Source organism: Pongo pygmaeus, chromosome 4, assembly GCF_028885625.2.
Source record: "Pongo pygmaeus isolate AG05252 chromosome 4, NHGRI_mPonPyg2-v2.0_pri, whole genome shotgun sequence".
Taxonomy (NCBI): domain Eukaryota; kingdom Metazoa; phylum Chordata; class Mammalia; order Primates; family Hominidae; genus Pongo; species Pongo pygmaeus.
In genome coordinates, this window is record NC_072377.2 from 153,017,387 (window position 1) to 153,088,422 (window position 71,036).

Consider the following 71,036-nt stretch of genomic DNA (forward strand, 5'->3'; position numbering starts at 1 on the left):
TACTAACTTTAAGCCCTCTGCCTCCAATGGGTTCAGTTTTTGAGAAATTCAGAAACCCCAAAAGCAATCACATATGGCCAAAGCCATTTTCTCCATCAAATTATATGTTAGAACAAAATATTATATTAAGAGTCTCCTCCATAATATTAGAGGAAAGTTTTCACCCTCATTTAAGCAGATAATCTTAATATGTCCAATCTTCCAGAGAAAGAATTCTAATAAAAATGTAAAGTGGGAACAGATGAGAACCAACTTTTATACAAATTAGTAAGTTTTATGCTTTTGCATTTGTACCTAACTCATTACTAAAATTTTTAAATGAAATCTGTAAGGTTTCTATTTGTGTCAGTCTATATGTTTATACATGTTTGCTATGTATATCTGACATTTTTCTACCCCCAGATGGTATTGTCTTTTTTGTTTGTTTGAGACAGAATCTTACTCTGTCACCAGGCTGGAGTGCAGCGGTGTGATCTCGGCTCACTGCCAATCTCTGCCTCCTGGGTTCAAGCAATCCTCCTGCCTCAGCCTTCTGAGTAGCTGGGACAACAGGCACACACCACCACGCCCAGCTAATTTTTTGTATTTTTAGTAGAGACGGGGTTTCACCATGTTGGCCAGGATGGTCTCGATCTCTTGACCTCATGATCTGCCTGCCTTAGCCTCCCAAACTGTTAGGATTACAGGTGTGAGCCACCATGCCCGGCCTGGTATTGTCATATTAATTTATAAAATATCTGTATTAGTCCATTTTCATACTGCTGATAAAGACTTACTCAAGACTGGGCAATTTACAAAAGAAAGGTTTAATGGACTCACAGTTCCACGTGACTGGGGAGGCCTCACAATCATGGTAGAAGGTGAAAGGCATGTCTCACATGGATGGTGGCAGGCAAAGAGAAAGAGTGAGAGCCAAGTGAAAGGGATTTCCCCTTATAAAACCATCGGATATCATGAGACTTATTCACTACCACGAGAACAGTTTTGGGGAAACCAACCCCATGACTCAATTATCTCCCACTGAGTCCCTCCCTCAACATGAGGAAATTATGAGAGCTACAATTCGAGATGAGATTTGGGTGGGAACACCGCCAAACTATATCAATCTCTTAAAAAGAATTCTATTCTAATAGGCTTAGAAAAAAATAAGCACTTCCTTAAAACTCCCAGAAATTTAGTAACTAATCCAAATGTTTTTCAAGGGTATGTAATTTGTGTAAATCTTTGATAAATAAGACAGATTTTATAGTATTGGCTAAATAAAAGCAGATATGTGACTGAGTTGTCAGCATGAAGTATAATGGAGACATACATTTTATTCTACTTGGGTTTACTAGCCAAATAAGCTAATATTATATTTGCTAGGTGTTTAATATTATAAAACTTATAAATCTGATTTTAATCAAAGTGAGTAATTATGCTAACAACTTTTTTTAGTGATGATTGTGTTTTCAGCTAACATTGTACTCAGTGGTGAAAATTGAAAGCTTTTCTTCTGAGATCAGGAACAAGACATGATACTCACTTTAACCATTTATTTTTGATGTAGTAGTACTGGAAGTCCTAATTGGAAAATTAAGCAAGAAAAAGAAATAAAAGTTACCCAAATAGGAGAGGAAAAAGTAAAATTGTCTCTGTTTGCTAACGACATTATTATATATATAGAATCCCTAAAGACTTCATCAAAAAAAACGTTAAAACTGATAAACAAATTCAGTGAAGTTGGGTGCAGGATACAAAGTCAACGTATAAAATCAGTAGTGTTTCTGCATACTAACAACAAACTGTTTAAAAAGTAAATCAAGAAAATAATCACTGCCATGGTCTGAATGTGTCCTCCAAATTGTGTGTAGAAAACTTAATCCCCAATGTAACCACGTTGAGAAGTGTGGGCTTTTGGGAGGTATTTAGGTTATGAGGATTTTGACCTCATTAATGGATTAATGCCATGATAAAATGGGCTTCAGGGAATGGGCTCATTCACTTTTATACATACACCTTCTGCCATGTGAGGATGTAGAAAGAGTAAGAAGGCCCACATTAGATGCTAGTACCTTGATCTTAGACTTCCCAGCCTCTAGTACCATTAGAGAATAAATTATTTTCTTTATAACTTATTTATAGCAGCACAAAATAAACTAAGATAATCTCACTTACAGTAACATAAAACAAATAATAAAATACCTAGGAGTAAGTTTAAACAAAGAAGTGTAAGATAAGTATACTGAAAACTATAAAACATTGATGAACAGAATTAAACACAAGTAAATGAAAAAATGTCCCATGTTCATAGATTCAAATAATTAATATTGTTGCAATATCCTTATTACCCAAATCAATCTACAGATGCAAAGCAATCCCTATCAACTTTCCAATGTCATTCTTCACAGAAGTAGGAAAAAATTTCTAAAATTCATATAGAGTAACATAAACCTCAAAGAGCCAAAGCAATCTTGATCAAAGAGAACAAAGCCAGAGGAACCATGCTATTAAATTTCAAAATATATTACAAAGCTATAGTAATCAAAACAGCATGGAACTACCATAAAAGTAGACACCCTAAACAATGGATAGGATAGACAGCCCAGAAATAAACCCACACATATATGATTTTCAACAAAGGTGCCAAGAATCTACAATGGAGAAAGAACAGTCTCTTCAATAAATGGTGCTGGGAAAACTGGATATTCACATGCACAGAAACAAAAGTGGATCCTTAGCTCATCCCCTATACAAGAGTCAACTCAAAATTCATTAAATACTTAAATGTAATACCAAAAACTAAAACTACTAGAAGAAAACAGAGGGGGAAGAAAGAGCTCCATAACATTGATCTGGACAATAATTTCTTGGGTATAACCCCAAAATCACAAGAAGCCAAAGCAAAAATAGACAAATGGGATAATACCAAACTAAAAAGCTTTACACAGCCAAAAAAAAAAAAAAAAAAAAAAAAAAAAAACACAGAGTGAAGTGACATGGAATGAGAGAAAATATTTGCAAAACATATGTCTGATAAGGGACTAAAACTTGAAATATACTAGGAACTCAAACACATCAATAGCAAGGAAACAATAAACTAACTAAATAGTGGGCAAAGGACTTGAATAAAGATTTCTTAAAAGAAGACACACAAATGGCCAATAGATACATGAAAAAATGTTGAAAGTTATGTTAAGTAACGGATATTTATTAAATACGTAGATCATTTCTAGCTAAGAAACTACTGAAACATTCATTGCTAAACCTAAATTTGAGCTTATATAATTTTGGCTTCTAATTTTTATAGAAATATTAATATTATTAATTACTAAACGTGATCTTTTTCCACATTGAAAAATTGCACTATTACAGCATATTTATAAAATTTGCTAATCTGCTATAAAATTCTTATATATGACATAAATTATGACAATCTACTTTCTCATTTTCTCTGTAAAAGAAAGGTTACTAATGATTAAACATTATAATCAATATATGTGCATAAAAACACTAGAAATAATGAGGGTGAAGGGAAGCAACATGGCATACATGAAAAGTATGCAAGGAACATTGTATGTGTTTCTATTCAGGGGGAAAATAAAGGGTAACTTTATCCTTAAGTAAAATGAACAAGTTGATTTCAGTTACACAAAGTAAAACGTTACTTTTGTCATACCCGAGTATTATTACCATAAATAATAGTACCATAATATAAGCAATAAAGAGCCAATGGAGGACTTGAGTAGGGCAACAAGATCAGATTTGTATTTAGATTTGTGTCCACCACTGAGGTAATATCTGTATATAAATAAAATGGATAAACTACCCTGCAAGTCAAAAAGAAGGCCCATCATATTCATGTATAAAGGAACTATATTATAAAAATATTACTTTTCCAAAATTTATGTGACTCTTTCATCAAAATTAGGTGGTTTTTTTTTGGTGGACTAGATACAATGTCTCTAAATTACATCTGTGAAAACGCATTTTAAAAAATATCCAAGAATACAGTAAACAACCGAATAAAAAAAGGATGGGTGGACTACTTTATTTCTCCTTATATCTATTTACTGAATACTTACCATGTGGAAAATTCAATGCTCTTCACTATGATTACAAGGTAAAAATTATGAACAGATATAGGCAAGGCCTTTTCCTTAACAGAGCCTATATTTTAATTAATTAGAAGGCAGTATTTTGAAGAGATTAAAATCACTGGCTTTGGGAAAAGCAAGATTTAATGAAAGGAAGAGGGGTAGTTTTTCTTCTTTTTTTTTTTGCCAGAAAGGTGAGATGTGTTATACAAGGCATCCATGGTAGGGTTCTAAGAAGACTGTTGGAGGATAAATTGAAGGGATTTTTTTTTTTCTAAACTTAGAGCAAATGTAGAGATAGCAAGTGAACATGGTCTTTGGCATGAATGTCATCTCTGTCCATTGTAACATGGTTAGTAGCTAGTTGGTAGCTTCAGCAAATGAATTATCCTTTTGAATTATCCCTATCTCAGTTTCTTTTTCTCTTATACAAGACTCAGAGTGGTGTATATACCTCATAGTATTATTATGAGGAGTAAATATGATGAGAAATATAAACTCTATAGCCAGGTGCCGACAGAATGAGAAGAATGAATGAAGGTGTAGATCCCTAGGTAAGTTGATATGGAGTGAAGAATAAAAACAGAGGAAAAAAAGTAGATCATAAAAATTCCAGAATTTTAAAGTAAAAGGGAAAATAGTGGACAGGGCTTGTTCATCCTGAAGCTTGTTTACTCAGCAATGAAGAGATGAAGTTTTCCACTCAAAGTCATGTGGGTGGAATGGGATCAGATAGTGGAAACAAATTGCATAAAACAAAGAAAATGGTATGGGACATGTAGCATAAAGTAGGAACATGACATTAAATAAGAAGCTTTCACTGGAGTCTAAAGAGCTTAGGTAAATAATGATGTTAGCAGGATCACAGAGTCCCCTGTACGGAACTTTTTCTATCTTTCTCCACAACCAAGGTCTGGAGCAGGAAAATAAGTAGCTGTATTTATCCCAACTTGGAAGAAAGAAGGAAAAATAGAGAGCAGGACATCAAGAGAGGATGGACATGTTAAGGAGCTAAATATTAACGTCAGACTATGGAATTCAAGCTAGTACAGGAACACAAAGACACAAAAGAGTACTAACTACTCTAGGAGAGATTAAAGCCTGTGAAATAGAACTTTTCCAGATAATGGCGAGTTTTTAGGCTTGCTCATGCTGAAGCTTAATATAAGCTAATAAGTAGAGAAATTAGGAGGCTTGGATATTGCAAACCTTATTGGTTGGGGTGTTCCCCAGGATAATAGAAAAAAAATTATATCCTAGAAAGACAGAACAGGTGCGACTTCTGAGAAGAAGGGTTAGAGAAGACTAGAAAGGCTGGAACCACCTTGAATTTGGCACACACACACACACACCCACACACAAAATCACCAAATGATCTGGAATGTGATAGGTCATTAATCTGCTTTGCAAATGTCAGAACTTTAGGATCCCAGTACTTCTTGTTCTCAGGATCCACAACCAGAAATCACAACTATGGAATTGTTCCTGCTGGAACAGGACACATCAGAGGGGGTGGTTCAGGAGAGGGATCAAACTCAGAAACAGTCATTAAAGTAAACTCATGCCAAGCAATTGGTCACTCAGCTATGCGATGAGTCAGCCTCCACTGCGGCACGTCCTTGGCTACAGATTCCCGGAACAGCAGATCTTATCAAGGCTAGTTGTGGCAGACTCCTGGAACAGCAGCTCTTCTCAAGGCTAGTTGTGACACCCAAAGTGACAAGAGCAGGCCCACATTCAGCCACCTCATCCAGGTAACTACTCTTTGACTTCTCTCTCCTTAGTCCAAGTCAGTGGTGGGATCTCTTCAGCTTTCCTCTCTGTCAGTGGGTTTCCCTCTTTTTCCTCTAACACCCTCCTTTTGTTTCCTCTGCATATTAGAGTAGAGAAAATGTCACGCTTATCTATGGTTCTCCTTCATTTCTCTATATGCCCCTGGTACAATTTTGAAAGGAGACAGAATGGATAGAGTAGGGCATGAGTAAGTTAAGGAAATGGACTGGGAAGGTATCTTCTCCCTGGGCCTAAATATTTCACTCCCCGCAAAGAAAAGTTGGGCTAAGCAAATTGTCAATTTAATATGTTTAAACTCTGCTTATATTAATACCAGTTGATTCTTTCAATATCCTATGAAGTTCATACTTTCTGAGGCCTACACTTCTCAGAGACGTTAAACCAAGAATTTGAACTCCCGTCTCTCTAACTCCAAACTCTCTGATTTCTAGCATCTCACTCAATTCAAGGTCATATGTCATATGTTTTTTGTTTTTTTTTCTGATTCTTGCATCAGGGAAGGTATACACAATTTTTATTAAGCATGACCAACAATTCCATTTTTAACCCATTCTTTATATTTGAGCCCATGTGACTGACCTGGCAAAGAGAAATTTAGCTGGGAAATAAAGGGCTTAAGTGTGGGAGAAACTGGTCCATCTCAGGGAATCACATGTCATAGGGTGATATGTCCAAGATTGCACAGGACAGCCCTCAGTTTACACCAGTTACCTCAGAATTCTTATGAATTCTTTACATGTCTGTGTTCACTAACAAGAAGGCAGCAGCTTAGGTAATTAACCGCGAGATAATTAGATAATTGTAGGGTGAACCTATGTATACGTAATAGACTTTGAGTCAGCCCTGATGAATCTTGGGCCTAATTTTTCTTCCAGGCCAGAACTGTGATTGTCAGCTAGTTTTAGGCAGAAAAAAAAAAAAAAAAGTCATTTTTTTATGCTTTTCATCTTCCTCTTGAAAGCAAAAGGGCTCTCTCAGGCCTGAGTTCCTGGAGACCAGGTCAGTATAAGAATCACCAGGGCAAGTGTACAGGAATGGTATCACCTTAGGGTATTGTGTTCTCTCACATTGGAAAAGCTAGCTGTGTGGGAAACTAAAAACAAGCAATCTTGGGCATGTTCACAGGCCTTATCAAAGAAAAGTCTTATATGAGATCAAATGGCTGCCTTTCCCCACAAGATTATATTTTTCCTGGTATGCTCTACTTTGACACATGTGGCTTTCTCAGGTGAGTAACCTGAGAGGTTTTGGGAGATAAACTCTGATTTTCTTAAAGTTATAGGAAAGAAAATGAGTAATTTTTTACTTTTATGGGAAATATTTTGCTGAAATGTAAGCCAGTGTAGTCCAAACTGGGTATAATTAAAATGTATATTCTTAAATAGAAAAACCAGACTTGTTTTCTACATGGTGGAGTCACAACCTCGTGTCTATTCTGTCAATTCAAAAGAAATCCTCTAGAGCAGAGAAAATTGTGATTTTTTTATTGTAAGCAATATACAGTATAATTATTATTTTTTTCCTAGAAAAAATGATGCATTTTCTTATGGAGTTCAAATATGATAAATGATATGATAAATATGATAATGAAAAATAAGCCAATGAAAAAAGCTATTTCTGTGATTGATGTTGGGTTGACATGCGTCTTTAGAGTTCAGTAGTAAAAATCATGAATGTATAAAAACAAAACCTATGTTACCTGCTAATTATAGATGGAATAATGCCTCCGCAAAACCTCCAAGTCCTAATCACTGGAACCTGTGTATGTTGCCTTGCATGGCACAGGAGACTTTGCAGATGTAATTTAGTTAAGGATCCTAAGATTGAAAAATTTTACTGGACTATTCAGGTGGAACAATATAATCACAAGGATTCTTATCAGAGGGAGGCAGGAGGGCCCAAGTCAGAGAAGATGTGACAATGGAAGCAGAAGTTAGAATGGTGCAGTAAAAGGGCCATGGGCCGAGGAACTCAGACAGCCTGTAGAAGCTGGAAAAGGTAAGGAAATTAATTCTTCCTTAGAAACTCCAGGAGGAATGCATCACTGCTGACATCTTGACTTTAGGACTTCTCACCTCCAGAATTGTAAGATAATAAATTTGTGTTGTTTTAAGTCACTAAGTTTGTGACAATTCATTACAACAGCAATAAGAAAATAGTACACCTGTGAATAAATTACAGATTAGTAAAGCAGACACTATAACCTCATGTTTGCATTTCCAGATCATCCTTAAATACATGGTACAAAGTAAATGCTCACTAAATGAATGTTTAAAAATGTAGCTATTATCAATTGATTGCCTGCTATGTGTAGGTTCTCCGTAATATACTTTATTATTTTAAATATGCCTCAGTTGGATAGAATTGGATTAATCACAATACTTGATTCAATAAATTTCACTGGGTTCAATCAAAAAGCACCATGAATATATCATTCCTGCAAAAATCTAGACTACTGACAAAAGTTCAAATCCGATAATGTAGTGTTCAATCAACCAATTCTCTTGTCTATCTTCATCCAAGAAAAACACAATTCCACATCTTTTTTTTAAATTTATTTTTTCCCAAAATTCTTACTTCAGTTTCAGTCATTCTAAATCTTGTGTCCATTCTTCTCATGCTCTTATTTTTAATATAGTCTTTTATTTATACACATCATGGAAAATATATTTTTATAATTATTTTAACATTTATGTAACATTTATTTAACTTTTATATAACTTGTCATAGAGGACTTTTTGTTTTGTTTTTTTGGAGATGGAGTCTCACTCTGTCGCACAGGCTGGAGTGCACTGCAAGCTCCGCCTCCTGGATTCACACCGTTCTCCTGCTTCAGCCTCCCGAGTAGCTGGGACTACAGGTGCCCGCCACCACGCCTGGCTAATTTTTTGTATTTTTAGTAGAGACGAGGTTTCACCGTGTTAGCCAGGATGGTCTCCATCTCCTGACCTCGTGATCCGCCTGCCTCGGCCTCCCAAAGTGCTGGAATTACAGGCGTGAGCCACCATGCCTGGCCTATTATTAGGACTTTGTAATTCAATATTATATGAAGAGAATATTTTCATCTTTTGAAATTTGCTTTTTCCTACATATTGTTTAAATTTATAAATATTCATGTGTGCAGTTGTTCATTTAGTTTCACTGATGAATAATATCACATCAATGAATAATATCCCAATGTGCGACTATACCCTAATTTCATTACTCTTTTGTTGATGGACATTTGGTTTGCTTACAAATTTATGATGTTAAGAGCAGAGCTGGCAGAAATATTCTTATACATGATTTTTGGTGCACATGAACAAGAGTTTCTCTTAGGTATATATCTAAGAGTAGAGTTGCTGTGCTACAATGTGTGTGAATTTTCTATACTAGAAGATAATGCCAGATAATCTCCAAATTTACTGCATGAACTAATAACTTTTCATTAGAAAACTAAAATTTAAAAAATATTAGATAATAAAAAATGTTGCAGATGATGGTGCAATATATAAATTGAGATTCTTCTTTTGTTTTCCTTCCAGAAGTCCAATTGTTTTAGTATGGTTTGTGGAAAGGATGATTCTTTTTCCACTAAATTGTTCTTTCCCCTTTGCCAAAGAGCACTTGTCCATAGAAGTGTATATTTTTGAACTTCTTAGATGCCTATATTTCTGGACTCTATCCTTTTCACTGATCTATTTGTTTATCTTTATGCCAATCTGTTATGAAAATGTCAGACCTTTAGGATGTCAATACTTCCTGTTCTCAGGATCCACACAAGAAATCACAAGTACAGAACCTTCAGGTCTGTCTTTAACAAATTAACTAAACCATATTTTAAAAGAAAAATATGTTTACACCAAAATGGGAGGAATGGAACTAACCCAACTTATCTTTGAATCTATTAGTTGAACTATATATTCTTATTCTAAAGACAAAAAAGTCATTTATACATTGAACTCTAATTTGTAGGCTTACATTTTGCAAAAGCATGGAATAAGAATTCTGTAAATGCAGATATAGTTTTGTTCAATATTGCCAAATTTTACTTCATAAACATTCTTCCAATTTGGATTCCCACCAGGAACCTCTTTCTCAACAGCTAATCTGATACGTGATAAACGGTATTTCCATACAGTTTTAATTAGCATTTTTCTTAGCATGAGTAAGGCTGAATTTCCTTTAGAGATTTAAGGGTCATTTCTGTATCTTTTTGAGTATGTATGCTTGCGTAAATTATATTTGCATGTATATTGTCTGCTCTTCAATTAGGTTTCTTATTTTTTTCTTCCCTCAATTTTAATGAGTTCTTTATAAATTAGGCATATTAGCCCTTTATCAAAAATCTTTTTAGATTGTGTATGTTTATTTTTTGCCAGGAAGTTGTTTTTATTTTTAAGTAAAAAAAAAATGCGTCTGTGTTTTCTGTTATTGTATTTAGATTAATGAATCTTTATGATGAAAAAGGAATTATGTCATTTTAATTATCGTATAGTTTTATTTTTTTATGTTTAGATCCTGATTTGTTTGGAGTTAATTCTTATGTATGATGTGAAGTATATACATGTAATTTTGTTTCATTTTTACTAGATGAAGACCTATATTTTTCTTTTCTTATAACTATATCCAGATTCTTTTGTCATAAAAATATTCTGACCTTTCAGAAGTAGATAAAAGCATTCTATCTTTTTTGTTCTCTGAAAGAGTGTACATGTAATCAGCAAGACCTATTCCTCGAAAGGTTAGTAGTCTTTTCTTTGTGGGAAGATTTCTAAATATCGTGCAGAATTTTTCTTTTAACTTTTGAAAATTCTAACTTTTAGAAAGTCAGAATAGTCTATGATATTTTAAATATCACTTAACAGTGACAGATAAGTAAGAGCAGAATACAATAAGTACTTTCTTATTTCATTTTCCCACAGGCAGCTAGTCACCCTCTGTCCCAGGCAACACCAGCACCCCTCATACAACCAACCCATAAAGTCAGTATCCTGAAAGCCAGGGAACTCCCTCAGTTTTCTTACCATCACTGTGCCCACTTTAATTCAGCATCTTGGTAGGAACTGGCCTGATACATTACTTACTATATCATATTTACTTTTTAAAATTTTAAAAGTGCCTGTAATTACCCCAATTGCAGTGAAGAGGAAGCTAAAGCCAACAAAAGTGAAAATAAATAAATAAAATTATTTTAAGTTATATATACAACCTCAAACAGTTTTCACTCTTTCCTCACTGATACAGCAAATTTATAAATAAAATCAATACTGTGAAAAAGAATAAATGGATAAAGTAATTTAAAAAGGAATGTTACTGCAAATTCTACTGCTATTAAAATTCTTTTGTATACATTTTTGTAAATGAGTAATTAAATTAGTTTACATTATTCAATCAGTGACTTCAGTAGGTGATATTATATCCCATGGAGAACTATTTCCTTTAACTTACTGTGTTTGTTCTTTATTAGCAGGAATTTTCAATAAACGTGACTTCACTAGGTGGCCTAAGGTAAATTTAAATTTCTCCGTTCTAGGTTGTAATTCTAGTCTAATCACTCTCCTGACATGAGAGATCTAAAACTTTATGGAAAGTCAGGCACAGTGGCTCATGCCTGTAATTCCAGAACTTAGGGAAGCTGAGGCAGGAGGATCACCTGAGCCCAGGAGTTCAAGGTCGGCCTGAGCAACATAGGAAGATCCTGTGTCTAAAAAAATACAAAAATTAGCCAGGTGTGGTGGGGCAAGGTTGTAGCCAGCTACATGGGAGGTTGAGTTGGGAGGGTCACTTGAGGCCAGGAGTTGGAAACTGCAGTGAGCCATAATGGCACTACTGCACTCCAGCCTGGGCAACAGAGTGAAACCCTGTCTATAAATAAATAAATAAATCTTCATGGAGGTAAAGCAGAATGGAAGGATTCTATGTGACCTTGCACATAGACCTCTCCATATTTAGATTGTCTCCCATGTAGCACAAGCTTTAAAATATAATATTTTAGTAAAATAAGTATCTTTATAGTCAAATAAAATATTGAGTAAATATATCTCTGATCATTAAGTAAAATAATACCTGCCATGTGTTCAAAGTCACAAAGCTAAACCATGGTAAATCCAGGGTTTATTCTCAGTTTTAATAAGTTCTGGGATACATGTGCAGAACATACAGGTTTGCTACATAGGTATACATGTGCCATGGTGGTTTGCTGCACCCATCAACCCGTCATCTACATTAGGTATTTCTCCTAATGCTATTCCTCCTCTTGTCCCACTCCCCCAACAGGGCCCAGTGTGTAATGCTCCCCTCCCTGTGTTCATGTGTTCTCATTGTTCACCTCCCACTTATGAGTGAGAACATGTGGTGTTTGGTTTTCTGTTCCTGTGTTAATTTGCTGAGAATGATGGTTTCCAGCTTCATACATGTCCCTGCAAAGGACATGAACTCATTCTTTTTCATGGCTGCATAGTATTCCATGGTATATATGTGCCACATTTTTTTATCCAGTCTATCATCGATGAGCATTTGGGTTGGTTCCAAGTCTTTGCTATTGTGAATAGTGCTACAATAAACATATGTGTGCATGTGTTTTTATAATGGAATGATTTATAATCCTTTGGGTATATACCCAGTAAAGAGATTGCTGTGTCAAATGGTATTTGTAGTTCTAGATCCTTGAGGACTCGCCACATTGTCCTCCACAATGGTTGAACTAATTTACTCTCCCACCAACAGTGAAAAAGCATTCCTATTTCTCCACATCCTCTCCAGCATCTGTTGTTTCCTGACTTTTTTTCTTTTTTTTTTTTTGACAGAGTCTTGCTCTTTCGCCCAGGCTGGAGTGCAATGGCGTGATCTTGGCTCACTGCAAGCTCCGCCTCCCGGGTTCACGCCATTCTCCTGCCTCAGCCTCCCGAGTAGCTGGGACTACAGGCGCCCGCCACCAAGCCCGGCTAATTTTTTGTATTTTTTAGTAGAGACAGGGTTTCACGTTGTTAGCTAGGATGGTCTCAATCTCCTGACCTCGTGATCTGCCCGCCTCGGCCTCCCAAAGTGCTGGGATTACAGGCGTGAGCCACTGCGCCCGGCCTGTTTCCTGACTTTTTAATGATCGCCATTCTAACTGGTGTGAGATGGTATCTCATTGTGGTTTTGATTTGCATTTCTCTGATGACCAGTGATGATGAGTGTTTTTTCATATGTTTGTCGGCTGCATAAATGTCTTCTTTTGAAAAATATCTGTTCATATCCTTCACCCACTTTTTGATGAGGTTGTTTTTTTCTTATAAATTTGTTTAAACTCCCTGTAGATTCTGGATATTAGCCCTTTGTCAGATGGATAGATTGCAAAAATTCTCTCCCATTCTGTAGGTTGCCTGTTCACTCTGATGATAGTTTATTTTGCTGTGCAGAAGCTCTTTAGTTTAATCAGATCCCATTTGTCAATTTTTGCTTCTGTTGCCAATTGCTTTTGGTGTTTTTTAGTCATAAAGTATTTGTCCATGCCTGTGTCCTAAATGGTATTGCTTAGGTTTTCTTCTAGGGATTTTATGGTTTTAGGTCTTGCATTTAAATGGTTAATCCATCTTGAGTTAATTTTTGTGTGAGTTGTAAGGAAGGGGTCCAGTTTCAGTTTTTGGCATATGGCTAGCCAGTTTTCCCAACACCATTTATTAAATAGGGAATCCTTTCCCCATTGCTTATTTTTGTCAGGTTTGTCAAAGATCAGATGGTTGTGGATGTGTGGTGTTATTTCTGAGGCCTCTGTTCTGTTCCATTGGTCTATATAGCTGTTTTGGTTACTGTTGCCTTGTAGTATAATTTGAAGTCAGGTAGCGTGATGCCTCTAGCTTTGTTCTTTTTGCTTAAAATTGTCTTGGCTGTATGGGCTCTTTTTTGGTTCCATATGAAATTTAAAGTAGTTTTTTCTAATTATGTGAAGAAAGTCAATGGTAGCTTGATGGGAATAGCATTGAATCTATAAATTACTTTGGGCAGTATCGCCATTTTCACAATATTGATTCTTCCTATCCATGAGCATGGGATGTTTTTCGATTTGTTTGTATCCTCTCTTATTTCCTTGAGCAGTGGTTTGTAGTTCTCCTTTAAGAGGTCCTTCACATCCCTTGTAAGTTGGATTCCTAGGTATTTTATTCTCTTTGTAGCAATTGTGAATGGGAGTTCACTCATGATTTGGCTCCCTGTTTGTCTATTATTGGTGTATAGGAATACTTGTGACTTTTGCACATTGATTTTGTATCCTGAGACTTTGCTGAAGTTGCTTATCAGCTTAAGGAATTTTTGGGCTGAGATGATGGAGTTTTCTAAATATATGATCACGTCATCTGCAAACAGAGATAATTTGACTTCCTCTTTTCCTATTTGAATACCCTTTATTTCTTTCTCTTGCCTGAATGCCCTGGTCAGAACTTCTAATACTATGTTGAATAGGAGTGGTGAGAGAGGACATCCTTGCCTTGTGCTGGCTTTCAAAGGGAATGCTTCCAGCTTTTGCCCATTCAGTATGATATTGGCTGTGGGTTTGTCATAAATAGCTCTTATTATTTTGAGATACATTCAATCAATACCTAGTTCATTAAGCATTTTTAGCATGAAGGGGTGTTGAATTTTATTGAAGGTCTTTTCTGCACCTATTGAGATAATCATGTGGTTTTTGTCATGGTTCTGTTTATGTGATGGATTGTGTTTATTGATTTGCATATGTTAAATGAATGTTGCATCACAAGGATGAAGCCAACTTGATCATGGTGGATAAGCTTTTTGATGTGCTGCTGGATTCGGTTTGCCAGTATTTTATTGAGGATTTTCCCATCAATGTTCACCAGGGATCTTGGTGTGATATTTTCTTTTCTTGTGTCTCTGCCAGGTTTTGGTATCAGGATGATGCTGGCCTCATAAAATGAGTTAGGGAGGAGTCTGTCTTTTTCTGTTGTTTGGAATAGTTTCAGAAGGAATGGTACCAGCTCCTCTTTGTACCTCCGGTATAATTCAGCTGTGAATCCATCTGGTCCTGGGCTTTTTTTGGTTGGTAGGCTATTAATTACTGCCTGTATTTCAGAACTTGTTATTGGTCTATTTAGGGATTCGACTTCTTCCTGGTTTAGTCTCAGGAGGATGTATGTGTCCAGGAATTTATCCATTTCTTCTAGATTTTCCGGTTTATTTGAATAGAGGTGTTTATAGTATTCTCTGATGGTAGTTTGTATTTCTGGGGGATTAGGTGGTGATATCCCCTTTATCATTTTTTATTGTGTCTATTTTATTCTTCCCTCTTTTCTTCTTTTTTAGTCTGGCTAGCCGTCTATCTGTTCTGTTAAGCTTTTCAAAAAACCAGCTCCTAGATTCATTGATATTTTGAAGGGGTTTTTGAGTCTCTATCACCTTCAGTTCTGCTCTGATCTTAGTTATTTCTTGCCTTCTGCTAGCTTTTGAATGTGTTTGCTCTTGCTTCTCTAGTTCTTTCAATTTTGATGTTAAGATGTCGATTTTAGATCTTTCCCACTTTCTCCTGTGGGCATTTAGTGCTATAAATTTCCCTCTGAATACTGCTTTAGCTGTGTCTCAGAGATTCTGTTATGTTGTGTCTTTGTTCTCATCAGTTTCAAAGAATATCTTTATTTTTGCCTTAATTTTGTTATTTACCCAGTAGCCATTCAGGAGAAGGTTGTTCTGTTTCCACGTAGTTGTGCAGTTTTGAGTGAGTTTCTTAATCCTGAGTTGTACTTTGATTGCACTGTGGTCTGAGAGACTGTTTGTTATGATTTCCATTCTTTTGCATTTGCTGAGGAGTGTTTTACTTCCAATAATGTGTTCAATTTTAGAATAAGTGCAATGTGGTGCTGAGAAGAATGTATATTTTGTTGATTTGGGGTGGAAAGTTCTGTAGATGTCTATTAGGTCCACTTGGTCCAGAGCTGAGTTCAAGTCCTAAATACCCTTGTTAACTTTCTGTCTCATCAATCTATCTGACAGTGGGGTGTTAAAGTCTTCCACTATTATTGTGTGGGAGTGTAAGTCTCCTTGTAGGTCTCTAAAAACTTGCTTTATGAATCTGGGTGCTCCTGTATTGGGTGCATATATATTTAGGATAGTTAGCTCTTCTTGTTGTATTGATCCCTTTACCATTATGTAATGGCCTTCTTTGTCTCTTGTGATCTTTGTTGGTTTAAAGTCTGTTTCATCAGAGACTAGAATTGCAACCCCTGCTTTTTTTTTTTCTTTTTTCTTTCCATTTGCTTGGTAAATCTTCCTCCATCCCTTTATTTTGAGTCTATGTGTGTCTTTGCACGTGAGATGGGTCTCCTGGATACAGCACACTGATGGGTCTTGACTCTATCCAGTTTTCCAGTTTGTGTCTTTTAATTGGGGCATTTAGCCCATTTACATTTAAGGTTAATATTGTTATATGTAAATTTGATCCTGTCATTATTATGCTAGCTGCCTATTTTGCCCATTAGTTGATGCAGTTTCTTCATAGTGTTGATGGTCTTTACATTTTGGTATGTTTTTGCAGTGGCTGATACTGGATTTTCCTTCCCATGTTTAGTGCTTCCCTCAGGAGCTCTTGTAAGGCAGGCCTGGTGGTGACAAAATCCCTCAGCATTTGCTTGTCTGTGAAAGATTTTATTTCTCCTTCCCTTATGAAGCTTAGTTTGGTTGGATATGAAATTCTGTATTGAAAATTCTTTTCTTTAAGAATGTTGAACATTGGCCCCCACTCTCTTCTGGCTTGTAGGGTTTCTGCAGAGAGATCCACTGTTAGTTTGATGGGCTTCTTTTTGTGGGTAAACCGACCTTTCTCTCCGGCTGCCCTTAACATTTTTTCCTTCATTTCAACCTTGGTGAATCTGACAATTATGTCTCTTGGGATTGCCCTCCTTCAGGAGTATCTTTGTGGTGTTCTCTGTTTATCCCAAATTTGAATGTTGGCCTGTCTTGCTAGGTTGGGGAAGTTCTCCTGGATAATATCCTGAAGGGTGTTTTCCAACTTGTTTCCATTCTCCCCATCACTTTCAGGTATACCAATCAAACGTAGGTTTGGTCTTTTCACATAGTCCCATATTTCTTGGAGGCTTTGTTCCTTCCTTTTCATCCTTTTTTCTCTAATCTTGTCTTCACACTTTATTTCATTAAGTTGATCTTCAATCTCTGATATCTTTTCTTTTGCTTGATTGATTTGGCTGTTGATACTTGTGTATGCTTCATGAAGTTCTCATGCTGTGTTTTTCATCTTCATCAAGTCATTTATGTTCTTCTCTAAACTGGTTATTCTACTTAGCAGTTCCTGTAACCTTTTATCAAGGTTCTTAGCTTTCCTGCATTGGGTTAGAACATGCTCCTTTGGCTCAGAGGAGTTTGTTATTACCCACCTTCTGAAGCCTATTTCTGTCAATTTGTCAAACTCATTCTCCATCCAGTTTTGTTTCCTTGCTGCCAAGGAGTTGTGATCCTTTGGAGGAGAAGAGGCTTTCTGAGCTTTGAAATTTTAAGCCTTTTGGGGCTGATTTTTCCTCATCTTCGTGGATTTATCTACCTTTGGTCTTTGATTTTAGAGACCTTCAGATCGAGTTTTTGCATGGTCATCCTTTCTGTTGATGTGACACTATTGCTTTCATTTGTTAGTTTGCCTTCTAACAGTCAGGCCCCTCTTCTGCAGGTCGGCTGGAGTTTTCTGGAGGTCCAATCCAGCCCCTGTCTGGTTATCACCAGTAGAGGCTGCAGAACAGCAAAGATTGCTGCCTACTCCTTCCTCTGGAAACTTTGTCCCAGAGCGGCACCTGCCAGATGCCAGCCAGAGCTCTCCTCTTTGAGGTGTCTGTAGACCCCTGCTGGGAGTCGTCTCCCTCTCAGGAGGCACGGGGGTCAGGGACCCACTTGAGGAGGCAGTCTATCCCTTAGCTGAGCTCAAGCACTGTGCTGGAAGATCCACTGCTCTTTTTAGAGCCAGCAGGCAGGAACGTTTAAGTCCGCTGAAGACGCACCCACAGCTGCCCCTTCCCCCAAGTGCTCTATCCTAGGGAGATGGGAGTTTTATCTATAAGCCCCTGACTAGGGCTGCTGCCTTTTTGTCAGTGATGCCCTGCCCAGAGAGGAGAAATCTAGAGAGGCAGTCAGGCTACAGCGGCTTTGCTGAGCTGCAGTGGGCTCCACCCAGTGGGAACTTCCCAGTGGCTTTGTTTACACTGTGGGGAAAACCGCCTACTCAAACCTCAGTAATGGTGGACACCCCTCCCCCCACCAAGCTTGAGTGTCCCAGGTCGACTTCCGACTGCTGTGCTGGCAGCAAGAATTTCAAGCCAGTGGATCTTAGCTTGCTGGGCTCCGTGGGGATGGGACCTGCTGAGCAAGACCACTTGGCTGCCTGGCTTCAGCCCCCTTTCCAGGGGAGTGAACAGTTCTGTCTCGCTGGCATTCCAGGCACCCCTGGGGTATGAAAAAAACTCCTGCAGTTAGCTCAGTGTCTGCCCAAACGGGCACCCAGTTTTGTGCTTGAAACCCAGGGCCCTGGTGGTGTAGGGACCTGAGGGAATCTCCTGCTCTGCAGATTGCAAAGACTGTGGGAAAAGCATAGTATCTGGGCTGGATAGCTCTGTCCTTCACAGCACAGTCTCTCATGGCTTCCCTTGGCTGGGGAGGGAGTTCCCTGACCCACTGCACTTCCTGGGTGAGGTGGCGCCCCACTCTGCTTCTGTTTGCCCTCCGTGGGCTGTACCCACTGTCTAACCAGTTCCAGTGAGATGAGTCAGGTACCTCAGTTGGAAATGCAGAAATCACCCACCTTCTGCATTGGTCTCATTGGGAGCTGCAGACCAGAGCTGTTCCTATTCAGCTATCTTGCCTGCAGTTTTAATAAGTTTTAATACAAAATCCTTATTCTGACCAATGACACTTGAGGTCTGTCGTCTAGAAGTTCACAAACACATAAGTATCTCCACTCATAAACGTCCTACTGGAACTGAAACATGAAGGCTAAGTGAAAACTTTGCATTCAAGGTTAAACAGGGATAATAAAATGGTTATGACTTGAAGAGATGATAGGATGGGTGGGGACACTACAATCAGAAAAAGAAACTGGCCTGATAGAAGGCCACAGAACAGTGAATCCTTGATAAGATCAATTGACTGGTATGATTTAATATTATTTTTAAGTGGGGCAGAAGTGACAGGAAGAAATAGATGGGAGAGAGTCTATTATTTGTTACTTTATGGTATCATGTATTTGCAGCCCCGATGTAAAATGTATATCCCACTGGACCTTGATTACGATGCAAACTGCCCCAATGTGACAGCACCTGTTTGTGCCTCAAATGGCCACACTTTCCAGAATGAGTGTTTCTTTTGTATTGAACAGAGGTAAGTTCAGAATAAAATACCATTATTTTTTCCCTCTACTTCTTCACAGAAATTTCAAAGAAACATAGTCAAGGAATTGGGTTTTACTGATGCATACTTTTTTTAAAAAAATAGCCTCATTATTTACAAAAACTGGGGACAGACTACAGACAGAGTGAAGAAAGAAAGTCTCCTAGAATTTAATTAGTATTCAAAGTTGAATCATTTAAAAAAGAAAAAAGGCTTACGTAATGTTCTGGGAGAACTGTACAGAGATTATATTTGTAGGTAATCTGTAGATTATATTCAAGCAATAAATGGAAATCTAGTTATTTAAAAAAAACACTCAACATTTTTTTATATGTCACATTGACAAACCTATGACTAGCATCTATCAGTGTTTGGTAGTTATTAAGAGGCGTAGAAAAAGATGCAGATGCAGCTATAGACACAGACAAAAGGATAAACATAGATGCAGGTATAGATACACACACGAGTAGCAAAGGGGTTTTGTGGTCTTACATGCATAAAAATTGATAGTCAACTTTTCATATTGTTTTTGCCTTTCAAATAAATTCAGTAGGAAATTTAGACTAAAGAATTAATAATATTCCTTACAATGTATATTTAGCTCCATTCAAAATTGTCTTCACAAATCAGCCCTGTGTCTTGTCAGTTAACTTCTTCATGACCTGTGAGATCTCCTCTGTTGGGGTTCCCCAAGACTATCTTCAGGCTTGAGGATTCAGGAGGACTCATAAAACTCAGAAAAGCTGTTATATTCATGGTAACTGTTTATTATAATGAAAGGATACAAATTAAAATCAGCAAAGACCAAAGATGCATGAGGTGGAGTCCCCGAGAGAGCAGGCACAAGTTTCCAGCTGTCTTCTCCCAGTGGACTCATAGAAGCGATACTTAATTCTCCCTGCTACCAGGACAACACACATGAAGTATTGCTTACCAGGGAAGCTCACCCAAGACTTGGTGTTCAGACTTTTTAATGGGGTCAGTCAGGTAGGCACAGAATACCTACATGGCTGATCTTAAATACTTAATCTCCAGCTCCTCCCCAGCCAGAGATCAAACTGATATGGAGTGCTCCAGGACCCTAGGTAAACAACAACAGGTGCTCATTATAAATTTCATGGCTAGCATAAACTCTTTGGCAGACCCAGGTCCTAGATATACAAACATACCCTATTGTACAGACTATTCCAAGGGCTCATAGGTTATCTCCTAGGAGCTGGTTTGAGCATGCCAAGCCTGCTGAGCCAACTCTTCTGCACAGCTTTCTTTGAAAATAATCCTCATGAGCTTCTAGTGTCATGCTGCCCTTCCATGAGGATTATTCCATTTCAGAGGATAATTGAAATGTCCTTTAAAGAAAAAGAATGTAAATGCAAAAATGTAAGTTAACCAGGTCTCTACTGTTGGCTCTACTGTTCTCATTAAAAGATGAATGAGATACCACACTATATAGAATAATTAAGTTACATTATCCTTTCTTCCTAATGCTGTTACTGTTGATTTCTTAGAAATGTGATAGTCAGAAAAGAGACTTGGAAATGTCTTTGTAGCTCTTCCATGTAATATTTCTGTTATACTCTGTGGTGTCTGTACACACACTACTAAAAAGAGCAGTGTAAGAGAGTCTTGCTCATAATGCCCTGGCCTTTGGAAAATCACATAGATTCAGACAGACACACAATGTGGGCCTTGATCTGCTGGACTATTACTTCACAACTTCCCACAAAGATCATTCTGAGATTCCTTTCAGGCTCATCTAGGAAATGTGAGGAGGCTGTAACCTCACAGAACAGTGTTAGCAGCTCAAAGATCAGGCCTCAGATCTCCTTGGCAAAAATGGGGAAGAGGTTAAAAAAACAATCCCTTCTTTCCTTCCTTCCTCCCTCCCTCCCTCCCTTTCCTTCCTTTCTTCCTTCCTCTCTTCCTTCATCAATTCCTTCCTTCTTTCCATCCTTCCTTCCTTCTTTCCTACCTCCCTCCCTTTCCTTTCTTCCTTCCTTCCTTCCTCCCTCCATTTCCTTCCTCCCTCCCTCCTTCCCTTCCCTTCCCTTCCTTCCTTCCTTCCTTCCATTTTTCCTTCCTACCTTCTTCCTTCCTTCCTTGGGCTTCTAGGTCATCCTCCAGAAGCTGGTAATAATTCCTGGTGTAGTAATTCCTTCCTTCCTTCCTTCCTCCCTCTCTCCCTCTTTCCTTCTTTCCTTCCTTTCTACCTTGTACCTCTCTACTCTGAGAGATGTACTGTGAACTCTCTAGTTTTTATTTCTCATTCTAAGAATAAATGAAGAGCCCGGCTGGTTAAAATAGTTAAAAACCGTTCAGTAACATTGTAGCCAATAGGAGCACAGTTCATATCAAACATATCTTATTCTGGAACACAGAAAATTAATTCCAATGGCAGGAATGGTGCAGTGACATGCATATTTGCTTAATTCTCCATATGACCTGAATGTATAAACTTAATTTTCATGCCATTTCTATATCTTGGGGCAAGAAGAATAGTCCTAATGCACTTTTGAACAATGGGAGGAGAAGGGTAATTCCTTGGTCTCTGCTCTTGGCAATGTTTTGAGGAAAAAGCCCTGGCAAATTGGACTCACTGCTCTCAGAGATATCTGCCACTTGTGAACAATGTAAAATCTTTGAAAAATAATGATGAATCCAAACTTGGCTAGAATTTATAGAGTCATATTCACTCTCCTTAATGAATCCCTCAAGCCTACTCAGTCTAGCACTCTGGTAATATATGCTAAGAAAAGAGAACATTACATGAAACAGTCCATACTCTTAAAAAGCTTGTGGTCTTATTTGGCAAAAAGAACATATGCATACAAAGTTGATGAAAATACAAAGCAACCTTGGTTTTGTTGGACAAAAATGATGTTTTAATATATTTTGAAATCATTGATAGAATTTACCCACAAATACAGATTTCAAACTTGCTTAGTGATACTAAGCAAGGATTTCTCAGGCAATAAATAAGCAACAGCTGCCTCATTGTAGCTCCCTGTTCAAATGGAGATCATGTGTTCCAAACAACCATAGTTCTTCCTCTCTCTTTTGTGATGGAAGTGGCTCACATCACTTATTTATATTACCCACTAGGCTCCAAGCATTTATGTTTGCAATTCCTGAACCAAATGAGTGCATTCGATATATATCAAAGGTGAACCTGATTATAGGGGTTGGCGTGGGAAGTCTCTTGAAGAACGAGAGGGCTAAAGGAGTTTTAAAGAAATGGAACACAAAAAAGAAAATGGATTGTTCAATCTACACAGTGCCAACTGTTTGGGAAAACACTTGGAATCAAATAAGTGTGCAGTGTCTTTAGAGATGTAATACAAATATGATGCTGAAAGGAATATTATGTATTTAGAGAACAGTAATATGTAAAGATGGACAATAACGCAGAGGCTAGTCTTTTGTGAAACACAAATACCCAAGTAAGGGGAATAGACTACAATCAATGGACAGTGTGAAAACAGTGAAAAATTTGAGCACAGAGTGAATTGCGTGAATTATGCATAGCATTATTGCCGTGGTCATCTTTTACCTCTTGGTAAAAAAAATCTGGTATTTCTATGTTGAATGGAAAGGTATTGAGATGGGAATGGGTTAGGGGATGAAAAACTCTACATAAACAATGTCATAAGACACCTTTTGAATAATCAAGACTTGGAGAAAGAATGTAAAAACTATAGTGGTAACAAACAAAAATGAAAAAAAAAAGAAGGATGTAAAAGGAATTTAAAAGCAGCTCCCTTTTCAGGGCCTCTTTTAGAAGATAAGGAAAAGTACATTCAATACCAATGTTCACTTTCCTTATGATACTAATCGTCTTTTTTTCTCTTCTCTTTAGGGAATTTCATTATCGTATAAAATTTGAAAAATATGGAAAATGTGATTAATGGGTACTGGAGTACCTACACTTGCTTATTCTTTTTCTACTTAATTCAGAATAGTATTTCTTTTGGAGTGTGAGGATGTAAATTAACATCCCTATGCTGTACTTAAATGTCAAACAAAATGGGAGACAAAAACGAAGGAATCAAACTGACAAGAACCAAATATCACATTTACTACAAATAAACAACAAAAGAGCTGATATTCATTTCTGTGTATTGATTGTTTTAAGTCATCTTACTCCCATTTTGGGTAGTTTAAATTCTCTTCACCAGTTGGGCTTAACACTACCTAAAATTATACTTACCACCAATTGCAGGCCTATCTGCAGAATTAAACCCTACCCCACTAATATAATTAAAAGACATGGAGAAAAAGAGAAAATATCCTTCCTACAAAAGACAGAGTCCAAAGGAAGGAATCACTGAGTTACCCAGGTCTAGTGCTATTTTTCACCATTCGCAAATGGATGTTATACTTTCTGTGGTTGGAGAAGTAAAATATCATGGAGAGAGGAGGAGTATTAGGCTACTGGATGATTCCTACTCAAAGAAAGAAAGGACACTGGTATGGAAATAAGGAGATATGAATTTTGCCCTCAATTTTGCCACCAATTAACTATAATTTTGGGTCACATTCACTATCAGTGTCTCTGGCCACAGTGGCTTTAAATTTTTCTTGGTTCCACTTACTGTTTTGTTTATACAAAAGAGTAAGTCATCCACTTTACTGGTATCTAGCCTTATATATATTGAATATCCTGATGAAATACACTATGGCTCCTCCATTTGTTAGCAAGATTGGGATTTGAAAATCCACTATAGGTTTACATCAGATAGTAGAAATAGTCTAGCAATGACAATGAGTGTTGTTAGTAGCTAGTATGGGAACTAACAAGTAAAAAAGTCAAATAGAGTAGACATCTTTTGCTGATGTCTCTATATCCAGTCATCCATATTCTAGAAACTAAAATTCAATTATCTTTTTGTGATTACCCGAACCCTCAAGGTTGTGTCTTCATTTGTGTTAACTTCATCATGATCTGGGGTGGAACACATAATCTGGGCCTATGCACATCTACAAATGGAAGTCCCTTGGTTACAACATTAGTGCAGGCAACAGCACATGATTAAAACAGATCCATTGATATTCTGGTCCTTACCTAGAAATCCTAAGAGAAAGATTGTCACTCTTTTTTCCTGTAATGTGTTTCCTCAGAGCCACAGGCAGCAATCTTGTAAGAACAAATGGGAGCCCCTTTAAGAATGAAGTTAAAGAGCAGAGCAAACAGAAACAAGAGATACAGGGAAAATATATTCTGATGGCATCGATTTTCTGTCTCCAGCCATGCCATGCCTAAATTAGATCCACTCTTTGACTTTTCTTTTATAGGTAATAATACATTTCCTCTTCTCTTACATGGTTGGCATCATGTTTTCTGTTCTCTGAGATAAGCCAAATGATAAATTAAAGAACAATGTACCAAAGGAAAACAGACTCCCTAGATTTTTCACTTTTGCAAAGATCCTTTCCTAAAGCCTATTTGTATTGGAAACCTGAGCCTTTTCCCTGGTTACAAAGGCAGTATAGGCATCCAAGCCCAGACATTTTTTAATATACATAAAATGTTAACATCTAACTTCAACATAATAAAAGTCATATATGAGAGACCCACCGCTAGTATCATACTGAACAAGGAAAAACTAAAAGCCTTTCCTCTAAGTCTGGAACAAGACAAGGATGCCCATTTTCACCACTGTTATTGGACATAGTGCTGAAAGTCCTAGCTAGAGCAATCAGACAAGATAAAGAAATAAAGAGCATCCAAATTTTTTAAAAAGTTAACTATTTACAAGTTGAATATATGTTGCATGGTTACAGAAAGTCATCTTCCTGCAAAAAGAAAGGTTCAAAATCTGTATACTCAATTAGAGAGCTCATAATCAGGACAACAGAGCCTTTTTTGTCCAAGGAGACTAGAAGACCAGCTTGACTGCTGCCTGTGCAGAGTTTTGGCAAGCAGCCTTTTCTTAATCATATTACATTCTCTTACAATTTTGTGCTTCTTCTCCCCAGTCCTTCTTTCCATGGCTCTCTTCCCTCATGAATATTTCCACTGTGTTCTACAGATGTTTTGTGTTGTTTACCAAATGCTACTTGCGCCTCCTTGCCCCTGCTGACTCGGGTGTTTCCCCCAAGGACACTCTTGACTTTGGAATAGTGAGAGTAGGGGATGCCCATTCTCCTCCAGAGTTGTGGAGAACAGACTGGAATCATCTTGATTTTCTGAGGCAGTTTTCAGGCCATCATTTGTGTGCCCTGCTGGAAAAGCAATGTTAAGGCACATGCCAGGTGAATCGCTAATGATGCTTCATCTCTGCTGTCTAGATACTGGTCATACCCCCATAAGTTATTCAGGCCTTTTGGCCTCTAACAAACACAGCCTTTCTTGACAACATTCATGTCATTGTCCTAGGAGGCTTCTATGTCCATGTAGTTTATTCATCCAAACCTTTGACCTCACATTTTCTTAGTCCAGACATTTTAAATGTCAGCCATGGTATGCTTGAGTGTGTTTACATGTTTGTGATACACATTTGTGCCATTCTAATTTAAGATTCATCTCTAGTCTAAGAGTTCATGACACAGAGAGCTTTCAAGGCACTCAACACCTCTAGGATCAGTACTGGTGGATAAATTTTACTTATGAAGGAAATGCTCTCCCCCTAACAGAAAATAATGCCTGTTCTTGAAAACTGTAAAGGATGCTACCCCAGTGAGTGTCCGTGGGCAGAGGAGGTTTTCTCAGGGCTAAGTGTGGCATTGAGGTGCAGTGAGCTGAGGGATGGACATGCAGAACTGAGGCTTAGGTTCACTTCCTCCTGCCACATATGTGACTTCCATTCTTGAGTAGCCCCTTCTCTACCTTTAATGCCACTTTTTACACCTAATGTATGGGATTCCTGCAAACACTAAAAAGAGCAGGTTTGGGAAAATGCCTTTTATAGAGATGAGTGTGTAATATCACTCACTACATTTTACATTATTAATAATTGGTTTATTTCCATACATATAACCATATATATCTATATCTATATCTATATATATAGATAGATAGATATAGATATATACATATATGGCCATTCTTTTCATACACTCAACTCATTTCAAATGGATTCCAGGCTAAAGTGAAATATGTATCTAACAATGCCCTGAGATGCAGTAGAGACATCTGCATTTACGGGCTTACCTGAGGCGGGAGAAGTTTTCTTCTCTCATTTATATTAACAAATGCAAACAAACACTTCAAGGCACAACCTGAAGTGTACTAAAGGATGTTTTGGTGGTAAGGTGACTTTCCCTGCGTGTGAAAAATATCATATTCTTCCATGTTATGAATTCACTTGAGAAACTATAGGATAAAAGACACAAGCTTAAAAATATCTTTTGTATCCTCTTCATTCATTGGTTGTGAAATTATGCATGTCAAGCACTTTACTGAATGTTTTTCATATGTTATTTCATTTAATCCTCACAACAAAATTATGTTACACATGATGCATCTCCACTTTGCATGTTCAACATATATTTATTTAATGAATATGTATCAATCAACTTATAAATTCTGATCTCTGATGAAGATCCAAGGGGAATTTAAAGATAGTGTCACCATCAACATGGAAGAGAAACACAAATAACTAAGGATAAAACATAAGAAGAATAGCACCTTCTATTTTGACTGCTTTATAGTTGAATGACTTATTAGAAATTTAGGCCAAATTGCCCTCTAAATATCTAGATCTGGGAATCAGAATTAGGATGGGGCTGACAAAAAGTTTAGAAGTCATCAGTGGATAGGTATTGGAGCAGAAAAGGTAAACTAAGACCTCCAACCCCTCCCCCCTCCCTCAACACACATACACATATACACATAGCTGTGGCCTTTCAACTCATTTCCTGGGTAAAGCCCATATTCATTAGGATAGAATAGTGGCCACATGTTAATAAAAGGAAGAAGAAGAGCCAAGCATTTTTGGGGAGTAGGTATGTTTTTGAGTAGGAGAGAGTGAGTTGATATCATTTGGTCCCCTAGTTCCAGCATACCTAATGCTCACTCCATCTCATCCTATTCCAATTATATCATTGTATTACTCCGTTCTTTCACTGCTATAAAACAATACCTGAGACTGCATGATTTATAAAGAAAAGAAGTTTAATTGGCTCATGGTTCTGCAGGCTATGCAGGAAGCATAGGGGCTTCTGCTTCTGGGGAGGCATCAGGAAGCTTCCAATCATGGCAGAAGGCAAAGGGGGAGAGAGGTGCCTCACGTGGTGGGAGCAGGAGCAAGAGAGAGAGAGAGGTGAGGTGCCACACACCTTGAAACAACCAGATCTCATGAGGACTCACCATCGCGACGACAGCACCAAGGTGGATTGCATTACACCGTGAGAAACCGCCCACAATGATCCCATCACCTCTCACCAGGACCCACCTCCAACACTGGGGATTACAATTCTACATGAGATTTGGTCAGGGACACAAATCCAAACCATATCAATCAGTCAATAAATTCATTTACTTTTTGGTTTAATCTTGTTATAATTCGTCACTTATAATGGGAAGATCTTGACTAATACAGAGGAATGAGATCATTATTATGTATGAAGACTGCAGAGAATAAAAAGTGAAGCAGCTCTCTGCCTTTGGCTCCCTTGTGCCCTGGAACATTACCCGTTACTACCTCTAGATGGAAGCCTCATTCTTCTGTCTTGCCTTATTTAACTAGTTCTTTATTTCACTAGAAGGGTCCAGAGAGCTGTGCATAACTACATTCTCCATCAGCTTTCCAGTTAAACACACAGTCCAGTTCTGCTGGCAATAGAGACCCTCATCTTCTTTCATCTCCCTCCTCTTTTCTTTTGTGTCCCCCTGGTCAGTAGGTTCTATCAGGATGGCTCTCTCTGGAGCTGGAATGAAAGAGTTTCAGATTTTTCTAGTTTCAAAAAGTAAAGCAGCTTCTAAAATACAGACATTTGTGTTAATATTGGCTGTCTCTTATAGCCTAACACTATTTCCTTATTTAGTCTATGTCTCTGCTTTACACAAAATAACAAAAACAAAAATGAAATCTTCTCCTCCAAAGACAGATGGAGAGGAACAATCCTGTATTACCACAGAACACAAAGAAAAACATCAAAGAAAATCGTATCCTTTCTTTTTCTCTCTTCAAAATATAGAGCTCACAATTATTCTATTTTAGTACGAAAACAAACATGCAAAGTCTAGAAACCCCTGATTTATAAATGTCTTCACTATTGTGTGAAAATCCTGTGCTGGTTGAAAGACAAACATGAACACAAATGTAAAAGCAAGGACATTTGGAGGGGGCTCTGGGTGTGAGCTGACAATGGAAATAATCATCCAAGGTTCCAGATGAGAACACAGGTGTTCCATTACAGGAACAGGCAGTGTGACACTAAGGCACAGCACATAGGCAGAGATAGAGCTGTAACAATAATTAGCCCAGGTTCAGGGAATACACGTACCATGCCAAGTGCCATAGCATGTTTTATGTGCCTTGTGTCAATTGATCCTCTCCACAGTCTTATAAGCCTAATACCATTATCACCCCCATACTACAAATGAGGGAACTAAACTCACACAAGGTAAGTAAACTATGTAATCTTGTAGTTCATGAAGAAGGACTGAGATTCAAACTCAAATTATCCTGCTTCTAACCACAACCTTATGTTGTCAAACCCAAATGGAACCAGAAAAAAAGAGGACAGGTAGAGGTGATTATAAGAGATTTTCAAAAAAGTACAGACCCATATCTTCTTAAAAATATTAGTCTCTTCTTTAAGAAAGTATTCTCCCTAGATGTAATAATGAATTAATAGTAGTTTCAACAATTTAAGGACATTGAGCAAGAGCCTGACTCCTCTAGATAAAAGTGCAGAACATAGTTTATCTCTAACCACTAGGACAGCTTCCTCATATCTTCATCTGCCTCCTGATTTTGCAGACCCTTGATCTTCAGAGTGTGCGTAAGGGCCAGCATTGGGAGCTGTTACCAATGAAGAATTACAGATCTCACCTCAGACCTACTGGGTCGGATTCTGTATTGTAGCAAGATCTGCAGGGCGCTTGACCTGCAGGGCACATTGCAGTTTGAGAAGAATCGGTTTAGAACCCTTAGGGCAATTTTTCAGAAAAATGAGTGGATTATTAAAAAATGGCTTTGTTTTTTCCCTGAAAGACACAAATACTTCCAAGATATTGTGGAGCTTGTTGTTAATGACTCTGAGAAAGATTTACTTCAGCATCTTTAATGGTTAGCAGTCAATGGTTAAAAAAACAAGCTCTAAATCCAAACAGTCTGAATTCAAACCTCAACTCCACCACATATTATTTAAGTGACCTCCAGCAAGTCATTAAACTTAACCCCTCTGTGCCTTAACTTTCTCGTGTGAAATAAACTGCCGTTGGTACACAGGGACTACATAAGGACTTGTTTTTATTATTACTATTGCTTTACAATGATATCATTATTATTTTATTATCCTTATTGTTATCATCACCATCATCATAATTATCATTGCTCTGTTACTTTCTCTTGCTACAGATAGGAAAATTTACATTACCTGGGAGAAAAACAACCTTGATAGGAGGTGTAAATCAATTTTATTTGAAGCCACTGAATGAAAAAATATAGCTGCTCAGCTCTCATAGGACATCATTCTCTTCTTTGAATCTTACAATTACTATGATTCAACTATGACTTCAGGCAAATGATCCTGGTTTTATCTTTTCTATGACCTCAGCTCCAGTTCCAGAGCTCCAGTCTCCTGGTAGACCCTGTATCTGAATTTTCTACCATCATCTTACAATACAGAGATCTAAAACTCAAACAAGCATCTCTCACCACAGGCCAGCTCCTCTTCCCTATTTCAGGCCATGGAGCTTCATTTTCCCAGTCATGAGGCTGAACAATTTTGCTCTTTCTTTGTCCCTCCATGGCTCTACCTATGGCCATACAATCGTCAAACTCTCTATTGAAGTTCTTAAACCATTTGTGTTTAAGGATCATTTTTTCAAAAACTTTCAAGCCATCAAAGACTAATATTTGTATAAAAGACAATAAAATGGATCACTAGAAAAGGAAATAATAAAAAGTCAAAGAAAGTATAAGACCAAAATTTATCACATTCAGATATAAAATCAATTTCAATAAACCCAGTAAGTACAAATACAGGGAAAGAAAAAAATGAGAAAACTGAACTCATTTATAGAAAGTATGCATACAGGTGATCAATATACCTAGTTATTACACTCATAATTTTTGCTTTTCTGCAATTATAAATATTGAGTAAAATAGCAATTTTACATATGAAACACCTATATGAGTATTTTGAAAGAATATGTTCTTATAGCTGTTAAAAGATTTAGTGTACTCCTTGATTATTAACTCATCTAATTTATTGGTATCAATGCTGCCTCCAGAAGAGTCTATATATTTAAACTCTTTCTGTGTTGTTCTGCTTAAATAATGCTCATGTTTGAAAAGCAAATCTCACAGGAAATATTTATGTTAAATTTAGAAAATACATGTTAAAGCAATTTCAGCAAGCTCAGGATATTCTATTTTAACTGTTAGATGATATTAAGAAAGTGATACTGTATTTTCAAAATTAATCTTCAGACCTCATTAGTATTCAGTTCTAAAAAAAGTGGTATAAAATTACAGTTAATAAATTACATCTGATGAAAGAAATAGATTCTGGTTCTGTAAAGTTGTTATGTATAAGTATTCTTTTGACAGAAAATAACATTTAAATTGGAAACAAATGTGTAAGGTTTTGCTGCTAACTTTTCACAGATGTTTAATATCAAAATTACCACTACCACTTATTGCTAATTGTTGAATCATTTACATATGTCATAAGAACTTGTAGAAACTGTTTATCCAAGCATCTAACTTTCATTTTTTTGTTAGTTCATGAAAAACATTCTACATTCTTTCCTTGAATGGAAGTATTAAAATCATTAAAAATACCAAAGATCTCAGACAAGTAAATAAGTATGGCTCATTCATATCCTTAAAAGTCTGAGATCAAACTGGTTTCAAAACTTGCCATAACAGGACATTTGTGTGGTAGTTGAAATATTTAACAGAGCATTTCTACTTAAAAGCTATAAAAGACAGTAACTATTGTTCAGATCAGCATCCATAATATTACATAATAAAGATAATAGTATTCAAGAAGTAATGCTGTAACCTTATGTAATTCAGTTTTTAATGTCATTAAGAACACTTTAGTTCAACTGCTTTTCTTTTCCATAGTGAGACTTTCTCCATGAAGGTAATAGTGATTTATATTCTAGTACGAGTTCTTTCATCTAGGCAACCACTCCAGCATGTTTTCTTGTCATCATAGGTTCAGTATCAAAGTATATAACTATGCAAAACTTCAGTTTAAGACCATATTTGCTTACAATGTAATCTTTCAGAATTTTAGGTAGCTCAGAGTTAATCACATTTGTTGCCAAAGAGGAAAAAATAAATCTTCCTTCATATTTACATCACCATGTGTAAATTACACAAGTGCTAGTCAAGTTACAGTGGAAGATGTTTCAGCAGCTTCACTTATTCTATGAATTAATATTTTATACCACATGTCAGCATGCTATGGTGTTACTAGAAACTGATAGCTGAGCAACCATCTTTGCCAAAAATTCACCCAATATTTCCAAGTAAACATCTTTGATCCAATCTCTCGCTGATGTCTCAGCAAATGTATATGCTTATACTAATCTGCGCAACCTGTAGTGACATTTAATAAGAAGCCCACAAAGCACTAATACACTTATGTGAAACTTTAAACTTTTTTTTTTTTTTTTTTTTTTTGAGAGGGAGTCTCGCTGTCTCCCAGGCTGGAGTGCAGTGGCGCGACCTCGGCTCACTGCAAGCTCCGCCTCCTGGGTTCACGCCATTCTCCTGCCTCAGCCTCCCGAGTAGCTGGGACTACAGGGGCCCGCCACCACGCCCGGCTAATTTTTTTTTTTTTTTTGCATTTTTAGTAGAGACGGGGTTTCACCGTGTTAGCCAGGATGGTCTCGATCTCCTGAGCTCGTGATCTGCTCGCCTCGGCCTCCCAAAGTGCTGGGATTACAGGCGTGAGCCACCGCGCCCGGCCAAACGCTAGTGTTTTCACTGCTTAATTTGCCAAAACATTTCCATAAGTGATGAAACACTATGGTTTAGCTGTTCATAATGGCTATGAAATTAAATTCAATTTTATATGGTAACATACATTGGAGTAAAACCAATACAAACTCATTTCATCTTTATTTCTTCTGAGTCAATTTTATCATCATTTGTTTTACTACTTGTACTGTATTCAGAATAGGTGTGTCTATTTCTTGTTAAAAAAATCCAGTTAGGCTTATTTTTCTATATATAAATTATGGGTAAAGTGAATACAAATTTGAGTTTCCTAATTTATCTAATAAGGTTAAATAAATAAATTTTTAAAACAGGTTTATCTAAAATTAAGATAATTCTAAAAATTAAAAAGATATAAATTATTCTTTTTTTTGGACTGTTATACATTTTGGGGACAAGTAGTGCTGGAAGAAGCATGAGCAAAAGCCCTAATTTGTACCATTTATTCATTTTTGCAGTGTAAATACTCTCAAGTGGTCAAATTCAAGCTGCCCTTAGCAATCAGTTTGCAAAATCCCTGAATACTTGAGGGATTCTCAAGGGCTGATGTAAGCTGACTCTAGCACACTACCTTAAGTAAAAAAACTAAGCTTAAAATACTACATATTGTATCTTATCGAAATTTAAAGCATTTAATTCTTTCGCTTTGTTAAATAGCCTATTAAAAAGATGGAAAGACAAACTGTAGACTGCAAGAAAACATTTGTAAACCACATATCCACTAAGAACTAGTGTTTAGGATATATAAACTCAACAGTAAAGAACAAACAACCCAATAGAAAATGGACCAAAGTCTCTCTCAGGGTGTACTGTCTATTCTGCACCTAACTTCCAAATATTATTTTTCCTTTGTAATAAATTGCCCTATGCTGCACCTCATTTGCTGTGTGTCTCTTGTTTCAATTCATTTAAACTATGAAGACAAGAACCAGGGTCTCACAACAGCCATCAACATTGTTGGTGATAGGTTATGTTATTTAAACTTTTATATACTTAGCTATATTTTATCCCCTTTGACAAGCGAATGTCTAATACTAAGAGTGATGTGTTAAAGTTTTCTATTATTATTTTGTTTCTGAACACTTCTCCTTGATAGTTCTGCATCATAAAATTGGCTGTATTTATTGTAAGTGGAGTCTTTAGCATTGTAAAGTGTTCATATTTGTCTTAATTTGATGACTTTTGGCCTAAATTCTACTTTGTCTGTTATTGACTAAGGATCAAGGGGCTAAGAATAGCAGAAATAAGCATCACTGGAGGATGGAGTTCATACATACATAATTTATCTTCCCATGTTTCTTCCCTTGCTGTATTACTACAGTTGCCAACAACAACAACAACAACAAAATTTGCCACCTACTACTATGTTGCTTAGGACAGATCCCTGATCCTCTCTGAGATCTACCTTCCACATGTGTAAAATGCCCGTATTACTTCTTAGTGTTGTTGTAAAGACTAACAGCACTGACAGCATTGGCAAATTGCGAACTTTTTTTATGGTTGTATTTGAAAATGAGAGTGATATAGGCTTCATTATCAATGATAAGGTAGAAATTTCTTCTAGAAAGGGTACTGCGTTGTCACAATATCCTGGATCAGCCTCCACTGGTAGAGGAACTCACAGGAAATCATCCACCCAGATTGGGCCTAGATTTACTTCCATGGCACTTTGATGTTCCCTTCATGTGCTCCAGAATTAAAACAAAGATATCCCAGACAACCTGCAGGGAACTCATTGAACGTACAAAAGACACATGGATATATCAGTCACACTCACAGGAGAGTGAGGGAACACCTAGTTGTATTGACTATTTCTTTCCTGTCTCAGAGAAGAGACATGGGTAAGAAAAAGACTCAAACAATTGAACCAACCCTTTATTACATACTTTGCTACCAATAAGTGTATACAAATCCCATGGATACAGATTCTATCTCTGTGACTTACCATGACACATGACACACAGAATTATTAAGTAGGTTGATAAAGTGTGTTATGGAAGCATGAATGTCACAAACCAAAAAGAATACAGAAAAGGACTGAACAATATTTCTAACAAGCACAGTCATGGTTAAGAGCATGAAGACAAGACAGATTCCAGCCCTTTCCTCTTAATCCAGGAAGGCTTCTTAGAGTAGGCAGGGTTTCACAAGCCAATTGACTATACAAACAGTCGAGCTAGGTTGGTTCTTGCATTGCTATAAAGAAGTGCCTGAGACGGGGTAATTTATAGAGAAAAGAGGTTTAATTGGCTCACGAGTCTGCAGACAGTGCATGAAGCCTTGTGCCAACACCTTCTCTTCATACCTTCTGAACTCTGTTGCTGTCTCAGATGCAGCAGCCCTTTATGCTCTCTGGTTCCAGTAGACTTGACTGCCACTGTCTCTTTCACTTTCCCCTCTTGCTGTCATTTCTAAGTATTTATTTCTGGAAGGCAGATATTCTTCTTCTACTGACTTGTATCTCCTAAGATCATTTGGTTTATTTTCCTTCTTGGCCTTCAGGGGCCAAACTGCCTAATTCTCACAGCTATACCATTCCCTGTAAGTCTCTTGCCTTAGGCTTTAACCCATTTTTCAATGACTCAAGCCTCTTCTAATTGGGCCAGTCCTGCCTCTTGGGCTCCTTTCATCATCTGGGGTGTAATCTAAGTTTTCCCTTCTGTATTACTAAATGTTCCCAGCTCCTCATCTCCTGCTATCTTCTGTGGCCTCACCATTTGTTCTTTCGTCATTGCTCTAGCTTTACGTGTCACTTCCATCATTCTGTCTCTTGCACAGCTCTTATTCATTTAGCTACTCCCTCACTTCAAATGCTTTCATTTCCTCACTGCCCCAGTTGTCACCTCATGGAGAACTAGAGCAGAGCTTCATACGCACATTAGAATTCCTAGGAATTTTATAGACCATATCTGTCTCCAAGCTCCTCCATTCACTTTGTTTCTCTACTCTGTTTTCATATCAGCGAATGTCTATTCTCTCTACTGTCCTTGTATCAACTTTCCCTCTTTCTAAATGCTATTCATCTTCCTTGAGCTGATTTGAAAAGTGCTACGTTCCACCAGTGCCATTTCTTGCTTTGGTGATTTAGCTCTTCTCAGCTACACAGTTTGTCAGCTAATCTCACTGACCAGATCTACGTCCCTTCCTCAACACACACTTATTTTGCCCTCAGCTACTTTTTACTCCTCAGTTGCTCACCTATCCCAGATGCTCCTATAGTATGGAACCACATCCATTTCCTGAACTTTTCTTATCTTCTCCACTATTTAATCCACCGTTGTGCTGTCCACCATTTCCACTCTGCTCATTTCTTCAACTTTTCATATATCTTACTAAAATGTTCCTGCAGCTATAATCTCTTGCCCTTGCCAAGCCACTTGAGTTGTCCTGATGTTCCTGATCAATTGTCAGAAACTGTCCTCAAGGGCTTTTAAGAAATTTTTTTCCTCATTGCTCATTATACTAATTGTCTCCTTGTTCCTTTAATTCTTTCAAATTTCTAGTTGATTCTATACTTCAGCCTTTCTCAGACTCTTAAAACTGTTCCCAGCTGTTCCTGCTGACCTCAGTCACAAAGCATATTTACTATCTTGCTCTATGCCCTAAAAAGTGCACTTTCCTGTTGTTTGCATTTTATTGTATTTGTTTTGCTTCTAATTGATATTTAAATTATGCACATGTTCATTTCCTAAATTGTTCCCATATCCCACATTACTCCCAAATTCAGTAATTATCCCTATCTGGAGTTAGCCAAACTATGGAGATCAAGGGCATAGTCCTTCACAAGACTGCTCTCACTTCTGACACAAATTGCAAGTTCAGAAGTTCCTATAACCACTCACAGGTTCAACAATTTGCTTGAAGGACTCACAGAACTCCCTGAAAGCTATTATACTCATGGTTATATTTTATTATAGCAAGAAATACAGATTAAAATTAGTCAAAGGAAGAGACACAGGGCAGGGGAAGGCAAAGCTTGCTTTGTCCTCTTTCTGTGGAGTCAGCACACATTACTTTCTGTGTAGCATCAATGTGTGACAATACATGTGGAGTAATACCAACCAGGGAGTTTCCATAAGCCTTGGTGTCCAGAGTTTTTATCAGGGCTTTATAGCAAAAGCATGATTGATTGATTGCTTGATTGCCCACATGGTCGAACTCAGTCTCCAGGTCAATTGGAGCCCTCACCCTAAATTACATTGTTGGTCTTTCTGGTATGAACAGCCCCACCCTAAATTGTCAGGTGTGGCCAGCAGCATCCTAAGATCTGTTGTGGCCAGATGCTGCTCTAAACAAGGACACTCCAACTTAAATTACATCTCAGAAGTCAAGAATAAAGGCCAAATCCTTTTTTGGAAAAGACCAATTTCTTCATGACACAATTCCGTATCTCTTTACTACACAATTCCATATTCTCTGATGCTACCATGTCCTACACAGTGTTGGGGTTAATTTAGTACTCATTTCTTCAACTCTTTCTTCTCTGTATTTGTGCTATTATTACTCTTTAGCTTTTTTCACTTTTCCTATTTCTCAGACATTGCCCAAATAATCTCACTTCTTTTTCATGGTCCCCATTTCATCATATACTTTAGTTTTTTTCATCTCCTACATAAAACTGGAATTGGAGTTTGTAAGGAGGTCCCATTTTTTAAATTGAAAAGCTACCACTACCTGGCTGGTCACGGTGGCTCACACCTGTAATCCCAGCACTTTGGGAGGCTGAGGTGGGCGGATCACGAGGTCAGGAGTTTTGAGACCTGCCTGGCCAATATGGTGCAACCCCATCTCTACTGAAAATACAAAAATTAGCTGGGTGTGGTGGCGTGTGCCTGTAGCCCCAGCTACTCAGGAGGCTGAGGCAGAAGAATCGCTTGAACCCGGGAGGCGGAGGTTGCAGTGAGCCAAGATTGTGCCACTGCACTCCAGCCTGGGCAACAGAGCAAAACTCCATCTCAAAAAAAAAAAAAAAAAAAAAAAAAGCAAGCAAGCAAGCTACCACTACCTTTACCTATATGTTTCTAATCCTCTTGCCATCATCAGGAATGCATTTTCTGTTGCAGTGCTTTTCCTTCAGTATTGTCCCAGGGTTCATAGAGCCTGATTCCTTTCTTTCATGCTTTCTTTTTCTCCCCCCAATCCATCTCCTGCATCAAGGCTTTTATCTCAGGGTCTGTCTCATTTCCCATTATCATTTTTTAAAAAAATGTTTTCCAATGTGGAAAAAAAACCTAAGGATGTTTTTCATAGTTTAAAATTTTGGTCAAATTATAACAAACCCATCAAACAATAATGTCATTAGTAACAAAGAACCAGCTGAGATGGGTGGTATAATAACACCCATCTCTTAAAGTTAACAAGACATTTCATTTTTATTGCATCAATGCATCATGGATTTTTCCAGCAAAGCATTTTGATTTATAATATTTATTTGTATTCAAAATGGAAGCATTACCTTGTCCTGTTTAATAATTTAAAATATAATGCATTATGTTAAGGCAAGTTAAAAAGTACCACTAAATTTTAATAATTTTTCTTTAAGATGGTTTTCTTTAAGGTTTTCTATATCGAAGATGAAACATTCAGTAAAACACGTACATTTATAGAAATGTTAGGGAACTTCCATGCACCTATGTGAGTTCTATAGGTACAAAGACAAAAAACTATTTTAATGAAAAATCATGAGAAAAATTAACATATACATATATAGCATGTAAAACATCTATCACAAACCTTTTTATAAATATCGCATTTTTAAACTACAAATCTCTCTTAAATGAAATATAATAATTACATGTTTAACATTTTCAAAATAAGCTATTAAAATACCTGGCATGTATTAAGCTATTAATTATAATCTTTTGACTTTCACTGTATTTTTTACACCAGTTTGTTAAAACGTATTGTTTTTTACTGCAATATACAACCATTGAGTATATAAATGTAAAATCTCTGGGAAATTTATTTTCTAAATACACTAACTAAAGCTTCATAATTCCTAGACAATTCTTCTTCATATGATATGATTTTTATTGTTACATATTCTGCTTTATTATGTGATGTTTATTTCAGCCAGAAATATCTCATTTTTGAATTAAACAATTTTTATAGAATTATATTGCAAATAAAAAATTTAAAAGTTGTTCCACTACACTAAAAACAGTCTATCTTTAAATATTCTGATTAACACAAATGTCATGAGTTGTCTCACTACTAATTTGTTCCACTTTCTTCTGGAGGACAGTTTGTGTTTATTTTGTGAAGTCTGTCACTAGCATGTTGGAGAAGAGCTGTGGGCTTTGGTTTCTGAAGACTGATGACCTTGTGCTTCTCTGGTCTTTGGGAGTTCTAGGAAATGATGATAAGATCTTACCACCACACCCAGTATCCTGGGTCATAAGCCTGAATCTGGAAAGACAACATATAACAGCAAAGATATGTCTCTACAGATAAATACAGGTAGCTCTGTATCCTTATTCAGCATCTAATTCTGTCCAGGTCCCAAATACCAACTCTCATATGTAACACCCCCTTCTCTCCAGTTCAGTCCAACCACTCTTCAAAATCTCCTTAATCCTACTTTCACACACTCCTCATGGGAAAACCTGAGTCTTTAAGGCATGAAGTGCATGATCTGTCCCATCTTTGATTCTGGATTATGGCTGTGACCAACCCCATTATCTCTATTCAGAATTTGGAGTAATCTATCAGTATGTGGAAGAGATATCTGCATTCATGTATTCATTGCAGCATTATTCACAATAAATGTGGTATGTACACACAATGTAATACCATTCAGCATTAGAAAGAAATTTTGTCATTGGGACAATATGAATGAACGTGGATTACATCATGTTAAGTGAAAGAAGTCAGGCACACAAAGATAAATACTGCATGATCTCACTCATATGTGGAATCTTCAAAAGTAAATCTCATACAAGCAGAGAGTAGAATGGTAGATACCAAAGGCTAAAGAGAGAGGAATTGAAAAGATGTTGGTCAACAGACACAAAGTACAGTTAGACAGGAGGAATAAGCTCAAGAGATCTATTGTACATCATGATGACTGTAGTTAATAACGATATACTGCATACTTGAAAATTGCTGAGAGATTTTTAAGTGTTCTCATCACAAATGATAAGTAGGTGAAGTGCATATGCTAATTAGCTTGATTTAGCCACTCTACAATGTATATATATTTCAAAGCATCATATTGTATAATATGAACATACACAATTTTTATCTGTCAATTAAAAATAGAAGAAGGGAAAAAAGAGTGAGAATGCTTTAAGAAGAAGCCACTGTCCACACGCTCTGCCAAATACCCACATGGATTGACTCTTCCAAACAGGAGCATGGAAGCTCCTGATGTCATCAGTCATCTTAACCTGGCAACCAGGGCAGTTGGAAGGAAAACATTGAGGGATGACTCACTTTTCCTGGAGATCAGAGTTAAACAACATCCCATGACACTGATGCAACCTTTTCTAATCCTCCAGCACCATCTTTAATAACTCACAGACATTTTTTAATCCTTTCCCCACAAATGCCACATTCTCTCCATTTAAAACACAAAATATTTTGGAGTCCTATCTACTCCTTTCCATTCTCATTTCAGACCTCAGAATGTTGAGAGGAGGACATTTGACAAGGAATTGACAAAGTTGACAAGGAAAGTTACGGTAAGAAGAAATGGTAAAACCTCACAAGAGGGAGACAAGTATATAAAAAAGACTCCAGGTACATTATCTTATTGAACGAAAAACTTTGCCCCAAATACTATGTCTTGCAAAGCTGTTTTCCTTGCCATTTACTAACATTTATGTGCATGGCCCTGTATTAGAGAAAACTATACGTTAGTCCAAACTGCACCATTTTGTAAGGTCCCCCTCCATTTTGCAGACCTTGGTCAGAGTGAAACATTCCATGGGGGTTCAGGCCATGAGAAACATCCTGCCTAGCCACCTGACCCCAAAGCACAGGAACATCCTTATCATACCCTGCTGGGCAAAGGCCCACCTGAAGGAACATCCCTATTATATCTTGCTGGGCAAAGGTCCAGGGAACATCCTAATCACATCCCACCAGAAAAACGGCCAAACCATCGGATCATATAAACATCTTATCAATATTTTCACAGGCAGCAAGCCAATACTGCCCAGACCCCTCCTACCCAGGCCTATAAATTACCCCAGCCTGTAAGTGGCAGTTGGCTCTGGCATTAAGCTGGTCCCCAACTTCCACAGGTTGCACCAGCAATAAACCTGCATTGCTGTAGAAACACCAATTCTCTCTCTCTCTGCCTTTCTTTAACTCTTGCCTTCCCTTCAAAACCTAACATTATATACAACCCTATTCTCAGGATCTTAAAGTCTAGGACATGTTTTGGGATTAAAGAGAAACCCCATTGAGATTCTAATAAAAAGCCAGAAAATTATGCATATGTTCACATATACTTCATATTGTGCATAAAATTTAAGGGAATCTGTAGGTACCCTAATGACTGTCTTTCAATTATAACTCAAAAACTTTAGCTATAACATTTATAGATATATAGATACTTTGATCCAGAAATTTCACTACCATTGATGTATCTAGTATAATATCACCTATACAAAAAGACTTATAGGAAAAATCTCTATTTCAAGGCAGAATATGATGCTTTGGTGCAGGTGGGAGAGAATGCCATGAGAGGACAGATTTTTTAAAAGTGAATGTCACCATCACAGAGTGTATCATCATATCCGGGGAAGCTTCTACTGACACTCCTAACTTGTCATTCTAACAATCTTAAATACATTCAGCTTTCCATGGAGTCTTTAAAGTCCTGATTGTGATCCACTGCTTGAACTTTGGCAATAACACATCTAACATTTCCACCTGTAGCAAAATTTTATTTTGCATTTCTGTCACTTAGAAGTTACTAATAAAACATTGTCAAAACTAAACAAAGCTTGATACTATTCAAGTGGTCAGAAAAAATTTTATCAGTAATACTCTTGCTATAGGGAAATAGCTCAGCGTAAACCAAACTCAACTTTGATTTGTACAGAAGTGACTGAGTGTTTTAAGAAGAGGACGAGGAATCGAGAGTAGAGAATAGTAGGGGCTTGAGCAGTCAAGGTCAAAGTTCACAAAGATCAGGGCAAGAGGAGTTAGTTAATGTGGCCAGGCCAGCTGGGTTTGTTAACTGGTGCTTATTCCAAGAAGAAACAAACTTTTTTTATGACAGGAGCAGACATGCAAGATAAAGTGAGGCTCCCACTTAAGTAAGGCACTTATCCTCTCATGGGGACTGAGAACAAGATGAAGTGGTATCTCCCTGAAGGCTTGCAGTTCAAAGAGACAGTGCTCAGGTCTTTGAGGAAACAAGTTTTGAGTTTATATTTTAAAGGGAAGAGAAAGGATTCCTAATTGCAAGCTTTCTAAAGTAACTCCTTTAAGAGGGGTTTTAGAAGTCTATCTGTCCATCACCAGGTTTTGGCTGGAACAAAGTAAATTCTCCCAGCAGTGTTAAGCTTTTGTAGGCTAGCATTTTATGGAAGGCTGGAGTCATCCTAGGGATGTGACCTTGAGCTTTTGGAAACTATGCTAGGGTTTGTTCAGAACTCTTAGTGCATTTTGGTAAATATGGGGAGGAATAAACAAAATCTTAGGTGTTGAGAACCTGCAGTTTCTCTAGGCCTAGGTGAGAAGAGGACTCAAAGGAGCCTGACTAGGTTTGGTCTAGGAGGAGCCTTTGTCACTACAGAAATACCTCATTTTGCTGCATTTCATTTTTGTACTTTGCAGATATTGTGCTTTATATAAATTGAAGGTTTGTGGCAATCCTGTGCCAAAGAAGTCCATTGGCACCATTTTTCCAATAGAATATGCTCATTTTGTGTCTCTGTTTCACATTTTGGTAATTTTCACAAGATTTCAAACTTTTTAATTATTATTATATCTGGTATGGTAATAGTGATCTTTGATACTATTGTATTGTTTTGGGGTGCCACAAACTATGACATATAAGATAGTGAACTTAATTGACAAAAGGGTGTTGTTCTGACTGCCACACTGAGTAGCTGTGCTCCCATCAATCTCCCTCTCCCTGGGTCTCCGTATTCCCTGAGAAAGAACAATATTAAAATTAGTCCAGCTGAAAACTATACAATGGCCTCTAAGTGTTCAAGTGAAGAGTTGCACATCTCTCATTTTATTTTATTTTTTTATTATTATTTTTATTATTTTTGAGATGGAGTCTTGCTCTGTCGCCCAGGCTGGAGTGCAGTGGAGCGATCTCAACTCACTGCAAGCTGCGCTTCCCAGATTCATGCCATTCTCCTGCCTCAGCCTCCCGAGTAGCTGGGACTATAGGCGTCCACCACCACGCCCAGCTAATTTTTTGTATTTTTAGTAGAGACAGGGTTTCACCATGTTAGCCAGGATGGTCTTGATCTCCTGACCTCATGATCTGCCCGCCTTGCCCTCCCAAAGTGCTGGGATTACAGGTGTGAGCCACCGTGCCCAGCTGCACATCTCTCATTTTAAATCAAAAGCTAGAAATGATTAAACTCAATAAGCTTAGAAGGCATGTCAAAAGCTAAAACAGGCCAAAAGTAAGGCCTCCTGCAACAAATAGCCCAAGTTGTGGATGCAAATAAAAAGTTCTTGAAGGAAAGTAAAAGTGCTACTCCAATGAACACATGAAAAAGAAAACAAGGCCGGGCACGGTGGCTCATGCCTGTAATCCCAGCACTTTGGGAGGCCGAGGGGGGCAGATCATGAAGTCAGGAGATTGAGACCATCCTGGATAACACGGTGAAACCCCGTCTCTACTAAAAATACAAAAAATTAGCCGGGCATGGTGGCAGGTGCCTGTAGTCCCAGCTACTTGGGAGGCTGAGGCAGGAGAATGGCGTGAACCTGGGAGGCAGAGTTTGCAGTGAGCCGAGATCGTGCCACTGCACTCCAGGCTGGGTGACAGAGCTAGACTCCATCTCAAAAAAAAAAGAAAGAAAGAAAAAGAAAATAAAACAGGCTCATTGCTGATATAAAGTTTGAGTGGTCTGAATAGAAAATCAAACCAATCACAAAATTTCCTTACGCCAAAGCCTAGTCCAGAGCAAGGCCCTAATTCTCTTTAATTCTGTGAAGGATGAGAGAGGTGGAAAGCTGCAGAAGAAAAGTTAGAAGCCAGCAGAGGGTATTCATTAAGGAAATAAGTCGTTTCTATAGCATAAAAATGCAAAATGAAGTGTTGATGAAGAAGCTGCAACCAGTTATCCCAAAGATTTGCCTTAGATAATTGATGAAGGTGGCTACACTACACAATAAATTTTTAATGTGTACAAAACAGCCTTTCACTGGGAGAAAATGCTATCTAGGACTTTTATAGCTAGAGAGTGGAAGTCAGCGCCTGGCTTCAAAGCTTCAAAGGCCAGGTTGACTCCCCTGTTAAAGGAGAATGAAGCTGGTGACTTTAAGTTGAAGCCAGTGCTCATTAACTACCCTGAAAATCCTACTGCCCTTAAGAATTGTTAAATCTACTCCATCTATGTTCTATAAATGGAACAACAAAGCCTAGATGACAGCTCATCTGTTTACCACATAGTTTACTGAAAATTTTAAGCCCACTGTTGAGAACTACTGCTTAGAAATAATGACTCCTTTCAAACTATTGCTGCTCATTGACAACGCATTTAGTCACTCAAGAGCTCTGATGGAAACGTATAAGAAAAAGAATGTTGTTTTCACGCCCACTGACACAACATCCATTCTGCTGACCATGAATCAGGACTAATTTGACTTTCAAGTCTTATTATTTAAGAAAAACATTTCATAAGAATATAGCTGCCATAGATGGTGATTCCTCTGATGGCAAAGTAAATTGAAAATATTATGCAAAGGATTCACCATTCTATTTGCCATTAAGAACATTTGTGATTCATGGGAGGAGCTCAAAAGAACATTAGCAAGGGTTTAGAAGGTGAATAAAACTGTCATGGACAACTCTGAGGGGTTCAAGACCAGTAGAGGAAGTCGCTGCAGTGTGGTGGAAATAGCAAGAAAACTAGAATTAGATTGGAGTCTGAAGATGTGCCTGAATTGTTGTAACCTCATGATTAAACTTCAATGGATGATGAGTTTTTTCTTATTAATAAGTAAAGGAAGTGGTTTCTTGAGATAAAATCTACTGCTGATGAAGATATTGTAACAGTGTTGAAAACACAATAAAAAATTGAGAATATCACCTAAACTTAGTTGATAAAACAGTGGCAGTTTGAAAGGATTGACAATTTTGAAAGTTCTTTGGGTAAAGTTCTATCAAAAATCACTGCATGCTACAGAGAAATCTTTCTGAAAGAAAGAGTCAATTGATGCAGCAAACTTTACTGTTGTCTTATTTTTAAAACTTTCCACAGCTACCCCAACCATCATCAATCACCACTCTGATCAGTAAGCAGCCATCAACATCAGATCCTCCACCGGCAAAAAAATAACAACTTGTTAAAGGTTCAAATAACTGTTAGCATTTTTTAACAATAAAGATTTTTAAATTAAATTATGTCTATTGTTTTTAGACATAATACTATTGTACATTTAATAGACTAGAGTACAGTGTAAACATAATTTTTATATCTACTGGGAGACCAAAAAAATCTGTGTGGCTTGCTTTATTGCAATAATCACTTTATTTTTGTGCTCTGGTAATGATCCTGCAACATCTGCAAAGTATGCCTGTATATCAGACATAAGTAAAGGAAAGTCTTTTGAATCCACAATACATTGACTGAGTTTAACTTGGGTATAACCACAGGTTTTCAGAGTTGAATGAGGACTCAGAGACCATCTAAATCATCTCTGATTTCTTTTGCAGTATTCCTAGTGGACCAGCATCTACAGGATTTTCCACAAAAAGGAAACACACCTCATGATGAAGCATGAACGTTGCTGTAGAGATCTGATTGATAGGCAGCTCTGCTTACCTTAAATTCACAGCTACATTTGTGATGCTTTCAACCTTCAGAGCCTTTCACGACAGAACAGGTTTTTACTCTCTCTCCCAGTTAGTGATATAAAATGCATATTCCTACTTCTACTTAATGCATTCTCAAATTTTTCTTCTCCATTGAAAACAAAAACCCTCAAGTTACTAGAGTCATTTCTCATGACCTTTTTTTTTTTCTCTTTCTACCCTGGGCCATTTGATCTGGACATGCTACATTTAGGTAGTATCCATGTTTTAAATAAGTAGATACAACCTTAATTAATAAAGCCTTTTGATTAGCTGATAAATCTTTTTATAGACTATGTTTGGGCACTGCTAGGACTGGTGTATTCCTTGTATTGATGCAGTGGTGGTAGCCGCTAAGTGGGAGTAGGCAATGGTTCTCCCTCAGCCCTAAGGCATACATTTATCCTTTGGCCTTCTCTCCTAACAGCAGCTCTGCAAAGGGGTCTCTGCATGCTCAGATAATAATTATTTCAACTTAAACATTATTATGAGTCATTGGGGGGGAAGTGAAAAAAATGTGTTAAACATCTTAGTTTCCTCTTATTATTGAAGTTAAATTCAATAAAAAATGGTTAAATTATTTTAAGTTCCAGTGAGGTAAGTTTACTTATTTTGTTTTAATCCACTAAAGGAAAAGACATGATTTCTCCTGAATGCTGGATGAATTGTGAGTTACTCTATAATTTGGCTAATGTTGTGGAATCTTAGGGCTATTTATTAATTTAGCAATTATTTATTGCCTAGTTCCTACTCTGGGCAATGCATTGTGTGAGGTGCTAGATAGGCAAATTAAAAACAGGCAAGAGCCTGGTCTTGTGGAAGCTGAATTCAAGTGGTGAGACACAAATAATATACAAATAAATAAATAGGCAATGTCATATAGTCAGTATGTCAGTAATCAATGCTGTCGTAAAAATGAATTAAAAGTCATATGATAAAAAGTGAGGCATATAATAGGAATTGAGTAAATAGATGTTGAATGGAAGTTTGAGACTATAAACTCCTGGACAGAGACTCCACTTGAAATCACTGGAAGGAACACTTGCAATAAAAAATAAGAAGAGAGAACCAAGGAAAAAGAAAAGGTGATTTAAAAAAGAAACTAGATGGAAGAATTTTTCAACTCAATGCCATGTAGAATTCAGTATAAGACATTTTGCCTAGTTACAGAAAATACAGGCTACAACTTGCTTGATTTCCAAATTGAATGTTTTAAGGAAAAAACAGTCATTTTATATAATGCTGGAATTGAAGAAAACAGAATCCTTTAATATGTTACCACACCAGCTATTCCCTCTTCACTACCTGAGCTTTTTGCACTTCCAGACTGGCTCCTTCTGATAATTAAGGTGTCCTTCAAATATCACCTTCTCTGAGAAGTATTCCCTAGTCACCCGATCCAATTCATCCCCCATTTCCATGTTATCTCCTATCTCAATATCATGATACATATTTTTAAGATATTTGTCAGGATCTGAAATCATCTTATTATATTTCTTGAATTTTTCTTACTCTACAAGAAAGTAAGCTTCATGAAGTAGGGATCCTGTGTCTTTTTCAACTCTGTATCTCTAGTGTGGGGAACACTGCCTAGAACAGAGAAGGGAAATAGTAAAATTGGTTATTACTTGATGTTTCATTTTTATTAAGCAAACTTGTACTAATATGTCAGCATAGGGAGGACTTACAAGACTATGTACTATAAGGGGAAATATTAAGAGATCTAATCATCTGGAGAAAAAAAGACCTTGACAGGGCACTCTAGAACTGCCTTTGCAGGTCTGAAGGGCTATACTTGAAAAGAGGGTGCAGACTTGTTATGTTGGGCTCCATTGTTGAGAACTAGAATGTTGGAGGCCACATCCCAGTGGAGTTCTGTTCAATGTGATAAAGAATTTCTGAGCAGTTGAAGAAGACCAAAAATTCAATGACCTTCTTTGGTGATGAGTCTGCAAAATTGGAGTAAATCCTTATTATTTTTTTTAATGTTCAAGAAAACACTGGCACTCTTTAGACATTAGTAAGTGTTCTATAACATGATAAATAAACTGTAGCCAGTTAAGTTTTGGAAAATTGAGTTAAATAAAGTGAAAACTTGCCATATTGCAAAAAAATGTAATTGAACCTTTAATAAAATAAAATGTATTGTGAATTCCTCAAAAAGAAATGGAGTACCCAGAGATTCCCATGTCTGGTTGATCAGGGAATCTTATTTTCAAGAAACACTTATTAAGATTTTATGAAATACCAGGGTCTTGAAGATCAAAAGTCTATAGTTCTCCACATGTGAAAAGAATATGCATATTGAGGGTCTGGGGGTAGAACGTGATGGACTGAATTTTGTCACCTCAAAATGTATATGTTGATCTCTGGCTTAAAAAAAAAGAAAAAAAGAAAAACTTCGTCTGAATTACATTTAAAGAAGTTGAGTTTAATTGAGAAATGAATGATTTGCAAATTGGCAGCCTCCCCAGCAAGAGTAGGCTCTGAGACTCCGGTGCAGCCATGTGGTGGAAGAAAATTTATAGACAGAAAAAGTAAAGTGATGTACAGAAAATGACAGTGAGGTGCATAAACAGCTGGATTGGTGATGGCTCAGCCTTTGCCTTATTTGAACACAATTCCAACAGTTGGCTACATTTGATTGGCCAAAACTCAGTGATTGGCACAAGTGTAGGCTATGGTCTGTTTACACCTCCACTTGTTATAGTTCACGATGTACAGAGAAACCTTTAGACTGAACTTAAAATATGTAGGGAGGCAGCTTTAGACTAAACTTGATTTAACATCTCCAATGTGACTATATTTTGAAATATGGCCTTTAGGATAGTAATTAAGGTCAAATGAGGTCATAAGAGAGGGACTCTAATCCAATAGAACTGGAGTCCTTATAAGAAAAGGAAGAGACATCAGGGGCATGTACACAGAGAAAAGACCAGATGAGGACACAGTGAGAAGACAGTCTGCAAGCTACAGGGAGAGGCCTCAGGAGAAACCAGACCTGCTGGCATTTTGATTTTGGATTCTAGAAGTGAAAAAATTTCTGCTGTTTAAGCTCCTCAGTTTGTGACATTTTGTTACGGCATCCCTACAGACTAATACATTTCCTGTTGTTGGCTAACTCTGAGGTTACAGGTATCTTTTCAGCACTGAGCACAGGAAACATGATTATTTATTTACTTTTAAATGTTTTATTTTTTTTAATTGACAGATAACATTACATATTTTTATCTTGTACAATCTGATGTTTTGAAGTACATTTACACTGAAGAATGGTTAAACCTAGCTAACTAACAAATGCACTACCACTAATAGTTATCATTGTTGTGGCAAGAGCACATAACATCCACTTTCTTGACATTTTTTCAGAATAAAAATGAATATATCATCATTAACTCTAGTCACCCTGCTGTATAATAGTTCTGCTGAAATGTATTTCTCCTATCTAACTGTAATTATGTCTCCTTTGACCAATGTCACCCCATCTCCACCTTCTTCCTAATAACTCTAGCCTCTGGTATAGGCAATGTCCTACACTTGCTTTCCTGGCCTTCTCCCAAGCAGGTATCTCTCTCTCTCCAAGCTGTGCTGCCTGGGGTTAGAGCAGGGTGTTGTGGGTAATACAAAACTGTCTTTTCTACCCTATTCAATATATATTTTCTTCTTGTTATTTTTAAACTAGGTACTCTTACCTGGTTTATTTAGCTCTTGTCAAGATTTTTCCTGTATGGGTAATTGTTACAAATCAATTTTTCTGTTCAGGGACAATCACTGGAGAATCCTACTCTGCCATCATGCTCTGCTCCTTCCTAGTAAACATGATTTTTACCAATTGGAGCTGGGAGCTGTGTGTGTGTGTGTATGTGCTTACGCACGCGTGTGTGTAAAGAGTCTTCATCCAGATACTGTGAGGTCCCCTAGGAACAACATAAATTAAGAAAAAAAAAATAGTTGTTACTGTTCATCCAAATCACCTTGTTCTGTGATTGGAGCTATTTAGTCTCAATGGCCCAAAAAGAAGTGAAGGCATTCAAAGCATAAGATCCCTGGATGTGCTAACTCCCTGCTCTCATGAGATGCAGGGAACAACGTCTTGCCAGACACTAAGTCAAAATGCAAATATCCAGATTCCTAGGTCACTGTGCCCTCAGTGGTCCCAAGGGCATGATCATAATTGGGGCTATCTTGAAAAATAAAAAAGAAAAGAGTTGGGATGTGAAGGGGCCATACAGGGAAAGAAGAAGAGACAAATCTAAGCCAGTGATTTTTAAACTGTCAAAAGACCCATTGAGAGTGTTTGTTGGTTTGTTTGCTGGATGTCAAGAAGAAAGGCACCCTGGTGGGGGTGGGTGAGAGGTGCTGGTGAAGCAATGAGGAGGGAAAACCAGAATCAATGAATAAAGTTTCACCCTCTCCTTCCCACCTAGCCTCACTCCTCAGCCTTATTTATTGTATAAATTAGTGTACCATGGATGGCTTTTTAACTCAAAAACATGAACTACTAATCTAGGCTAATCTTACTAGATTTAGAGGAAGTAGAGAGCTCACATTGGAGAAGGGATTGTCACAGCATTGCTCCCTAGATAGATAGATGGGGATGGGGGACAGGATAGGAACCCTTGGCTCCTGGCTCTCAGTCCTCCCCTCTCTCCACTGGAGTGAACCCTCTTTCCAGATGATCCTCACAGATGAAAATGTCACACATTCTGCCCCAGTGTTCAGCTCCCTCTGCTGCTCACTCAAAACTTAAATGTTTTTCCTGACTACTCTGATTCTGCCAGTTACACTCCTATTATTTCAATGTCCAGTGAGTCTACAAATCTACCTTTTAGGTTTAGATTTAAAGGTAATACACCAGAGTGATTAAAAAGAAACAACAGGTGCTGGAGAGGATGTGGAGAAATAGGAACACTTTTACACTGTTGGTGGGACTGTAAACTAGTTCAACCACTGTGGAAGTCAGTGTGGCGATTCCTCAGGGATCTAGAACTAGAAATACCATTTGACCCAGCGATCCCATTACTGGGTATATACCCAAAGGACTATAAATCATGCTGCTATAAAGACACATGCACACGTATGTTTATTGAGGCACTATTCACAATAGCAAAGACTTGGAACCAACCCAAATGTCCAACAATGATAGAATGGATTAAGAAAATGTGGCACATATACACCATGGAATACCATGCAGCCATAAAAAATGATGAGTTCATGTCCTTTGTAGGGACATGGATGAAACTGGAAATCATCATTCTCAGTAAACTATCGCAAGGACAAAAAACCAAACACCGCATGTTCTCACTCATAGGTGGGAACTGAACAGTGAGAACACATGGACACAAAGGGGAACATCACACTCTGGGGACTGTTGTGGGGTGGGGGGAGGGGGGAGGGATAGCATTAGGAGATATACCTAATGCTAAATGACGAGTTAATGGGTGCAGCACACCAGCATGGCACATGTATACATATGTAACTAACCTGCACATTGTGCACATGTACCCTAAAACTTAAAGCATAATAATAATAAAAAAAAGAAATGATATCAAAAGAGATCTTATAGATAGCTAAGGCAGCAAATTATTCTGATGAATTTACAAATGTCACTAGATATATATCTGTTATCTAATTTTAAACATCTGGATATTTTGTAAATAAAAATTCAATTATTTTTAAGCTAAAAAAAAAAAAAAGAATCTTTAAGCTCTTTACCTTAAACTAGTCATATCTCTTAAGTTCCCATTATTGCAGCTAAATAGCAGGGAGAATAGCCATTCCTATTTCCTAAGATTGCTTTAAGTATGAAATGAGATAATGCACACAGCAGGTGTAGTGCAGTTCTAGCACTTCATAAGTGATGAATATATGGTTAATTTTCTTATTATAACAGTCCATCCTTAGAGCCACTATTCTATACCTGGATTCCTGCACAGCTACAGTGCTGACTTCCCTATTTCCCTTCAGCTAACTAACCCAAAAACTCCTCATACAGGCCTTGCTCCAATTTAATTCCCTCACCCTTCTCTAACCCTCTAATGAGTTATCCCACTCTTCCTTGTGACACCCCAAATCTATAAGGGAATAAATCCTCAATACTCTCAATTTTTTATATTAATTTTTTATGCTTTTCTTCAAAACCTTTTCCTATTTGTCCTGAGAATACTCGCCGGTAGCAGTTGTGGCTGCAGCATTTACCCCAAGAAGAAGGAGGTGACAATGCTGTCAACATTCCACAATTGTCTTAGTCCATTCTCACAATGCTATAAAGAACTACCTGATACTGGGTAATTTATGAAGAAAAGAGGTTTAATTGACTCACAGTTATGCAGGCTTAACAGGAAGAATGACTGGGAGGCCTCACAAAACTTACAATCATGGCGGAAGACAAAGGGGAAGCAAGTACCTTCTTCTAATGGTGGCCAGAGAGAGGGGGAGCGGGGAAGTGCCACACACTTTTAAACGATCAGATCTCATGGGAACTCACTCACTATCATGAGAACAGCAAGGGGAAATCTGCCCCCATGATCCAATCACCTCCTACCAGGCCCCTCCTCCAACACATGGGAATTACAATTCGAGATGAAATTTGGGTGGGGTCACAGAGCCAAACCATATCAACCATGATACTGTGATTGAAGTAGACAGCAGAAATGGAAAGAAAACTAAGGAGCCATGTGCCATGTGGATTATAACAAGAATATGGGAGCGGTGGATTTGGCTGATCAGATGCTCACTTCTTAACCAACTGAGATCAAATGTTTGGTATAAGAAATTCTTTCACTACCTTCTAAAAATTACAGTGCTGGACTCCTACATCCTGTTCAAGAAGGACAATCCTGAGCACACAATTAGCCATGTAAACTTCAGACTGACATCGATTGAAAGAATGCTGGAAAAACATCACAGACCATAGCTGCAATGTCTTTGAGGTCATCCATGCTCTGATGATGTCACTCTTCTTTGCCTGTCTGGAAGACATTTCCCCAAGAGCATAACACCAACATCAGGGGGGTGGAATCCAACTGGTCACTCCAAGTTTGCTGCTCACACAATGACAAGCATAGCAAGATCTGGAGAAAAATGGAATATTTTTGTGTATAATATGATGTTCTGCTTTGTGTTATTCTGTGCTTTGAAATTTACCAAATAAAAAAAAAACTACTAAATACTGATCATCATTTACATTTCTGTTACATTAGGATTAGAGATAAGTTCTGTTTAGAAATAACTCCAAGAACAGTTTTTGTATTTTATTTTCACATTGAAAATTAGATTTACTTCAGCCTCAAAGAGCATGTTTATGTAAAATTAAATGAATGCTGGCAGCAAGCTGCACTTTTTTTTTCTAAATGGGAAAAGAGCTAATTTTATTCTGCCTTCTTCATGATGAAACCAGGACCATAGTTATTCTCTCTTACAAGGCCTCAAGATTTTCTCCTTGGAGGACTATAAGGATAAATGAAAAAACTATCCTGAAATGGACTGCTTTTATCTTCACAGGCTTTGACTCTCATTTCAAAAACCTCCTCCATAATTTGTGCCTCAGTATCCGGCTGGAAAATTTCCTCTCTATGTAAACGGCTTCCAAAACCCAAACCAACCCCTCTCCTGATCCCTTGACCTTACCTTTCCTCATCCTTTTCAATGGAGAGACATTTATCTCCACCCACTGGATACACCCTAAGGATCATTATCTCAGCCCCACCCCTGAGAAACAGTATCCGACAACTTGATTCCTAGCCCTGTCTCAATAAACAATTGTTCTTATTTCCTATACCTACCATATTTTGCCTAAACCTTGATCTCTAAACACTTAAATGCCTGTACCTTGTGTAGCCCATCAGAAACTTCTGGAACATTTAACTCTCTTTCAAGCTTTGCCACCTCCTAATGCAGTCTTTAATGGTATCCTCAAGCCTCTGATGTATCCATTCCCTATCTATAAAACCACTGTTCCCTATTTCTCACTCTGTGTCGCACAAACTTTGGGAGAAATACGAGGAATAGTACTAATTGGGCCTCCTAAAATCTAGTTCTAACTTTTCTAGTGGCCATTAATCTTTAGATCCATTGCTGACTATCTGACATGCTGCCAAGTCTTCTATCATCTTTCTCAAGCTCCCAAACGAACCCAGTTCTCCCAGTGCAAAAAAGCAAACCAGCACTGAACAACTACAGCCTACCTTACAGTGGGCTTCCCCCATCTCTCCTTCCTTACCCTTCAAAATATGCCTGTCTCTACATTTATCCACTCTTCTCTCTCATGTGTCAGAGAAAATGGTTTTTCATCTGTGCTCTTAACCTTATTTTCTATCTTTCTATATGTCTCTAATTAGCCACTCTCTACCATGTATCTAAAATTTCTTCTTCTCTTTGATTTTAAGACATGCTCAGTCTATCCTAGATCTTTCTGTAGCCTCAGCTTCTTCCATTCCTCCTTTGACTATCAAACATTTAAAAAAATTCTGTGATCCTATCTTTTACCACCATTTTGACCACCCTTTGACCCTGTTCCCACTCCTCTTTGATAAAAGTGCATTTTCAAACTGCAATAAAGATACCTCATCTTGAAACATAATGGCTTTTTCTTAGGATTCATTCTTTTCAAACATTCACGGCAAACAATGAACCCTACAATTACTTCTCCTTATTGGAACCTTCACTTTGCTTCTTTTCCTTGACTGAACTCAGCAGTTTCCTCCATTAATTCTATCACGATCCTTGGAAGATTACTTAAATCCTCTGAGTCTTAACTTACTCACTGGCAAAACTAGGGTAACAAAAATTCCTTCCTTAATGAGTTGTTATGAAGAGCACATTCCATATTATTAGCTACCATATATCAAGATCTAATTATGAGCTTGGCACCCTGATACACAAATACACACAAACCACACAAACATACCACACAGACACCTCACAGACATGCATCCATAAGTGATTATATGCACAGTTGACCCTTGAATAAAATTGGTTTGAACCGCACAGGTTCACTTATACATAGATTTTCTTCTACCTCTGCCACTCCTGAGACAGTAAGATCAACTTTTCCTCTTTCTTCTTCTCCTTAGTCTACTCAAGATGAAGACAACAAAGATGAAAACTTTTATGATGATCCATTTCCACTTAATTAATATAAATATATTTTCTCTTCCTTATAATTTTCTTAATAACATTTTCTTTTTTCTAGTTTACTTTGTTATAGGAATACAGTATATAATACATGTAACATACAAAACATGTGTTCATTAACTGTTTATGTTATTAATAAGGTCAACAGTAGACTATTAATAGTTAAATTATTGAGAAATTGAAAATTGTATGTTAATTTTTCAACTGTGGTGGTGTCGGCACCCCTGGACCCCATGTTGTTCAAGAGTTGACTGTATAATGTGTGTGTGTGAGAGAGTGTGTGTCTGTAAAATCTAACACTCAAAACAACCTATGAGATAAATATTATTTCTATCATAAGGATGAAGACACTAAAGTATCAGATGTTAACATAAATACTAAAAAACACACAGTCAACATTTTTTAGAACAAAGATTCTAAATGAGATCTACTCAATGCCCATGCTCTTAACTACTAGATTACATTGCCTCCCAAACAGATATAGGAGTAAAATATTAGGAGATTATGAAATATCATTTATTAGTCACTTAATATGTCTTGTAGATGCTAGTTTTAGAATGTACTAAAATAAACCTGCCAAGCAGTAAACTAGTGGGACAGTCTACTGCCTTCCCCCAGGTCTTCATACATATGTCCTTAAACTCAATAGGCAAACTGCAGCTATTTGGACAGTTGTGCATGGACAATACAGTTTACAATCTAATGTCAGCAACTCATAGCATTAACTTTTGGTTTGTCAATAATAATAACAATCACAATAATATTATTAAATGCACTATGCTTTAGAGCAGACTTTTATGTATATGATTCCAATTATGTGAACTTTGTTGTGGCTAACAACAGGCCCTCCGACTGGGATGAAACTCAGTCTCTGGGATGGTCTCTGCTGTTTGCCAACTATTCTAGTTCTTCATCCTACCTTCAGGTCAGGAACAGGTCAGGACAAGGTAAGACTGTGTATTAATCTGTTTTCAAGCTGCTGATAAAGACATACCCAAGACTGGGTAATTTATAAAGAAAAAGAGATTTAATGGGCTCACAGTTCCACATGGCTGAAGAGGCCTCACAATCATGGCAGAAAGTGAATGGCATGTCTTACATGGCAGCAGGCAAGAGAGAATGAGAGCCAAGTGCAAGGGGAAACCCCTTATAAAACCATCAGATCTCGTGAGACTTATTCACTTCCATGAGAACAGTATGGGGAAACCACCTCCATGATTCAATTATCTCCCACCAGGTCCCTCCCACAACATATGGGAATTACAATTCAAGATGGGATTTGGGTGGAGACACAGCTAAACCATATCAGATTGATCGCACTCACTCCATACATAACAAAGAATGTGATGGCCACAAGACCATGAGAGGAAGTGACAGCAGTATTGCTCTGGGCTTCAAGTTTTAATTGCTAAAATGAGAACTCCTTGAGAACCAACTCCACTTCACCTTGACTACAGTATTCCAAATAGTGATGACTCTGCCCACTTGGCATCCACAGTGAAGGCAATGTAGCATGATCAGCTGACTACCATACAAGTGTAGCTTGAGTAAGAAACGAAGTTTTGTTTTAATTCACAGAAATCTTGTGGTTACATGTTATCACAACATAACCAAGCCTTTTGGATTGATAAAGGCTCACAGAATATAACGACTTATCCAAGATTATACAGGTAGAAAATATCAGAAGTATTATGTTAGTGCTTTTCTCCATACCTCATAAATGCTAATGTCAGTGTTCCTTCCATTAGGTCCCAGTTTGCTTCATTGGTTCATTACCTCAAAAATAAACAATATTTCCCCAGGTGCCAAGATATAAACATAGGTGTAATCAGTCTAATCTGGGTTTAATAGATTCCAGTTTTGTAAAATAAAGGAGGTTTGAGATTTTCACTTATTTCATAAGTAAGTCAAGAAGCTCATACTTAGTCCCTTCTAGTTCATGATGTTTAGAATTCTTAACAGTCCCACCTTTGGGGAAGATAGAAAATACCTCTTACCTCAAATAATCAAATCATTGGTCAGATAAGAAGCAGCAATTCAGTAACAAGGACTGTAACACAGCCCAGGGTGTGGCACTATGCTTTGAGATCCTCTGGATGACCTCACAGGAAAGGTGGAGAAACCAAGCCTTGCATATATATAAACATGACCCCTTTCCTGGGATATGGTCGATGCAGCTGTAGTGACAATCTCAGAGCAGCTTCTGCACCACAGCCATTTCCAGCATGAAGATCACTGGGGGTCTCCTTCTGCTCTGTACAGTGGTCTATTTCTGCAGCAGCTCAGGTAAGTTAAGGTCAGACAGTGCCCTATATAGCCATTAAGATTGTTTTCACAAATAATCCCTCCTGGGATGTGAGCATTTCAGAAACATCTGGTTGTAAGAATTTAAAGTGTACTGGTTTGTAGTAGGATCTTATGTTCCATCTGGAGTTTGACAGACTTGAGTCCAATGTCTTCACTTTCAAGGATTCTTATTTGCATCCATAGAACAAAAAATGATCTAATTTCTCTGTAAGTCTTCCATTTCTATGTTCATATGGACATTGAAGTTGTCAGTGCTATTAGATATACCACTTCTTAGTGCAAAGATACAGAAAAACTTCGATGTCTTCCCAAATCAGTTTGGAGGGATTAAAATAAAACACAAGTCTCAAAAAGCCAAGGGTCAACAATTAGACTTTTATACTGTGAAAAATTAATTAAAGTGTTTCCAGCCCCATAAAGACATTCCATTGCATTTCTTTATGTCAATTGGGAAGGAAAGGATATCAGAGATGATCCTTCAGGCTCTTAGGAGTGATGTTTTTAATACGTCTTATTGCTACCTGTCTTTGGCCATTATCAAAAACACTATGAGGTTCAGAAAACATCCCGTGATCAATAAATAAAGGAAATTTTGATAATTCTCTTGCCTAAACCAAGGGTTAACCTAACCCATTGGCCATTCAACTTCCTCAGCAAACAACTAGGATTTTGCATAAGGATGGACAGTGTGCTGAATCTCATTGCTAAAGGAAATGTAGAGTAATTATATAGGATGAAACTTATATTAATTAATGAGATTTAAAGTTTGCTTTATTTTTAACATTTTCATCTGTATCTCTTTTTCAGAAGCTGCTAGTCTGTCTCCAAAAAAAGTAAGTATGTTGAATAACATTTTAACGTCAATAACTATTGACTGTCATTTAGTCAACATATATGTAGGATAAATTCAGTATGTTTAGGGGGATTCGAGATGGCAGCAAACACACGTGGAGAAATAGTATCTGTTCTCCAGAAGGCAACTGAAGAAATATGACATACATATAAACAACCATATTTTAAAAATGTTTTTTAAATATTCCAGAGTTAAAGAAGGGAGAACTGCCTTCCAGCTGAGAGGCTGGTGATGTTTTCATAAAAGGCATAACGTGTAAAAGGCAGAGCAAAAGTACCCTGATAAATTGCAGAGGCTCTGGATTCAAATCCTAACTCTACTACTTACCAGCACTTATCTTCAACAAGTTATCTCTATTTCTAAGCTTTAATTTCCACATTTGTAAAGAGAGGTAATAGTAGCATTTACTCTAGTTGTTCTGAAGATTAAACAAGAAAATTCATGTAAGATTTAAGTTTAACGCCCAGCCCAGAAATGCCCAGCAATTGTTAACTGAGTGTAGCAGAAAAAAACAGAATACTGGTAGTGCTAGTATTTGTCATACTGATAACACTAGTACTTAAAGAAGTGGCCAAGCAACATCTGAATATCTGAGCTGGGACTTCCAGCCCTTGTAGTGTATCTAATAGCGGCCTAGCTTGGGGTCTGGGAGAAAAACAGGACATTTGCTTGTGTATGACACAGGTGGACTGCAGCATTTACAAGAAGTATCCAGTGGTGGCCATCCCCTGCCCCATCACATACCTGCCAGTTTGTGGTTCTGACTACATCACTTATGGGAATGAATGTCACTTGTGTACCGAGAGCTTGTGAGTACCTCATAAGAAGAAAATGAGATCTGGAGCCAGTGCTCTCTACTACAAACGCTTCTACTTTCCAGGATCCAGCTTAAATCTCTATAAGCTGTAATTTATAATTATTCCCACCCAGAACAGCAGGTGGGGATAGAAAACCGACTGTTGCACAATCAGACAGGGTAGAGTCACCTGCTTTGCCAGCTTGGACTAGTCCCATCCCATCACAGAACCTCCAGTTCCTGTCTGTCAATTGTGAGAATCCAGTAAGACTGTGAATTCTCAAACTGCTGTCCCCAGAGCACAGAGGTTCTATAGAGGCAAGTCAGGAGTCGCCATTAGGGTTAAAGGGACCATTTGGGGTAGTTTACAACATAAAGTTCAGCTTTGACTATTTTAAGTAGTGGAGTGCCATACAATATCATGTTTGAAGAAAGGGCCCTGAATCCCCACCCCCCAAAAATAATTGAAAACTACTACACTACCTGACTTAGATTCTAAGATACTTAACATTCTCACTGAAGCTTGATTCTTAGACAAAGTGTCCCTAGAGGTTATCTTCAAATTCCTAGAGGCTCCAAGTATCTGTAGCTTTAAGGGAGAATAAGGCTACAAAAATGATTGCTTTTCCTTTATCTAAAATAAGGGATGCAAGCTGTCAGTATTTGGACCAGAATACCACGGACATGTTTTGTTTAGGTATTTTGTTTGGCCCACAAAATGTTTTTGCAGAAATGTAGCTAGGCAGATGTCACTTCTTTGGTACAAGACATGCAAATTGCACTTAACTGTCTCATACCGAGTCCGCTGTGATCATCGTTAACTCTTTTAGGCCACTGGATTTTAGACACTTAGATCTTGCGTTTTCATCTTTGTGATTATCTTAACAAGTGAGAACAACAAGCCCTGAGCCCAAAAGGACATATCTACGTATTTATTCCTATTTGGGAGGTTTTATTTCACAAAAGGGAAAATTCTGTAACATAGGCAGACTGGGAAACTAGCCCTTGGCCAGGAAACTAGCTGTTTTCAAGGGACACTGGAGGGAAACATGATGAAAGTCCTCCTCACTAATGCAGGATCCAGCTTTGTCAAAGGACTTGCTGACCAGGAAAAGCTGAGAGATAGGCCCTCTCAATTTTGTCAGAGTACTCTTTCTTTGTTGTTTTAAGACACTGGGTGGTCAGCGGGGATCTGGAATCAGAGGAGGCAGCAGAGGGGTGGAATTATCACCGGACTAGGGAAATTCTGCTCTTTCCTCTGTCAGAATGTGCTTTGGCAAGGTCATTCATTTTCTGAGACTCAGTTTCCTTATCTGTAAAATGAGGTGCTGCCTCATAATCTCTATAGTTCCTTTCAGCACTAACATTACATAAAATTTCCTCTTGTGCTAATGAATCTTGTGAACTGTGTCTTCCCTTAGGAAAAGTAATGGAAGAGTTCAGTTTCTTCACGATGGAAGTTGCTAAATTCTCCATGGACATAGAGAGAAAGGAATGATATTCTCATCATCACCTTCATCGTCCCAGTCTCTGACTGAGTTTCTTTCAGTTTTACTGATGTTCTGGGTGGGGGACAGAGCCAGATTCAGAGTCATCTTGATTGAATGGAGAAAGTTTCTGTACTACCCCTACAAATGCATGCCTCACTGACAGACTAGTATTTTTTTAACACATCAATAAAAAAATAATCTCCCAGAAAGTTTATCTTTGCTTCTGTTTGTGTTTGTTTCTTAGATCGGGGTATAAAACAACACAATTATAAAAGAAAATTGAAAAACACACAAGTCTTGTTGTTTAGGAAAAACTTTTACACAAAGAATCCCAATCAGCTTCCAAGAAACACATGCACACCACACACACAAACACACACACACACACACGATACACAGACATACACACACACAAATGCCAGTGAACACCACACCTTCTCCTGGAGTCTTTATCCACTAGAGAAAAGCCTTTGTACCATACTGTTGCTTTACGTTGGTCTCCTTTTTTAAAAGATCCCTAAAAGAGAACCTCTCTTGCTCCAAGAAGTCACTTCTAGAAGGGAAGTTTTTCTTCCTATTCCTTTCCAGAAACACACCACAATTTCTCATAGGCCAGCTCTTCTAGGGTACTGATGGGAAAGCCACTGCTTCAACAGGAAGCATGTCCATTGTTGTAGAGATCTGATTGTTGAGATGTTCTACTTGTCTAGAATTGAAGACTACATTCATGAGGCTATCAACCATCAGCGCCAGTGAGACTATATAATAAAGAAGTTCACCCTTTGTGCCAATTAACAGACTTTTCATTATTAAAAATGAATATTCTGTCTCCATTGAAATTTATTTTCTCCAGGATAAAAATCTCTGGTTAATTCAACCCTTTTTTCTCAAGTGTTATTTCCCTTATAATATTTCTATCCTGGACCATACTCCTTGGATCTGTTACAATTAGGCATTGTCCATCTTAAAATATGTCGGTATGTTGTCCAAAAATAGACTAATCACCGAAATTTTTTTTGTCCGACAGATACAGAGAAATTAAAACTACCACCTCTCTACTAAACCTTCCCTTCTATTAATGCAGCTGAATACACCAAGGATCATGTTTATAATATAGAAACATCATTAGAATAAAATCTGACGTTTGCAAATACCAGGCTTGCTGCATAAGAATAATGAGGAATGAACTAAAATAAAGATGTCAGGACTCCACCCTACAAATTATCAACAGAACTGAAGAAAGCCCTAAACAATCTAATTTTTTTTAATTGGGATACATTCAGAATTAGAAAATTCAGAGATAGATGTCTGACCCAGCTCAATACAAGAGGGTCCTGGCTGAAAGCAACATCACTACTGCATGAGATTAACAGGAAATATCTCTTAGAGAAGGTGAAATTTCATTTGAGCCCAGTGTGGCAGAACTGTGGTTATTCACCAGAGTCCTTCCTGGCAAGTGAGAATGGAACCCAACCTCTACTTCTCTTACTAATTGGCTCATAACAACTCACCCTCTCCCAGCAGCCTCTGTGCAGATCCATGCAAATAGGTCTATTTGGACGATAATTTAGCCAGAACATTCACTCAACACAGTATCCACAGCAAAGAAACAGTCTTCTCCAAGTTGTTGGTCACATCCTGCTTGTCCTCATTCTGGTATTTTGGTTTTCCTCTGGTAAGCATCTGGTTATTAATGAGCACTCCCTCTCTGTCATCCATAAAGGACAATACTTAGGGGAAAAAATGGTAAGTGCTAAATCACATCACAAAATTGTCTGATGGAAAATGGAAAATAGTTCTTACATTGACTACAAATTTTAAAAACTTCTTGTCTGCAAATAATTTTAAACAGCAAATTTTGATCCTTATCTTTTTCACTGTTTTCTTCTTTTTTAGATATTCTTAGTGAGACCAAACATTAGTTTGAGTCTGTATATGATTTATCAAGTTTTGTAAAAGTTGTTTTAAAGCTATTGCATTCATTTAAATTTTTAAATCTTGTTTTCAAACAGAATTTTATCATTTTAAAACATTTTAATAAGAATTTCTTAATTTTATTCTCTGTGATAGGCTGGACTAGTGCAATTTTTTTTTTTTTTTTTTTTTTTTTAACAAATGAGGGAAATTAAGCTAGAAAGCATAGGTGGGGACCTAGGATTAAATGCCATATATTCTAATTCCAAGTCCAAGTCCAATCCTCTTTTCATTATGCCACCCTGATTTTCAACATCAGTATGGTATCATTGACTTAAAATCTAGGGAAAATAAGTTATAACTAAAATATCTTTACATTATGTCTAACATATGACCTGTACGAGCAAAAATCAGTTTTGAGAAAGAATCAACAAAGCTGAGATCTCCCCAAGTCATTACTTACCCACAAAGAAAAGCATTAATTATTTCCCAATGAATAAATAATTGCAAGAAATAGTTTGCAGTAATCAATTTGTATGAGTAAAAATAAAGATATTTTATATTGAGTATTTCCTCACAATGACCTTATACTATTCAAAAGCCCTAGCAATTTTTTTTGTCTAACTTTCAAATAATCTAAGATAATGATGGCTAACACTTGTTTTACACTAGAACTTGTGAAATATGTTTTATGTTTGTTATTTCATTTATTTCTCTCAATTATACTATGAGAAATTTCCTGTTATCCACTGAGATTTGGCAAGAAGGAATTTATACAAAACCACAAAGTTAGTTAGCATTTTTGCCTTGATGATTTGACTTTATACCCCATATGTTTAATCACTATAGTCTACAGCCTGTGTACATGAAAGCTTGCAGGTAAATTGTAATAGATATATTGATATGACACAGGTATACTCTGTAATAGATACATTGATCATGACACAGGTATACTCCGACACTGGGAGCTCATCTTTACCCTTGTGTGTGGTACACATAGAAAGACTTATGTCAATCCCTGCCAACTGTACATGAAGATCAGGTAAAGATATCAATGGAACCATGATATAGAATGTGCACAAAATATACATCTTCACTTTAATAATTCCTCATTGTCAGGAATGGAAGAGAGCCAGTCAACATCCTCATTTTATGGATGGAAACACTGAGCTCCAAAAGCTGAAAATGCTTCATTGCTTATGTGGAAGACCAAGAGAAGAACCCAGGTCTGCTTACTCCCAATCAATTCAGGGACCAAATACTATTTCCAGAGTTTTATCCACTATAGCTTATGATCCCTGAAAATCAAATTCCTTCTACTATGATATGACCTAGTACGTATATCTATAAAGCACTTTATAGTTTACAAAACACTTTCATAGCCCAGTTGTAGGGCTGTAAGTGGCAGACGGGTCTACTGGCTCAGGGTCTAAATAACGTTTGTTCTGCAGACTTAGATAAGAAAGCTAAGGAAACATCTAGCTTCATAGGAGACCAGGGCAGGCTTAGTTCTGCAATCTATATGGCATCCAAAGTGGACACTAGACTGTTGATAATGCTGACCTTTTTCTTCCAGCATTTATGAAAACTCACGACCTTAAAAGTATCCCCAATCTTTCTGAAATTGAAGTCTAGATTTGGTCTACAATGGATACATTCCCAGAATCCTTTTAATATTTATAAATGAATTTTAAAATAGTTATTGCTGTTCAAATTTTAAAACCTACCTATAAGCAAAATATAGAAGATACAATTATGGAATACAGAACAGAACATGCATATTTTCAATGTATGAAATATAAAAGTAAAAATAGAGGTGAAAAATCCCTAGACAAAAATGCTGATTGAGGGAAGTGTATGGAGACAGATGAAGTACTTATTGGGTTATGAGATACTGTCTAAAGATGATGACATAGAAATAGTGACTGAAGTACATTACTTTAGGTTACAAAGTTAACAAGCAGAATTTTAAAAAGTCATGATATGCCTATCAAAAATTGGGATGAATGAAAAGGAAATGTAAATTAATACTTTTTTCCTCCATAGATGGGAGTCAACAAATAATTAATTTTAGCTAGTAAGGCAATAGATGTATATTATTAAGAATTATGATGGCAATAATCTAAAAACAGAAATGGTTCAAATGAGTTCCCACTGAAGTGTGACGCTGATGATAAAAGACTAGTTTTTCATTATAAACTGTTTAATGTCAATGGAATTTATAAGTATTTCTTACAATGACATATATATTAACTTTATTAACTTTCTTTCCTTCTTTATTCTTAGGAAGAGTAAATCATTCCCACATGGGAAGCTGCTAACTTGCCGTCATATGAATGTGAAGTAAATTTGTTTTTAAAATTTTACCTTTTGAAGTTTAGGTATTGGAGAAGAAGTGATTTCATTGAGATTTGTCTCTGTGTGATCATCAGCATTTGCATCTTTATGGTCTTTATGAATCCTTCTCATCATTGTTTTCATTATAAAACTCCACCAAGAAGCTCAGGAGAACACAATGAACCCAGGAGACTCATGGGCTTAACCCAACCTGAACATTTACAAGGTATGTAGCCCCGCGAAAGTAATTTAATGTGTATCTAAAGTATTTCTTTCTTTACTTATAAAATAAAGAGAATAATCACCCCTAATTAGACATGTATATTGTGGGAGTCAGATGAGATAATGCATGCAAACATGCTTTGTAAACTATAATGTCCTACAAAAATCTAAAGAAACAATTATGATCTGAATGCCCATCCTTCTCCAATATTTACTACGGCCTAAAAACATAAATCACTTTCTTTGCAACATGCATGGCATATTAAAGAAATACAACCAATAATTTTTCAAGTTTTTTTCCCCTTGCTTGAAAAATGAAAACATTTCTATTCGTTAGAAATTGATATTAGAAAGTGAAAAGGAGAATGTATAACTTGGAACATACAAAGATTATACACATTCGTTTACATAGTTTGTCCCATTAAAACATGGCCTATTGAACTCAATAGTATGGGTTTGCAACATAAAATGAGATATTTACATAATCTCAAAGAATCTCGTCATAAAGTGTTTATTAATTATGAAAGAAAAGAATAACTTTATAGTAGAAAAATCATTCAGACACTGCCCTTACTCAAGTGATCAAAGTTGACATCATTAATGATAGGCAAATCAACATCATATATACTGGCTGAAAAGATACAATATGCAGAACACAGAATAACGTTTGGATTTCTCTGACAAAAATGCACAACCTGAATATAATCATTATGAGATATCAGACAAACTCAAATTCAGAAACATTCTACAAAATCACTGGTCTATAACTTCCAAAACCGGGAAAGCACTGTTTCAATGTTATGCCCTGAAGAAGACTGAAGAACATGGCAATGCATGATCCTGAATGGGTCTTTTTATTATTATTATTAATGGGAAATAATTCACAATGCATAAAATTCATGGCTTTTTGTACCCTCAGAGAGAGAGAGAGTCAAAATTCATGTTTTTAAAATATAAATTTCAGTAGTTTCTGGTCTGTTAACAAAATTGTGCAATCATCACCACTATCTAATTCCAGAACATTTCATCACACCAAAAAGAAACTATTCCTTTAGCAGTCACTCCTATCTACCCCCTACTATCCTCCCAACCCCTGGGAATCACTAATCTAATTTCTGTCTGTGGATTTGCTATTCTTGACATTATATATAAATAAAATCATGCAATATGTGCTTTTTGTGTCTGGCTTCTTTTACTTAGTATTAAGTTTTTAAGGTTAATCCATGTTGTGGCATGTATCAGTACTTCATTCCTTTATACAGCTGAAATATATTCCATTGCATGGATATATGACATTCAATCATTCATAAATTGATGGATAGTTGGGTTGTTTCCAATTTGGGGTTTTATAAATAAAGCTTCTATGTACATTCATGTACAAGTTTTGTGTGGACATGTTTTCAATAATCTTGAATAAATACCTAAGAGTGGAATTGCTAGTAACTCTACGTTTAACTTTTCGAGGAGCTACCAAACTATTTTTCAAAGCAGCTTCACCATTTTACATTTTCATTTACATTTATACCAGCGATGTATAATGATTCCAATTTCTCTACCTATTCACCAACACGTCACCTGTCTTTTTTATCTTAACCATCCTAATGGATGGGGAGCGATAACTGATGTTGATTTTCATGTCCCTAATAACTAATGGTGTTAGTGGTCTTTTCATGTGCTTACTGACCTTTTGCATTTCTTTGGAGAAATGTCCATTCAAATCCTTTGCTCATTTTTAATCAGACTGCCTTTTTATTATTGAACTGTAATTTTTTATATATATTCTAGATACTAGTGTCTCATCAGATACATGATTTGCAAATATTTTCTCTCATTCTGTAAGCTGTCCTTTGAGGCACAAAATCTTTCAATTTTCATACTGTCCAATTTACCTATTATATCTTTTGTTCTTGTACTTTTAGTGTCATATCTAAGAAATCATTGCCTATTCAAAGGTTACTAAGATTTACACTTTGGGTTTTTTCTAAAAGTTCTTTCGTTTTTAGATTTTACATGTAACTCTCTGATCCATTTTCAGTTACTTTTTATATGTGGTATCTTACGTTATTTTGCATGTGGATATCCAGTTGTCCCAGCCTGAATTTTCAAAAAGATTATTCTCCAAAGAATTGTCTTGGCACCCTTGTCAAAAATCAATTTGCCATATATCCAAAATATACAAGGAACTCAAACAATTCAGTGACAAAAAAACTACTAAAATTGGGCAAAGGACCTGAATAAACATTTCTTGAATGAAGACATACAAATGGTCAACAGATATATGAAAAAATGCTCAACATCTCTAATTACTAGAGAAATATGACTTAAAACCACAATAGTATATCACTTTGCACCTGTTACATTGGCTAGCATCAAAAAGATGAAAGATAACAAGTGTTGGTGAGAACATGAGAAAAAGGAATATGTACACTGTTGGTGGGATTGTGAATTAGTACAGTCATTTTGGAAAATAATATAAAAGTTTCTCAAAAGCTAAAAATTGAATTACCATGTTATCCAGCAATCCCACTTCTGGGTATACATCCAAAGAAACTGAAACCGGTAGTCAACAAGATGTCTACATTTCCATGTTCATTGCACCATTATTCACAATAGCCAAGATATGGAAATAACCAAAGTGCCCATCAACAGAGGAATGAATTATTATTATTATTATTATTATTACACTTTAAGTTTTAGGGTACATGTGCACAACGTGCAGCTTTGTTACATATGTATACATGTGCCATGTTTGTGTGCTGCACCCATTAACTCATCATTTAGCATTAGGTATATCTCCTAACGCTATCCCTCCACCCTCCCCCCACCCCACAACAGTCCCCGGTGTGTGATGTTCCCCTTCCTGTGTCCATGTGTTCTCATTGTTCAATTCCCACCTACGAGTGAGAACATGCGGTGTTTGGTTTTTTCTCCTACAGATAGTTTGCTGAGAATGATGGTTTCCAGTTTCATCCATGTCCCTACAAAGGGCATGAACTCATCCTTTTTTATGGCTGCCTAGTATTCCATGATGTATATGTGCCACATTTTCTTAATCCACTCTATCATTGTTGGACATTTGGGATTTGGGTTGGTTCCAAGTCTTTGCTATTGTGAATAGTGCCACAATAAACATACGTGTGCATGTATCTTTATAGCAGCATGATTTATAATCCTTTGGGTATATACCCAGTAATGGGATGGCTGCGTCAAATGGTACTTCTAGTTCTAGATCCCTGAGGAATCGCCACACTGTCTTCTACAATGGTTGAATTAGTTTACAGTCCCACCAACAGTGTAAAAGTGTTTCTATTTCTCCACATCCTCTCCAGCACCTGTTGTTTCCTGACTTTTTAATGATTGCCATTCTAACTGGTGTGAGATGGTATCTCATTGTGGTTTTGATTTGCATTTCTCTGATAGCCAGTGATGAGCATTTTTTCATGTGTTTTTTGACTGCATAAATGTCTTCTTTTGAGAAGTGTCTCTTCATATCTTTTACCCACTTTTCGATGGGGTTGTTTTTTTCCTGTAAATTTGTTTGAGTTCATTGTAGATTCTGGATATTAGCCCTTTGTCAGTTCAGTAGGTTGCAAAAATTTTCTCCCATTCTGTAGGTTGCCTGTTCACTCTGATGGTAGTTTCTTTTGCTCTGCAGAAGCTCTTTAGTTTAATTAGATCCCATTTGTCAATTTTGGCTTTTGTTGCCATTGCTTTTGGTGTTTTAGACATGAAGTCCTTGCCCATGCCTATGTCCTGAATGGTATTGCCTAGGTTTTCTTCTAGGGTTTTTATGGTTTTAGGTCTAACATTTAAGTCTTTAATCCATCTTGAATTAATTTTTGTATAAGGTGTAAGGAAGGGATCCAGTTTCAGCTTTCTCCATATGGCTAGCCAGTTTTCCCAGCATCATTTATTAAATAGGCAATCCTTTCCCCATTGCTTGTTTTTGTCAGGTTTGTCAAAGATTAGATAGTTGTAGATATGCGGCATTATTTCTGAGGGCTCTGTTTTGTTCCATTGGTCTATATCTCTGTTTTGGTACCAGTACCATGCTGTTTTGGTTACTGTAGCCTTGTAGTATAGTTTGAAGTCAGGTAGCTTGATGCCTCCAGCTTTGTTCTTCTGGCTTAGGATTGACTTGGCAATGCGGGCTCTTTTTTGGTTCCAGATGAACTTTAAAGTAGTTTTTTCCAATTCTGTGAAGAAACTCATTGGTAGCTTGATGGGGATGGCATTGAATTTATAAATTACCTTGGGCAGTATGGCCATTTTCACAATATTGATTCTTCCTATCCATGAGCATGGAATGTTCTTCCATTTATTTGTATCCTCTTTTATTTCATTGAGCAGTGGTTTGTAGTTCTCCTTGAAGAGGTCCTTCACATCCCTTGTAAGTTGGATTCCTAGGTATTTTATTCTCTTTGAAGCAATTGTGAATGGGAGTTCACTCATGATTTGGCTCTCTGTTTGTCTGTTATTGGTGTATAAGAATGCTTGTGATTTTTGCACACTGATTTTGTATCCTGAGACTTTGCTGAAGTTGCCTATCAGCTTAAAGAGATTTTGGGCTGAGACGATGGGGTTTTCTAGATATACAATCATGTCATCTGCAAACAGGGACAATTTCACTTCCTCTTTTCCTAATCGAATGCCCTTTATTTCCTTCTCCTGCCTGATTGCCCTGGCCAGTACTTCCAACACTATGTTGAATAGGAGTGGTGAGAGAGGGCATCCCTGTCTTGTGCCAGTTTTCAAAGGGAATGCTTCCAGTTTTTCTCCATTCAGTATGATATTGGCTGTGGGTTTATCATAGACAGCTCTTATTATTTTGAGATACGTCCCATCAATACCTAATCTATTGAGAGTTTTTAGCATGAAGGGTTGTTGAATTTTGTCAAAGGCCTTTTCTGCATCTATTGAGATAATCATGTGGTTTTTGTCTTTGGTTCTGTTTATATGCTGGATTATGTTTATTGATTTTCATATGTTGAACCAGCCTTGCATCAGAGGGATGAAGCCCACTTGATCATGGTGGATAAGCTTTTTGATGTGTTGCTGGATTCAGTTTGCCAGTATTTTATTGAGGATTTTTGCATCAATGTTCATCAAGGATATTGGTCTAAAATTCTCTTTTTTTTGTTGTCTCTCTGCCAGGCTTTGGTATCAGGATGATGCTGGCCTCATAAAAATGAGTTAGGGACAATTCCCTCATTTTCTATTGACTGGAATAGTTTCAGAAGGAATGGTACCAGCTCCTCCTTTTACCTCTGGTAGAATTTGGCTGTGAATCCATCTGGTCCTGGACTTTTTTTGGTTGGTAAGCTATTAATTATTGCCTCAATTTCAGCTCCTGTTATTGGTCTATTCAGAGATTCAACTTCTTCCTGGTTTAGTCTTGGGAGACTGCATGTGTTGAGGAATTTATCCATTTCTTCTAGATTTTCTAGTTTATTTGCATAGAGGTGTTTATAGTATTCTCTGATGGTAGTTTGTATTTCTGTGGGATCAGTGGTGATATCCCCTTTGTCATTTTATATTGCATTTATTTGATTCTTCTCTCTTTTCTTCTTTATTAGTCTTGCTAGCGTTCTATCAATTTTGTTGATCTTTTCAAAAAACAGCTCCTGGATTCATTGATTTTTTGAAGGGTTTTTTGTGTCTCTATCTCCTCCAGTTCTGCTCTGATCTTAGTTATTTCTTGCCTTCTGCTAGCTTTTGAATGTGTTTGCTCTTGCTTCTCTAGTTCTTTTAATTGTGATGTTAGGGTGTCAATTTTAGATCTTTCCTGCTTTCTCTTGTGGGCATTTAGTGCTATAAATTTCCCTCTACACACTGCTTTGAATGTGTCCCAGAGATTCTGGTATGTTGTGTCTTTGTTCTCATTGGTTTCAAGGAACATCTTTATTTCTGCCTTCATTTCGTTATGTATCCAGTAGTCATTCAGGAGCAGGTTGTTCAGTTTCCATGTAGTTGAGCAGTTTTGAGTGAGCTTCTTAATCCTGAGTTCTAGTTTGATTGCACTGTGGTCTGAGAGACAGTTTGTTATAATTTCTGTTCTTTTACGTTTGCTGAGGAGTGCTTTACTTCCAACTATGTGGTCAATTTTCGGATAGGTGTGGTGTGGTGTTGAAAAAAATGTATATTCTGTTGATTTGGGGTGGAGAGTTCTGTAGACGTCTATTAGGTCTGCTTGCTGCAGAGCTGAATTTAATTCCTGGGTATCCTTGTTAACTTTCTGACTCATTGATCTAATGTTGACAGTGGGGTGTTAAAGTCTCCCATTATTATTGTGTGGGGGTCTAAGTCTCTTTGTAGTTCACTAAGGACTTGCTTTATGAATCTGGGTGCTCCTGTATTGGGTGCATATATATTTAGGATAGTTAGCTCTTCTTGTTGAATTGATCCCTTTACCATCATGTAATGGCCTTGTCTCTTTTGATCTTTGTTGTTTTAAAGTCTGTTTTATCCAAGACTAGGATTGCAACCCCTGCCTTTTTTTGTTTTCCATTTGGTTGGTAGATCTTCCTCCATCCCTTTATTTTGAGCCTATCTGTGTCCCTGCAAGCGAGATGGGTTTCCTGAATACAGCACACTGATGGGTCTTGACTCTTTATCCAATTTGCCAGTCT

At 37.2% G+C, this 71,036-nt stretch overlaps 2 protein-coding genes across 7 annotated transcripts; both read left to right on the forward strand.

The window, feature by feature from the left end:
• Positions 1-7,013: 7,013 nt before the first annotated feature.
• SPINK13 (serine peptidase inhibitor Kazal type 13) lies at positions 7,014-23,328 on the forward strand. 3 transcript variants are annotated; one of them, XM_063665257.1, is made up of 6 exons: positions 7,014-7,098; positions 7,893-7,955; positions 10,557-10,593; positions 11,323-11,360; positions 19,090-19,217; positions 23,083-23,328. In XM_063665257.1, exons 1-6 carry the CDS (start codon positions 7,084-7,086, stop codon positions 23,129-23,131), a joined length of 330 nt encoding a protein of 109 aa, XP_063521327.1. In that variant the 5' UTR covers positions 7,014-7,083; the 3' UTR covers positions 23,132-23,328. The 3 variants fall into 3 exon arrangements, with proteins under 3 accessions (XP_063521327.1, XP_063521328.1, XP_054343907.1); XM_063665258.1 differs by lacking the exons at positions 7,893-7,955; positions 10,557-10,593 and having other exon boundaries at positions 7,029-7,098; positions 11,320-11,360; XM_054487932.2 differs by lacking the exons at positions 7,893-7,955; positions 10,557-10,593 and having other exon boundaries at positions 7,029-7,098.
• Positions 23,329-28,584: 5,256 nt separating this feature from the next.
• On the forward strand, positions 28,585-60,147 carry SPINK7 (serine peptidase inhibitor Kazal type 7). 4 transcript variants are annotated; one of them, XM_054487928.1, is made up of 6 exons: positions 28,621-28,793; positions 39,972-40,035; positions 45,216-45,385; positions 57,603-57,628; positions 58,333-58,457; positions 59,866-60,147. In XM_054487928.1, the coding sequence occupies exons 3-6, from the start codon at positions 45,349-45,351 to the stop codon at positions 59,909-59,911; spliced, it is 234 nt and encodes a 77-aa protein (XP_054343903.1). In that variant the 5' UTR covers positions 28,621-28,793; positions 39,972-40,035; positions 45,216-45,348; the 3' UTR covers positions 59,912-60,147. The 4 variants fall into 4 exon arrangements, with proteins under 4 accessions (XP_054343904.1, XP_054343903.1, XP_054343905.1 ...); XM_054487929.1 differs by lacking the exon at positions 39,972-40,035 and having other exon boundaries at positions 28,585-28,793; positions 59,866-60,140; XM_054487930.1 differs by lacking the exons at positions 28,621-28,793; positions 39,972-40,035 and adding an exon at positions 44,761-44,851 and having other exon boundaries at positions 59,866-60,146.
• The last annotated feature ends 10,889 nt before the right edge of the window (positions 60,148-71,036 follow it).

Excerpts from the sequence above, each read along its gene's own strand:
- SPINK13 (XM_063665257.1), top strand. Across the intron at positions 7,956-10,556 it reads GACTTCTCACCTCCAGAATT|AGTGTACATGTAATCAGCAA; the intron begins GTAAGATAATAA and ends GTTCTCTGAAAG. Across the intron at positions 11,361-19,089 it reads ACTTCACTAGGTGGCCTAAG|CCCCGATGTAAAATGTATAT; the intron begins GTAAATTTAAAT and ends ATGTATTTGCAG.
- SPINK7 (XM_054487927.1), top strand. The coding sequence starts at position 56,714 with ATGAAGATCACTGGGGGTCTCCTTCTGCTCTGTACAGTGGTCTATTTC. Across the intron at positions 57,629-58,332 it reads CTAGTCTGTCTCCAAAAAAA|GTGGACTGCAGCATTTACAA; the intron begins GTAAGTATGTTG and ends TGTATGACACAG. Across the intron at positions 58,458-59,865 it reads CACTTGTGTACCGAGAGCTT|GAAAAGTAATGGAAGAGTTC; the intron begins GTGAGTACCTCA and ends GTCTTCCCTTAG.